At 38.2% G+C, this 72,089-nt stretch overlaps 1 protein-coding gene and 1 pseudogene across 3 annotated transcripts; one reads left to right on the forward strand and one right to left on the reverse strand.

Moving 5' to 3' along the window:
- Window positions 1-1,207: 1,207 nt before the first annotated feature.
- LOC136265462 (tyrosine-protein kinase Abl-like) lies at window positions 1,208-58,573 on the reverse strand. Of its 3 annotated transcripts, XM_066060336.1 has the most exons (12): window positions 58,441-58,573; window positions 46,126-47,050; window positions 44,727-44,933; window positions 42,434-42,571; window positions 36,017-36,080; window positions 33,603-34,327; window positions 31,648-31,910; window positions 13,251-13,435; window positions 12,721-12,873; window positions 2,045-2,125; window positions 1,943-1,990; window positions 1,703-1,872 (listed from the first exon to the last, which is right to left on the reverse strand). In XM_066060336.1, the coding sequence occupies exons 2-12, from the start codon at window positions 47,029-47,031 to the stop codon at window positions 1,847-1,849; spliced, it is 2,796 nt and encodes a 931-aa protein (XP_065916408.1). In that variant the 5' UTR covers window positions 47,032-47,050; window positions 58,441-58,573; the 3' UTR covers window positions 1,703-1,846. The 3 variants fall into 3 exon arrangements, 2 of the variants coding, with proteins under 2 accessions (XP_065916407.1, XP_065916408.1); XM_066060335.1 differs by having other exon boundaries at window positions 1,208-1,990; XR_010705536.1 differs by lacking the exons at window positions 1,703-1,872; window positions 1,943-1,990 and adding an exon at window positions 12,934-12,967.
- LOC136267554 (uncharacterized) lies at window positions 56,426-58,054 on the forward strand (annotated as a pseudogene).
- Window positions 58,574-72,089: the final 13,516 nt, after the last annotated feature.

Consider the following 72,089-nt stretch of genomic DNA (forward strand, 5'->3'; position numbering starts at 1 on the left):
TTCAGTCCTGAAACATTATGAAATAGCTAACAGTAGCTTCTGGGGGGTGCAGCCCTCCTACAAAGACCATGTACATTTCATTTGCAAAAAAATATCTTAGCAGGCTAAGTGTGGATGAGATATAGTGCTGCAGATGATAGTTTTCATACTCAATAACCGTGGAGGATTCTCAAAAGTCAATAGTGTTATGTGTGGTGACTGTTCTATTAAAGTATCTTGACTTCGGGGGAGTTTGGATCCGATAAGGTGACAAAAGAATGAATCTTTTGTCAACTGCACTACATGTTGATCAAACTGGTGCACACTTATGCATGGTATTGACAATTACTGCTACTTTCTACATTCATTTTGTACATAATACTATGTGCTTAACTAATGTGCACAATAACTCTTACAGAAGAACTAGAATTTATGTTGTTAAGTAACAATTACATGCAGAGGAAATTGTTATGACAGATGTAATATGCATTTACTAAGTATGTCAAATTCATATTGGCTATGTAGAAAATTGTTCTCTATGTAAAGATAAATGGTCTGTTGACTGAGATGTAGGAGAGGACTGTCAAGTTTTGCCTTCATGCTATACCCATGGAGGACTGAGGAATATAGAATATCAACATATATATATATATATATATATATATATATACAAATTTTGAAGGATTTAAATCTCATGGATTTAGTGATTGCTTGGCAATGCTTGCTGTCTGTGTAATTTTTATCCTAAAAAGTTCGTATTTCACTTTTATGCTATAGTAATGGGCACTCTGCATGAAAGATAAGTGATCCTTTAACACTAAACTGTGAAAAATCCTAAAATGAATTGGCTATTCATCATGAACATTACACTGTGCTGTTGATCATGACTCTATAAGTAGGACATGGACATGCAATGTTGTCATTTGCAACTATTAATGAATTTCTATGACCCTGTATTTTCATTATTACAGAAAACACCATACAGTAGCTGTAGCTACACCAAAGTTTCAAATCATTTTCACTGCTAGAGGTTTCCCAGCACCATATTAACTGTGCTGTATCTTGCCACTGTTGCTACTATACAAAGAAAGAGAAAAGGATGACAATTTTCAGCCATAGCTGATCCTGGTAGTACAGTAAGTATAATGATATGAGCTATGTGGTTACTCAGCTATTGTACCAGGAGCTCATAAGCACCGCAAAACTTTGCATACAAACCTAAAAGATGTATCTTTATGAACTTACAATTTCGAAAAGTACATACACTACAATTAATGGTTGCATATACACACATACATGCACTAAAACGTTTATTTGTTTGAGTATAGTTTATTATATAAATCCCCGCAGGATTTAGAAATACCATTCACAGATACTTCAAGCTGACTGGTATAATCACACGATGGATTGGAATTTATCTGTGTCAGTAGATTTCTGAAATCCCCTATCTTTTCTCTCAACTTGCCAATAGCAATCATCGTGGAAACTAAATAGCTGGTGTTCTGAGTTTGGGCTAGTTGTAACATCTTTTCCGACAGTTGGGCAAAGTGCTCCAAGGATCTGTTGAAAACGCTAAAACTCTCCGAGGCAATGTCTATTAAATTTGCAGAGATGCTTGTGATTTCTTCCATGATATGGTTAGGGTCATCACTAATTGGTTGCAGCAAACTGAAATCATTTGAATCCTGTGACATGTTAGTTTTACTTCTGATGGAAGACGATACTACTATAGAGCTATGCTTAGTCGATTTTGACTGTAATAGTACACTATTCTTTACAGTTGTTTCACTGGTTTGCAAAGAGACTGGTAGAACCTTGCCTTTATTTTGCAGTTTCATCACAGGTTTTGGTAGGGTCTTAGGAGATTTCATTGACATGGGGTTAGAAGCAGATCTATCACGAGCAATGTTGTAATAAACTTTATTGCAAAGCTGAGAACAAGAGACATTCTCCAATGACCTACTTCGCTTTGAATGGGACAAAGAATCGGCTTGAGTGTCATCTTCAGCAACTACAGATAGTGAACAACAGTCATGGGTGATGACATATCAAGCATGCAACTAACCTTCATCACTGCTTGACAGCTCACATAGCTCTTGATAAAGTACCTTAAATGTTGGCCTGTCATTCTCCTCCCAAGTCCAACCTAAATGTGAAAAAGTACTTATTGAAACACCTCAGTCCCACAACCATACATATCACCAGTGTTATGATGTTGAAATACACGTGGTGAAGAGGACACAAGGCATCAAATGAATTCTTGTTATAGCACACTCTAGTTAATTAATACACATGTACATGTGCATACAAAGTCTAGTAACACATCTCTCCTAAAAAAACAGGAAGTCTGTTATGGCTCTCTGTCTAAAATAAATATACATACAAAAAGCATAGGGGGTGAATATTATTAAGTCAATAACACAATAAATGTCAGTCATACAAGCAACACCAACTTATTTTAGTCAAAAGTACTTATAACAGGCTATTTGCAGTTAATTAAAACTCTTAAGGTGATGTTGACTACAGGGTTAATAAACGCACAGCATTAATTTTATAAACGGTACAAAATAGCCTTTGACACTTGGTACAGTGGTAATACTGTTTCAAGTAAGAGGTCAGTAGTTTGATTCCCGCTGTAGGTAAATTGTTTTTCGTTTTTAGACTACTTTCAGGAATTCGTTTTTTATGAAGTGTTTTGACTGCTCTATCAGGTATCTATTAGAGTATATCAATATTTTTCACAGTTTTCAGCCCCCACTCCAAGAAGGATAATTTCAGCAAGATATCATTCTGAGCGGAAGCTAAGCCCCCCAGTCAAGGGGGACTTCAGCATCCTAGCCCCTCTTTCCGCCACCTATACTTTATGTAGAAATGTCAGACTCAACAGATTGTGGTCATTGAAAAAACAGGGCCCTTTAGCTGCAGTGACATAAACCTGAAAGTATTACAGAGCCAATACCAATTTGAAAGTTAGCAATTCTTTTCCAGCTATACAATATGTCTTCTGGGAGATGGTAGATTTTTTTGGATAAGTAACACAATCGATGATCAATCCCTCTATCATCTTCTTGAAGGAGAACAACCCCTGCTCCAACATCACTAGCATCCACAGCTAGTTTGAGTTTCTTGGTGATGCTAGGACTGGACAGTGTGTAAGAATACCTTTTTCTGGATTGCAGATTGACATTCTCAGAACTTTCACTGTTTGTGCAGTAGATTTGTCAGTGATTCAACAATAACTGAGGAGTTCTTGCAAGGATGCCAATAATAGCCAGCCATTCCTAAAAATAACATTAGCTCATTCTTTTTTTTTGGAATAGGAAACTGTGATATGGCATTGACCTTGATTTCACTTCTACAACATGACCTAGATAATTGACTTGTGCACATCTTAATTCATTCTTAACAACTGCAAGATTAATGGCCAATCTTTGCTTCATTAAGCTTACTTATCAAAGGAGATTTTGACATGGTCATTGCAGTTGTCACTGTATATGATTATATCATTGATAAAAGCTTCACATTCTTCTACCTCATAATATACAGTAACATGGAAATGTTGCAAGTGCATTTCTCATGCTGAATGTCATCACCTTATATTGGAACAGCCCATCAGGTGTTATGAATGCTAATAACTCCTTTGTTTTTTTGCTCAGTGGTATCTTACAATAACCCCTCAGCATATCAAATTTGCTAACATACTCTGAGTGGCCAACTCGATCAATGTGATCCTCAGTTCCAGGTAGGGGATATAAATCTGAGCATTGGTTTTATAATGGTCTGCACTATAGTACTCATAAGATCCTTCTCACTTGTGAGTCTGCCTAAACACATTCAATCTGATAAAAGGTATAATTTTATGTCAAAAGTTTTTCAACAGGTGACGCACAAACTCATATCACTCAGCACAGATCTTCAGCTTATCACTCCCATTCCCAAGGTGCCACAGAAAATTCAAAAGGTTAAGACCACGATGAGAAGCTACAGCTATGACAGTCACAAGGATTGAGATAAGGGCATTCACCTCCCAGCTTGAAAATGAGTTTAAGAGATGTTAGACATCAGCCTAGTAAGTCTTTAGGCATGTGCCATTGAGAAGGTTGGTTAGCTGTAAATAATGATCCTGTGTGTGTTTTGGAGTATGTATGTGACAACTTTTTAAGTGGTTAGGAAACATTTGAGTATAGTGCAAATACAAATGAATGTTTGGTACGACTGAAAGCCTGAAGAGTAAGTATTTAATGTTGGTGATAAGGTACTAGTTTTACTACCTATTGCTAGATATCATGGTCCATACACAATGAGCATTGTTTCAATGACATAAACTATGTACTGAGCACTCCCGATAGTAGGTAACAAAGACACAAACTGTGTTCTGTTAACATGCTTATGGGACAGCACATGAAAGGGAATGACTCTGCCAGTATGTCAGTAGCTGCAACTCCACTTCCCCTAATAACAGTTGAATCTGATGGGAATTCAAGCTTAAAAGATGATGAGGATAATCTGTTTGATGACTGTGTAATTAGATTCACAAGTTATTTCCACCCTCAAGTCCAAATTAGGCCATCTCAGTCATCCACAGGCTGCTGAACTACGTATACAGACCCTGATACAGAGTATTAGTAATCTTGCAATATTTTCTCAAGGACAAGTTATGTTATATGTTACACCACAGATGTGGGGAATTCTGAGACTTTTAAACAACATGCTTGTAGAGTAAACCCTGAGAAGCAAAGACTACTCCAACGGGAAGCAAAGTACATGCTGAAGAATAATTTAATTAAACGGAGCCACAGTGCTTGGAGTTCTTGGTGCTGAAGGATAATATAACAACTAGAAGTTAATATGCTGTGTAGCTTACTATTCCAAACATATGGAGTGTTTACAAAAGTAGTACAGATAAACATTAGTTGTGGCTAGTAGTGGAGATATAGAAAGAGAATGTCAATATAGATCCTTACAATTGAGATTAAAACACATTTGACTGATCATGAGTAACTGGACTCGTTGCCAAAAAATGCTACCTAATCTGTTTTTGTTTACTCATACAATGAACTGGCAAAGATAACTAGGTTGTTCTATTATAGTCTTCAAGAAGGTTACTAGTCTAGAGACTTGTAATTTCATTGTTTTTTTTGTATTGGTAAAGATAATATTTTGTGTTATTAAACTGGTTGCAGTTCTCTCTTGCATTCCAATCGTGAGATTGATATATGAAATTTGGTGATCATGTACATTATTACATGCTAAATTACATCACCATTGGCAGGATAGGGCAGAGTTTTGAGGGGCAGTGATATTAGTAACTGGTCAATAATTCATACAAGTAGATAAAAAAATTGGAATTTTTTTCAACTAGAGTAGGGACCATAGCACATTGATAAAAGTACTGAAACAGTGCGCAACATTAAATCACAGTAAAACAATAAGAAGTGTTATATCCCTACTGTGCATTTCCTTGCTTTACTGTGATTTAATTATTGTGGTAGGGAGTTTGTTTCAGTACCCTACTACAATCCAGCTTGATCCAACTTGTTTCAGTGCCTTTTATCAATGTACTATGGTCCCTACTCTAGTTGAAAATTCCAATTTTTGTGTACTTGTTTGGTAATTTTTGTAAAATAAAATTATTATGACTGGTGAACCCTCACATACCATATCAAAAGAAATGGTGCCACATGCCCCAGCTACCAATCATCATCTAAAAAGTGAATGCTTTGTTGTCAGCTATATAATATGTATGTTCAACCTGTTACACAACATTACAAATCAAGAACTAATCTCTGCAATCAAAGTATATAGCCACTATGAAAAATACGGATGAGCTCCACTATAAAGGAAAGCCATCATGCACCACTGCCAAATCAACACCTTTCACTGTCAGCAAAGGGACACAGGAGACCACTGGTAAGTCCATGAAGAATGCATTGTACATACTGCAAATATGCCAAAAGGCATGTGTCTGGCTGAAGCAACATCGAACAGTGAAAAAATCAAGCCCATAATCTTAGCCGTTATCAAATTACACTTGTCTGAAGGCATCAGTCAGTTAGTCAGTCAGTCACTAGAAAATTCCGTTTAATACTTTTTTCACACAAAAATTTCATAGCAACTTGATGAAAGTGTTTTGGGTCCATCTGAAGGCTTGTTTGGGCTTAGTTTTACCTAACCAATATTGCCTCATTGTTGTCAGGTAAACCTAAGATTGTTTTTAGGGTGATGTTTTCATGAGCCTTTGTGGTTCCTACTGTGCAGATATTGTACTGTATGATAAGATGTGGTCAATAACAAATATACCATTGGTCGATAATTCCTAGTTTACACAGAGCATTAAAGTGAATAAGTCTGTGAAAATGAGACAAATAGTTGAAAGACAGCCAGAAGCAATGGTGAAAGTTTGTAGGACTTTCCTTTAGTGATAAATAACATAACTTGGTTGATGATTAGTTGCATGCTTACACCATGTTTTAGGTGGTTTTACAATTGTAGTAATACATTTTTAGAGGTATAGCTACACCTGGGCCTGCCCAGGCAGGCCCAGGCAATCATTACTGATGCCTTGGCAGTGAGTCTGATAGTGACATCGCCTGCCATTATTGCAAACTAAAATGTACTATACTTTCTATCTCTTTGAAGTGTCCTGTGATACTTTCCAACAGTTGCTATAAAAAATCACATATACTTGAGTTTACCAAGACTCCTCCATCAATTTAGTAAACTTCGATATAATGTTCAGCACCACATGATTACTTATAAGATTTGAGCGGTCAAGAGTCAAACATGTGCTGCAAAGTTTGGTGAGGACAACAGTGCAAAAGTAATCATTTTATTAGACATTTCTTATATATATAGTAATGTTAGACTGATGAAAATTGACAAAAAGCCAATTCCTACCACAGGCCAGTCATGTACAGGCCAGATGGAAGGAGTTGTGGTGTCCGTCTTACTGGAGGTGGATCTTTGTTTATTCAAGCTTTCTCAATGTTGGTTATGAAGTATGCTAGTTAGTGCGTGCAAGTAGAGGAAAAAGAAGTCGATACTGGGATAAGTCAGTCTACCATTGTTGAGTTTAGCTTCTATACTCTTCATATTTAGTCCAACAAGCTGTACAAATAGCAGTATAGCTATAAGCTATTGATAGGTAAATGTATTCACTTTTAAGCAGTTTTTTTTTCAAGAGCAAATGTGTAATAAAGAGTCCACAGAGATGGGTTCACATTTCTTGCTAGGTAGTTTGCATGGGGACTGAGTCAGACCCTGTGCCCAGGCAGTCCTGAAGCTAGCTACGTCCCTGTAAATTTAATTGTATACATCAGTGGTTGTGATGATCTTGGCTGGTTCGTCACCTTCTCTCCTAATCTATACATATGTATGTAGCAATTCACATATCACAAACCTGCAACAGGAAGCACAAGTATATTATATTGTATAATCCTTCTCTGTTTGATAGTTGAGCAATGCACCACAGAGGACACGTCATCATAGTAAAAAACTAGGATTGATCCTTGAAGCATACCAGATATTACTAATATATAGCCAGCTGGATATAAGGCATTAAATTTTTTTAAAGCAACAAACATTGAAGCAAAAGCAGTCTAAAAACAGTTTGTATATAATACTACAGTGTTTCAATTAGTGATACCCAGCTCTTATAAACAGGGAAATAGTATATCTACTTGAGCAAAAACTATGCTGAGAACCACTAAATTGGATATTAGAAACAGTTTGTTGCAAACAATTTGTTCCACAACTTGATACGACAGCTTAGTATTAGTGTATGTAATCTTAGAGTGCACATGTATAGTTGTATATTCTATCTAATTGGTGCACATATGATTGTAATTGTATTATTATTGAATTGTACTAATCACTGTCAATTGTCAGCCAGTTAACATTATACAGTATGGTGTCAGAATGGGATTTCTTTTTCTAGTGCTGAACAAAGTGAACTGGAAAGAGAAGTGGAGAGGAGAAAATGGCAGTTTCATTTCAATTCTCCGCACCTGAGAGTTTTAGCATCATGAACCCGGAAGAATGGCCAAAGTAGATATGAAGGCTGCGCTTTAAAGGTATCATCTAACTAGCTGCCAAAGTAAAAAATGACAGCAGAAGTTCAAGTGAATGACCTGATTTATCACATGGGGGACCAAGCAGACAACATACTAACTTCTTTTGGACTATATCGGATGGCAATAAAGAAGATGTATGACATGGTAAAAGAGAAGTTTGAGAAGCAATTTATCAAATGTCAGAATAAGATTTATGAACGAGCTAAGTTCAACCAAAGGAGACAACTTCCATCAATAATTTCTTTACATTCTTGTCGAACACTGCAAATATGGGGACTTGCATAAGGAAATTGTATTGTAGTTGGATTACAAGATGTTACACTCACTGAGAAACTGCAGTTAGACCCAGACCTCACCTTTACAAAAGCAATCACAACAGTTCAGCAGTCTGAAACAGTCAAAAAGCAACAAGCAATAGTAAGAGAAGAGCATCCTATAGTCTGTTCACGTTCACCTGAGCCCTCGTTTCTTGTTAATAACTCTTGTTACATGGGCCAGCTGCCCAAACATTTAGTAGTGCTGTGAAGCCCTTTAAATGCCGGAAATGTTAATCAAAAAAGCGCTTTGATAGGGCAAGAACAAGTGAGTTATGTGGCTTTAAAAATATCCCATACATTTAGCATGGATGGTTCGGGAGCGCAAACATGTTTATAACATGAAAACATGCTTGTTCCAGTACAAAACCATTGGGAGTGAACACATGTTCACCTCTTTGACATTACTATATTTGGCAGGGGCTCAGGTGAACGTGACCGACTATAGTATAGACAAAGTTAAGAAATCGTACAAAGACAAGGAATTTATGCTCATCACTCATGCGCCTCAGAATGGCACCTGCACCAGATGTGGGAAGTCACCATCCCACCTTCGATAGCACTGTCCTGCAAGAGAAGCAACATTTCATAAGTGCCAAAAGAAAAGACATTATCAAACACTTTGTAAGTCAAGGAAAAGGGTAGTCAATATAGTCAGTAATACACATGAGGAAGAACCAGTGACAATTTTCTTGGAGCAGTTCATTCCTCAGAAAGCAAAGCTTGGACAGTGAACCTGTATCTTAATGACACACAGCTAGAAGTCAAAATTGACACTGGTGCAGAAGTGACAGTAAGTCCAGAGTCAGTAGCTACCCCATTTCATCACTCTTACGAAAATCTTCTCGAGGCCTCCGAGAACCAGGGAAACCTCTTTACAAGTTTGTGGAGAGTTCACAGGAACATTGCAAAAAGATGCATGCTGTATGTAGTGAAAACCTCCACACACCATTACTGGGAATGCCAGCAATTACCAACCTTAACCTTGTTGCCAAAGTTTGTGGTGTTAAGTTGGACAGAGCTGTTGTTTTTTTTCCATTCCAAAGTTGGTGAACCGCTTGCATACCCAAGTCACAGCAAGAGCTTCATGTTTTATTTGAGCATACCTCTGTTCTATGCTGGTCATTGCTCGAAAGCTGTAAGCCACTGGTTTCCACTGACCATTGGTTTGTTTCTGGAGGAATGCTGCACTAAGCCCATATGATGAGGCATCGGCTGATACCTTTGTAGGCAATGATAAATCATCCAAGCACAAAACTGGGGTAGAGCTAAGAATAGTCTTGGTGATATGGAAAGCACTCTGCTGTGGTTGATCCCAAACCCACTGGTTCTTACTGTGAAGTAAGTCACATAAAGGCTTTGTAGTGTCTGCCAGTTCAGGCGAAAATTAATTGGTTACACATTCCCAAAAATCGTCTCAACAAATTACATGGATATTCTCTGGGTCTGGTTTTATTTCCTCATGGTCTAGAACATGACCCAAGTACTTAATTGAAGTTTTTGAAAACTCATACTTCTCATAGTTCAAAGTAATATGGCATTTTGAAGCCATTATAAGGTGGCCAGTAACCATTTGTCATGTTGTTCTTGATTAGATCCGTTAACTAAAATGTCATCCATTAAGCAGATAACCCCTTCTAAGCCTTCCAGAGTATAATGTTCATATGTTGAAATACCAAAAGGTAAACAATTGAAACAAAACCTACCAAGGGGTGTTATGAAGGTCGTTAACAAAGATGATTACTTTGAAAACTCAACTTGCTAGAACCCTGAGTTCGCACTAATTTTGCTGAAAAGTTAAGCATTGCTTATAGTGTGTGATTAACAGATGAGAGAATATGTCTCTCTCGTTTGACACATTTATTCAATTGTGTGAGATCTACACAAATACGTACCTTGCTGTTTGACTTAGGTACAACAACAACACCAATCTGTATAGGGCATTCTACTCTGGAGATGATATTTTCTTGTTCCATTTTGTCAAGCTCGTCTTTAACTTGTGCCATCACTGGTAGTGAAATGCGTCAAGGGGTTGTCAGGGCAAAGGGCATTACACAATTTGATGTCATACTCTCCCTGCAACTTTCCTAAACCACTAAACAACATCCATGGCAGAGGGTTGAAAGTGATTTGTTTGAATTAGAGATGGACCGATACCACTTTTTACCGATACTTCTGATACGAGTATTTGTACTGAAATTATCTGCCGATACTGATTCCAATACCGATACTAAGCATTGAAGCCTAGACAAGTTTATTATAGAAGTTTCACTGTTGTGATACATAGCTAACTATTAAAATAATTAAATATCACAGTAATTTCGTGGGCGGCCGATACTTTTACAATGTTTGTTACAGCCTTGCAACCAAACCTTTTCATGAAAAAGCAAGCCAAGTAGTTGTAAACTTATTTCTTTGAGGAACAACTGCACTGCCATTTAATTACAAAGGATTCATATGCTCTAATATATTAGGATACACATGGAGCAATTGTAGCAATACTTGGAAAAGAGTAACAAAGGCTTTATTTTCACTGCTTTGCTACTGGAAACTAAGCTAGAGATGGTTTAATAAGAGTGGTGAGTGTATACTGGTGGTATCTGTACCTTGTACGTATTACCGATCCGATCCGATCCTGGCGATCCTATACCACTGGTATCGGCATTGATACCGATACTGATATCGGTATCGGCCCACCTTTAGTTTGAATACAATGCTCAAAGTATGTATTGCGTGAGATTGTTAAATTCAGTACACTGATGTCATTACTGTTCTTGTTAACCATTAAAATCAATAGTCGTTTGGTATGGAATTCCACAAGTTGTGATCTCAGATAATGGCCTGCAATATTCTGCAACAGTTTTCTCCAAGTTTGCTACAGATTATGGCTTTGTACACATAACAAGCAGTCCTAAGTATCTCCAAGCAAATGGAGAGGCTGAAAAAGTCATCAGAACGTTCAAGGGCTTATAGAAAAAGTGTGATAAAGCTGAAGACCTTTACCTTGCTTTAATGGTTTATTGAGTTACTTCACTAGCATGCAGATATAGTCCTGCAGCTATTCTAATGGATCATTCAATAAGAAAAACTGTACCAATTTCATTAGAGTTGTTAAAGCCCACAGTATCAGACCTTGCAATACTGAGAGAGCAAGAGCAGAAAGCTAATGACAAACAGAAGCATAACTTTGACCGCAGACATAAGGTTCTTCCTTGACTGGGGACAGAGTATGGTTACCTAGTGAAGAGATGTCTGCTACTGTACAGGCTGATGCAAGAGTGAGATCCTACGAACTCTTAACCAGCACTGGTAGCGTTACAAGAAGAAATAGGAGTCAGTTAAGGAAATTACCAAATTCTGAAGAACAGTCCAATGATGTTGTAAATGATGAATCTTCTTCAGTGACAGTTGAAGTGACACCTCATAGCACAGAGCTGTTGCCAGTTACTACATCCTCTGGCAGAGTTGTCAAACCTCCTCAAAAGTTTTGAAATGAACTCTAAACACTGAACAGCAACCAATAAGGGGGATGTTGTATTAATGTATGTGTGTATGTAATACTAGAGTGCATGTGTGTAGTTGTATTCTATCTAATTGGTGAACATGTGATTGTAGTTGTATTACTATTGAATCATACTAATCACTGTCAATTGTCAGTAGATAAATGTTTATCAATCTTTCGGTGCACAGGTACATACCAAGTTAGCAGTGACCCTATCATGAGGGGAATAGTCTGTATACATGATTAACTAATTTTATTAAACAACCTGGACAGGATACACATATAGATGCAGCAGCTGTCTTTAGCAAGAAAGGTCAGGCAGGACAACAAGTCTTTGATCTTTGTACACATCTTCAGGTGTAAATGATATTGTAATTGAAATAAATAAGAAAGGTTTCAGCTAGATCATGCAATCCAGTAAGGTTATTTATACCATCACCATGATTGAGCTGGCAAATCAATTGTTGGGTAAGTCTATATCTCTTTACTTCACCACTTATTTATTTTTGTTTATTAAGGCTTTACAGCACAAGTGCTGAAGGTCTGTAAGACACCTGGTCCTACAGCCTGTTTACAACACAGGTATAATCAATGAAGAAAGAATGATGGTTAGTATCTTACTGATTTGACATTGCACCAATCCTTTAGACAAATAGAACTTCCCTTGAGTGTGTGATTAAAATGATATCCAGGTTTTCGCAGTTGGTGCTGTTCTTCACCAACAAAGTAAAGTTTATGGATATTTCTTTAATAATATGCCCACACTGCATATATTCCCAGCACAAACAAGTATTATAACATTCAACAATCTTTCATAACAAAAACAGATACACGATGAACTTTATAAACTTACATTTTTTCATCATAGAGTAGATATTTCTAGGGCAGCCAACAGGACACTCCAATTGATAGCCATTCTCCAACACCTTGAACACTTGTGACAACTCCACATCAGGATATGGTGATTTACCCTGTGAGGTTAGCTCCCAAAGCACTACTCCAAAAGCTAAAATAGAATAATACTGTATGTGTGGTGTGAAACATGGCCATGACAAAGTAAACCCACATAACAAAATGACTGTACAGCGTTCTCTTGAAAACTGTAGAAAAATTAAGACAAACAGTAGTAAAAGGTGTGACCAAGGAAGTGACCACACACACACACACACACACACACACACCTACACGCCCACACACACGCCCACACACCCACACACACACACACACACACACACACACACGCACGCATGCACACAAACACACACACAAAGAAGGAACCATAAAAGACTAGGATAACTGTAACAAGAGACATGTTGCTATTATGCTCAATAAGAATTGAATCATCATAACATGACAATATCCCAAGTTGTGTCCACTACTCACACCAAACATCTGACTTGGTTGAGAAATTATGGTATGCCAATCCCTCAGGTGCAGTCCACTTGATAGGGAACTTGATGTGAGCACAAGCATCATAAATTTCAGCATCCAACAAACGTGACAGCCCAAATTCAGCAACTTTAATGAGGTGGTTTTCTCCAACCAAACAATTGTGTGCTGTCAAATCTCTGCATGGAACAATAAAAAATAGTTGAAACAAATTTGTTAAAAGAAATGTAAAATGAATGACACAGATAATATCTTTGTAGTCATGCATGCATGCATGTATCTAAATAAAAGTTATACAGTCTGTAGTATATAGGCAACAAGATGGTGAAACTTAAAGAATTGGAGCATGAGGTTGTTATACTAGTTACAGACAGTGTTGGACTCATTATTGCTTATAAAGTATGGCAGTACATACAGTGTATATAGTGTATAGTAGGGATCATGGAGGTTAGAGATTTCTTTCCCAAGAATATTACCCAAAAACCAGCCTCACTTTTTCTTCACAACAGGTTGCATTGTCTAGGCATATACTGTAAATGTCTTCAGAGTGACCCCAAACCAATCCAACAAGCTTCTATGTATATGAAATTTTTAAACATGTTTTGACTGAAGTTTCTACTAACTGACTGACTGCCTGCCCAATGCCTCCAGCCAAGCATAACTTGACTATGGATAAAGCTTCAGGCTTAATTTCTTCACTGTTAGATGTCACTTCAACCCAAGATGTGCCTTTTCACCAACTGCAGCAGCTACACTACATTCATCATGGACCTACCTTTGTCCTTCTTTGTGTCCCATCTCTTTCTCCCCTATCGGATAGGTGTTGAGTGGTGGTAACTCCTGGCATGGCTTTAGTGCTTTTTTCTGTAGTGTGAGTGGATTGAGAAGCATTTCTCACACTGTTCTTCAATTGTAATGCTGTACAACAGGTGATGAAACATAGTTGGAAGGGGCCCTAGCTAGAATTGAAGCAAAATGGCCGCTTTGCACTGGATGATAGTTGGGACCTGAATTCAATCATGATTTCTGTAGTAACTGGAATAATTTCAGAGTGCATTTCTTGTATATACTGTCATTCATTTGTAATGCTGTATAAATTAAATGGGTGGAGCATAGCTGAAAAGAAGCAGAATGGAAACTTGCATTTCAGTCATTGATAATTGAGGAGTGTGTCCAGTCATCTGATTACAATGTTCTTTCCTTTGATGTGGTATGCAATGGTAATGAATTATGTTTTTGCAAAAAACAAGTGGTAAATTTTTTACTTTTGAGTGGGGATCAAAGAAACAATGAAGCAAGGGGGGTCATCTGCACCTGCAGTTACCGGTATACTAGTTGACATTTAATCCCTACTTCAGTCATGGCTATACTATTGACAGGCTGAAGTAGGAATTAATTGTCAGCTACAGTGGAATCTCTCTATTCGGACATTTTGGGATACAGGCCACTTTTTGCTGTAATAATAGAGGTTTTCCTCTTTCACAGGTAAAAATGTATAAACCAGACCTGTTGGGACCAAATTTTTTGTTTTTAATATGGAGTTTTTTTTCTATTGTGTCCTTAATTCAGGGAGTTTGTTATGGGAGGTTCCATAGGAGTAGATGACCCCCCTTGTTTCATTTCTTTTGTGATCCTTACTCAAACGTAAAATTCTAATTTTTCTTTACACTTGTTAAAAGAATATATCTTAAATTGGGAAATTTTTGCTTGAGATAATTTAGTGTAATATAATTTGATGTATTAGATTTTTGTGGGCAGCGTAAGCCACGAAAACATCTTACCAGTGAATTTACACCTCTATGCTATATCTGCAGTAAGCACTCTGTTGGGATTAGAAGCTAGCACCATTGTCACTACATGCCTGTGCTGTTTCCTTGGTCTCATGCACCAGAAATAATTGTGAAATTGCTGCTGAAGATACAAAAGTTGATCAAGGTACGACAATGTTAACCCAGTATCTGTTGTACGTAATTGTAATGGATCCCTGCAGCTGTGACTGAGCTAGGTCTGCCTTAACCTCTTTATTTGGAGCTAATTGAGAATGGCGTGCAAACTAATTCTGGCTGAAAGGGACCTGTAGGCCATTCAATTTTTCTCCAACAGCATATTCAGTTCTCAGCAGTCAAACTAGTGCACTAGTAGTGACCTGTCTAGCCACAAATTTTACGACAAGCCACCAAACAATATTTTCAAATAGAAAACATTCATGAACGTAAATATTTCACAAAATTTATTTTTGTTGGTTGAGACAACTTAATCTAATCCAAAACAGCCAAGCTGTAAAAAAAGAGTGCGGCCCTCAGAAAGGCTATGGTGAAAAAAGATGTGAAATCCAAGGTGGCGGCCAAGAAATGGCTGTGATGGTAAGTTAATGGTAAAAATTTTAATAACAACAATTCAGGTGAATTTGGTGCCTCTTGGTTTTGACACAAAATTCACCTGAATTGTCGTTATTAAAATTTTTACCATTAACCTACCATCACAGCCATTTCTTGGCCACCACCTTGGATTTCACATCTTTTTTCACCATAGCCTTTCTGAGGGCTGCACTCTTTTTTTACAGCTTGGCTGTTTTGGATTAGATTTCACTTCTTTTTGTATTTATATGCCCCAAAGCCGGCCTATGGCCGGCTTTAGGGCTTTTTAACCTATCATTTTTTCTTTACCACAGGAAGAAGAAAAGATGAAGCAGGGTGATTTCTTTGTAGCTGAACTCTCTACAAGGTGATCCTTCTAGCTGATCTCTCTACCGGATGACTTGTTTGTAGCTGAACTCTCTACAGGGTGATTTGATTGTAGCTGAACTCTCTACAAGGTAACTTCTTCTAGCTGATCTTTCTACAGGGCGATTTGTTTGTAGCTGAATTCTCTATGGGGTGATTTGTTTGCAGCTGAACTCTCTACATGGTAGTTTCTTTGTAGCTGAACTCTCTACAATATAACTTCTTCTAGCTGAACTCTCTACAGGGTGGCTTGTTTCTAGCTGATCTCTCCACAGGGTGACTTGTTTCTAGCTGAACTCTCTACAGGTGATTTGTTTGCAGCTGAACTCTCTTACATGGTGGTTTCTTTGTAGCAGAACTCTCTACAAGGTGACTTCTTCTTGCTGATCTCTCTACAGGATGACTTGTTTCTAACTGAACTCTCTACAGGGTGATCTGTTCATAGTGGAACTTTCTACTGGGGGATTTGTTTGCAGCTGAACTCTCTACAGGGTGATTTGATTGTAGCTGAACTCTCTACAAGGTAACTTCTTCTAGCTGATCTTTCTACAGGGCGATTTGTTTGTAGCTGAATTCTCTATGGGGTGATTTGTTTGCAGCTGAACTCTCTACATGGTAGTTTCTTTGTAGCTGAACTCTCTACAATATAACTTCTTCTAGCTGAACTCTCTACAGGGTGGCTTGTTTCTAGCTGATCTCTCCACAGGGTGACTTGTTTCTAGCTGAACTCTCTACAGGTGATTTGTTTGCAGCTGAACTCTCTTACATGGTGGTTTCTTTGTAGCAGAACTCTCTACAAGGTGACTTCTTCTTGCTGATCTCTCTACAGGATGACTTGTTTCTAACTGAACTCTCTACAGGGTGATCTGTTCATAGTGGAACTTTCTACTGGGGGATTTGTTTGCAGCTGAACTCTCTACAGGGTGATTTGATTGTAGCTGAACTCTCTACAAGGTAACTTCTTCTAGCTGATCTTTCTACAGGGCGATTTGTTTGTAGCTGAATTCTCTATGGGGTGATTTGTTTGCAGCTGAACTCTCTACATGGTAGTTTCTTTGTAGCTGAACTCTCTACAATATAACTTCTTCTAGCTGAACTCTCTACAGGGTGGCTTGTTTCTAGCTGATCTCTCCACAGGGTGACTTGTTTCTAGCTGAACTCTCTACAGGTGATTTGTTTGCAGCTGAACTCTCTTACATGGTGGTTTCTTTGTAGCAGAACTCTCTACAAGGTGACTTCTTCTTGCTGATCTCTCTACAGGATGACTTGTTTCTAACTGAACTCTCTACAGGGTGATCTGTTCATAGTGGAACTTTCTACTGGGGGATTTGTTTGCAGCTGAACTCTCTACATGATGGTTTCTTTGTAACTGAACTCTCTACAAGGTAACTCCTTCTAGCTGATCTCTCTACAGGGTAATTTGTTTGTAGCTGAATTCTCTACAGGGTGATTTGTTTGAGCTGAACTCTCTACATGATGGTTTTTTTGTAGCTGAACTCTCTATTAGGTACCTTCTTCTAGCTGATCTGACTACAGGGTGACTTGTTTGTAGCTAAATTCCCTACAGAATAACTTGCAATGTAATATAATTGAGTAAATTATAAATGTAGCTAAATACTTTATTAGGGTGACTGTTCTATTAGAGTATCTATCTCGATCTCACAAGTGCTACACGTAGTTGCCTTTCGAATCATAACTCAGTCAGGGCCGGAGCCCAGAGATTTTGAGTGGTCCGGCCATGCATGGACTACAATGGAGGTCATAGCCGTCATGCACACTATTCAGTTTTTATTGATCTAGCTAATATTATGATTTTAAAATTAAATTAGAGATTATCTGCTTTCATGTTACACTCAACTGGATGTGCTAAGCAAACACAGCATGCCAAGCTAGGGGGATCTGGGGGCATGCTCACCCAGGAAACTTTTTTGAAAGTAAATGCTCTGAAATGGCATCTGGAGGCTATTTTACATGCAAAGTCTTTTCAACATCAATGGTAATTTTGTGTTACAGTATACCAATTAATTCAACTTCATATCTAGTTAGTAGTTAATTCATTTTCATGATACAAAAATTCTCACAGTGAAAGTTTAGTTCTTTGAGATATGATTGTAACTGCTAATGCATGACATGCATGATTAGCCCAACATAATGCATGACATGCATGATTAACCCAACACAATGCATGACATGCATGATTAGCCCAACACAATGCCATGTGCAGATGACTCATTGGAACTTGGAGTAATTTAAAATCACCAGAGATGTAATGGCTTACACAGCAGTCTAGTGTAATTAGGACAGTGGCTATATTCTATACTGAATGTTCTATTAGAGTGTTACGATGACTGTTCTATTAGAGTATATTTTTATGACTGCTCTATTAGAGTATCTCGATCTATTTACAAATTCAAGTAGCTGAAAAGTGGTCCGGTCCGGCCTTCAGTGGTTTGTAATCCGATTTTTCTGTACTACTGCAAGGACTTTCTATGATGATTATTCCAGCTATGTACTGATTTTCAGCTCGTTACTCTAAGCGGTTTTCCTGGTGGACACGAAAACTAATAGTTTTTATTCATAAAAATCGATCGCGTAATTTTGACACAGGTTGGGTTTTGTGTCATACCTCCATGGTCTTTATCTCGATTCCTTTCAAACCACAAAAAGGCACTCCTACAATGGTTACTCCATCTACATATCAATTTTCAACTCATTCTTCCAAGGGGTTTACCCTGTAGGCGTGACACACCTTCGACCTTATTTTACGCAAATAATCGGTCGTAACTCCGTGAATGTTCATCGGATTCCTACCAAAGTTGGTACGGAGGATCTGCCGTAATGAGCCCTTTAAGTGTGCCAAATTTCAGCCAGATTGCGTGACGCATGCGTCTGTGCGCACACAAGATTTAAAAACATTTTGTTTCACGGAACAAGTTTCTGATGTCGGGACTAAGATGCCCAATGTAAGCAACTTGTTCCGTGAAACAAAACACTCCACAGTCAGTGGACTTAGTGACTGTGGAATCCCATTTGTAGGGTCCGCAACGCGAAAAATCGATATCCTCCAATCAACTACTTAACTATTGTCATGTGTTAGGCTAAGTGTAACTTGAATAACACCAGCATGGCAGCCATGTTTGTCACTTTCTTCTGGTAGAAAACGATACAAATATCTTAAAATCACGTGATTTTTCGTTGCAGCAGTTCGTAGGGTTATTCGTATGCCACGATATTCACTCTCAACATTGTTCAAGTAGTCTATCATCAACTCAAAGTATTGGTGGTTATTATTATTATTATTATTTTTTTTATTATTATTAATTAGCAAAGCCCACCAGGGGCAACACGCTAATGTGCATTACAAATCACAAATTGTTTAGCTTATCTACAATGTTCTTAAAAGTGTCAAGGTTAATTGTGTTAATGTTGTCAATTTTCAAGTTATTCCAATCAATAATTGTTCTTGGCAGAAAAGAATACTTATATAAATCAATTCTGGATTGCAGCTGTGCAAATTTGAGGGGATTATTGGCACGAGTATATGATACAGGGGTTGGCTGGGGTAAACAATGGTTTGGTAGCACCAGTAAGTTTCTTACAATCTTGAATAATAATATAAGTCTAGCATTCCTTCTCCTACTTTTTAAACTTGGCCATTGAAGGTAATTAAGCATATCTGTAATACTGTGTTGTTGACTGGATCTGTGCCATGGTTTATTAAGAACAAATCTTGCAGCTCGGTGTTGGATCATTTCTAATTTGCTAACTGTTGTTTGGTGATAAGGATCCCAGATGGCTGAGCAGTATTCAATAGAAGGTAACAATAATTGTTTGTATAAGTGTTCTTTGATTTGTATTGGGGCATTATATAAATTCCTTTTCAGAAATCCAAGAAGACGGTTTGCCTTTCCACACATATAGTTAACATGAGGTTCCCATGATAGTGTATGATGGAGGCGGATACCAAGATAGGTGTGCTCTGATACAATATTCAATGGAATATTAGACATTTTATATGTAAAAGTGCTTTTACTGTGGTGGGTTGTAAATTGTAAAATATTGCATTTGGGAATGTTAAATTCCATCAGCCAGTTGCTAGCCCATTGTGTTAAGGAATCTAAGTCATTTTGCAGTATTCTGTGATCGTTGGGCGTAGCTATAGTTTTAAAGAGTAGAATGTCGTCAGCAAATAATCTAATTTCACTCTTGATGTTTGTTACAATATCGTTAATGTAAATTAGGAACAACACAGGACCAAGTACGGAACCTTGTGGAACACCGGATGTAACTTGACATGTAGAAGATCTAGAGCCTTCTACTACAACCTGTTGGGTACGACCATGAAGGAAGGACTCTAGCCACTGTAAGACAGTTCCTCTTATACCATAGTAATTTAATTTGTAGAGAAGTCTAGAATGAGCTACTCTGTCGAACGCTTTAGAAAAATCTAATATAGCAGCATCAACTTGCAGGTTCCTGTCAATATCTTTTGCAATGTCATTAACAGTAATGAGTAGTTGAGTCTCACAGGAATGTTTTGATCTAAATCCAAACTGGTTGTCTGAAAGAATATTGTGGTCCTCCAAATGCTTCATAATTTGACTCATGATGATATGCTCCATTGTTTTACAAACTACTGAGGTGAGTGAGATAGGACGGTAGTTGCCTGGGTGAGCTTTGGAACCTTTTTTAAATATTGGGGTGACATGGGCATGCTTCCATTGTAATGGGACTTCACCAGATTCTAGTGATTGTTTGAAAATATGAGTTAGAATGGGAGATAATTCGGCAGCTGTGGCCTTCAGTACATACGGATGCAAGGAGTCAGGTCCAGGGGATTTGGATGTGTCACAGGTACTTAACAAGTTGTAGACTCCTTGTTCGGTAATCTCAAATGTAGGTAAAGATGGAAATAAGGATGGACCTTTGTCAGGAATGTTACTATTATCTTCGGATGTAAAGACAGACTGAAAGTGTTGATTGAGGGTGTCTGCTTTTTCCACAGGATTGGTTATGATATGACCATTTATAGGATTTATTAATGTACTAATACCATTGTTTTCTTGTTTTCGTGACTTGATGTAGTGCCATAAAGACTTTTTGTTACTGTCTGGTGATGAAGTTAGGTTTGTCAGGTAGGATTTGTGTTGGTACTTTAGTTTATGATCTATCTCTTTTTGTAATGATTTATATTCATTCCAGTCACTATCTCGACAACAACGCTTTGCTCTTCTATAAACTCTTTGCTTTTTACGTATGAGTCGTTTTAAAGCAGAAGACAGCCAGGGAAGGTGAATTCTTGTACTTAATTTCTTGGTAGGAGTATGAGTGTTTATTATTTCTTGTAAATTTTGGTGGTTTGATTTTATTGGTCAGTTTCTGGTTGCAGCACGATCTGTGCAGCTTTTTGGTGACAGACAAAATGTTTCTTGCTCTGGAACACAGGACAAGCAAAGCAGCAACTGCGCCGTGGGTCAGCAATGACCAGTACTAGGTAAAGTACCTGCATGCGGAGTATGGTTATAATTGAAGCTTGTTAGCCATCTGGCTGAGCCATCTATATGCTGAAATTCGGCCAAAATGACGCGATTTTTGCAAACAAACACCAGAATGGTTGATACATCAGTGAGACAGTCTCCAACAGCAAGGGTACGAAGCTTATAAACACCTAACAATACGGCTATCTCGCCCAGTAAACGCATAGACCAATCCAATGCATGAAATGGGCACTCATGTGATCGATATTCAAATCTCGGAAAATACATCCATAATCTATTCCAATGACATTAAAATCTCTTGGAATCAAGTGACAATCAGTTTGTGTGCATTAGGTTCAACATCTCGATTAGCCCAGTAGTCTGAGACTCTCCCTATGATGCCATCACAGCATAAAACACACCTTCACTGGCCCAGACCACGCCTGAGTGAACAATTAACACAAATATTTACAAAAAGAGCACACTGCATGGTTCTTATTCAGAAATGAAAGCGATTCCATGGGTATTTCTGCGATTTGAATTTTGATCACGTGAGTGCCTATTTCATGCATTGGATTGCTCTGTGCGTTTACTGGGCGAGATAACCGTATTGTTAGGTGTTTATAAGCTTGGCATCCTTGCTGTTGGAGACTGTCTCACTGATGTATCAACCATTCTGGTATTTGTTTGCAAAAATCGCGTCATTTTGGCCGAATTACAGCATATAGATGGCTTAGCCAGATGGCTAACAAGCTTCAATTACAACCATACTCCGCATGCAGGTACTTTACCTAGTACTGGTCATTGCTGACCCACGGCGCTGTTGCTGCTCTGCTTGTCCTGTGTTCCAGAGCAAGAAACATTTTGTCTGTCGCCAAAAAGCTGCACAGATCGTGCTGCAACCAGAAACTGACCAATAAAATCAAACCACCAATACTTTGAGTTGATGATAGACTACTTGAACAATGTTGAGAGTGAATATCGTGGCATACGTAAAGCCCTACGAACTGCTGCAACGAAAAATCACGTGATTTTAAGACATTTGTATCGTTTTCTACCAGAAGAAAGTGACAAACTTGGCTGCCACGGTGGTGTTATTCAAGTTACACTTAGCCTAACACTTGACAATAGTTAGGTAGTTGATTGGAGGATATCGATTTTTCGCATTGCGGACCCTACCATTTGTCTGCTTAATTTTGTTCAGTTGTCCAGCACTTGCAATCTGTGCTGGGGGTGGTAGGAAAGGGCAGTCCATCAAGCCCGGATTAAAAAAAAAAAAAATGAAACAAAACACTTTAATTATTGTGTGCGCATACACGCATGCGTCACGCAATTTTTAAAGATTCGTGCAATCAGCAGTATGGAGGATTTTGTGAAGTGTGCGAAATGAAAATGAAGAAGAGAAATTAAAACGAAACTTTGTTCACTCGTATCTCGGAAATGGCTGGACCGATTTTCTTCAAATGTGGCATGTAGACTCCCCTAACTGGCCGGCACTTCTTGGATTAGGGATCACAGGGTCCCCTGATGTTTTTACTGTATATAAACGACATAGCAAATGATATTGATTCTCCTCTTCGGATGTTCGCAGATGACTGTTTACTTTACAGAATAATGAATAGCAGAGAAGACACCATCCAGCTCCAACAAGATCTGAACAAGTTATCTGAATGGGCTAACACCTGGCAACTGAACTTTAATGTCATCAAATGTGCTGTAGTGCAATGCACAAGGAATACTTCACCCATCACACATAATTACATACTGAACGGCCATATATTAGAAACATCTGAGCAACACTCTTATCTGGGCATCTTAATTAACAAGTCATTATCCTGGTCTTCACACATATCTACCATAGCAGCAAAGGCGACAAAAACCCTCAACTTTTTGAAACGTAATCTTAGTAGTTGCTCACAAAGAGTTAAGAAATCTGCATACATCACAATGGTGAGGCCACAAATGGAATATGCATCAGCTGTGTGGGATCCATACTACAATTCACAAATTCAGCAATTAGAGAAGGTACAACGTCGTGCAGCCAGATGGATTTATAATGACTATAGTAGATTTAGCTCAGTTTCAGCAATGTTAAATGAATTATCCCTGCCATCTCTTGAGACTCGTCGCAAGATATCTAGATTACAAGTCCTGCACAAGGCACTCCATCACCAGCTTGCCATCTGCATACCATCATATTACTTACCATCAACGAGAGAAACTAGATCATACCATCCATTGCATCTCATAATTCCATCATCATCCACCAGATCATATCAGAGCAGCTAGTTCTCAAGAACTGTTAAAGAATGGAACACCTTGCCTGTTAACATCATTGAAACATCTGATCCAGATTCGTTCACATCACTTTTACAATCATATTACCACACTAGTACTAGCTTGTAATTAGTTGAACAATTGGTTTACTGTATGTTAAGTTAGAACTGTTTTTTGTTGTTGTTTTTTTTCCTGAGCATACCAGCAGGGCTGACTGCTCAGTATAAATAAATAATAATAAGAGCTACAGTACATAGATGTGAAAATTGCGTTTTCTTTCTTCCTGTTAATATACTCACGGTGTGGCGAGCCGGCTTCTTGGGCCGCACGACACACTAGATTTAAGATTAGATACTGGGCAGTCAGCTTAGCTGGTTGGCCCAGGGCAACGTTGAAACCGGGTCACTACTGCTGACCCGGATGACCCACTGACCCCGGATGTGACCCGGATTAATTAAAGCCGAGACGTGTTTCGGCTAGTCTCGAGCGAGCGAACGAGTCTACATTTTGAGCGTTCGATTCGTGTTGAGTAAATATTGCAACTTCAGTTTAGTTGTAGACCAAAAAAAAAAGGTCTTCACCTACTGACAATAGCTACCCCTCACCATAGATACCCTCAATTTCGTGCCACATACTACACTTACTAAAAAATGAGCACGGCTGAGCGTATGTTGGTAATGCGATAAGTGGGCGTGGCTCACGAAAGAGCTACGCGATAGCATTTATAAGTTTCCACGTCGTCAAACGAACAATTTCGTTTCTCACGTGATCCAATCCGGGTCAGACCCGGATAAATTGTAAACCGGGTCAGACCAGCCCCGGGATGACCCGGAGAAAATGTGACCCGGATGACCCGACCCGGTTTCAACGCTGGCCCAGGGGGTGAAATCCACAAAAGGTACAATCACATGCATACATCCTATTAAACTAATAATTACAATAATTAAGATTAAGTAAGTAAGTAAATTCTTCTATGTCTCTTGATTCAATCACATTAATTGGTAAATTGTTCCAATCTTTAATTGTTCTAGGATAGAAACTGTACTTATAAGTGTTAAGGGTGGCTTTTGGCAGGATAAAGTGATTCAGGTGGTGTTGCCTTGTGTGAAATTGGGTACGTTGGTAATGTGTGGGAATAGAGATAGGTAGTGAGTTGTTAATTATTTTGTAGAACAATGTTAGCCTTGATGATTGACGACGCTGTTGTAACGTGGGTATGTTAAGAGTGGATAATAATGATGTAGCACTGATAGTTCTAGAGTATTCAGATAAAATCCATCGTGCAGCTCTTCTTTGTACTTCTCTAACTTGTATGTGTCAATATTGTAATATGGATCCCAGACTGGGGCGGCATACTCCATGATGGGTCTAACTAATGTCAAGTATGCTGTTCTTTTAGTAACAGGTGGACAGTTGTAAAGATTTCGTTTTATAAAATTCAATACTTTGTTGATTTATTGGGGCGAGCCTGAGCGAGCCCCACACTAGCGAGTCAACGGTGTAATGGACCCGTTTACAACAAAATTACGATAAGAAACGGAGTCAATGTGTAATGGACCCGTAATACGACAATAAATTACGATATAAAGCGGATACCTTACACTTGCTCCAGCGTAATGATTCATATCACGATAAATCAACGGCGTAGATTACTGCCTTCCCATATTTGGCGATGTGTAATGGACCACATCACGAGAATTACCGGCCTAGATTACTGCTTTCCCATATTTGGCGATGTGTAATGGACCATATAACGGGATTTACCGACGTATATTACTGCTTTCCCATATTTGGCGATGTGTAATGGACCATATCACGGGATTTACCGGCCTAGATTACTGCTTTCCCATATTTGGCGATGTGTAATGGACCATATAACGGGATTTACCGACGTATATTACTGCTTTCCCATATTTGGCGATGTGTAATGGACCATATCACGGGATTTACCGGCCTAGATTACTGCTTTCCCATATTTGGCGATGTGTAATGGACCATATCACGGGATTTACCGGCCTAGATTACTGCTTTCCCATATTTGGCGATGTGTAATGGACCATATCACGGCATTTACCGGCGTAGATTACTGCCCTCGTTACTTCTCAGCCACGTGCAATGGATGCAGATGAACGCCTTCGACGCAGGAGAGAGCAGTACAGGCGCAGAAGAGATAGAGAAACCCCTGAAGATGCGGAAAGAAGAAGGTGTAGAGACAGGGAGTATATGAGACGGCGAAGAGCAGGGATGACAGCGGAGCAGAGGAGAATTGAAAGAACTAGAAATGCACTGCCCTCCCCACAAATCCCTACGCAATTTAATCGGGAAGTTCCATCATTTAATGATCCTGCCGTCATAAGAAAGATGTGTGAGTTTCACGAGGGCCTACTCAATTTAGAATTTTCATGCTGTGTAGTCTGTATGGAACGTTTCCCTTCCATATCCGTTAATGCTATGAACGTTTGTAAAAGATGCACAACGGATAAACATTTGCTAAATTGTATTCTGGGGACAACAACATGGATCCAGGCCCAGTACCACCCGAACTTGCTGTAAGTGTGCCATTGTTTATTTAAACCTACACATTTGTGTATTTAACATTAGTAATCGTTGTTGCCTTGTAAAAGTTTAAGCTAATTAATAATAGGAGAATAACGCTATATTGAGGTTTTGCAGGACACGTTCCCAAGTAAGCATTCAAAATATGGAACATAGTCAGATATAAATAACACAATTTTACCGTTTTCAATCCACTCAAAGTGTCAGCACATGTGACTCGTGAACGCCCCCTGCAAAACCTTATTTTTGTGAGAAAAAATGATTGTTCCATATTTTTGTTGTTTTAATTGCTCTTTATAGGATCTGACACAAGTAGAGCAAATGCTAATATCACCCATTATACCAATGATGTCATTATACCAATGATGTCAATATACCGTTTACCACATGGCCAATATGGGTACAGTGGACATATTATTAACTTACCTCAAGACGTTTCAACATTTGTCAACAGTTTGCCACGTTTACCATCTGATTTAGACATCGTAATTGTTCGTAAAGAAAACACCGTTGACACTCATCGTGATTTTTGTGTTCCACGTGCAAACATCTTTCTGCGTACGTGCTGTAGGTGTGAGACCTCGTGCTTCTTGTACGGTTGTCGTGGTCAGGTTGCTTGTGTCATCAACTACCTGGTGCATGTTTTCTGGCGACTATTTATCATGGTAAGCTTGGGTGAAGCCTCGCCATGGCTCTTTTGGCGTAATGAACACCAGCTAAGGAGCAGTACTAGACACTGGCAATTGGCGTTTATAGATGATGCAGACGCATGGGATGTCTTGGATTATGATGAAGACCTGGATGACAATGTCAGCAATAGGGATGATCCAGAGAACTACATTGTTGTAATTGTAATTATCATATTTATTTCACCTTTATAGCTAATTAACACATTGATTTCTAGCAAGTTATTTCATTCTTATTTGTACCGAGTACCAAAAAATCTACATGTAACTAGCTATACTATAACAAACTAAGTGTAATAGCTAAAGAATGTCCAACTTCCTGAATTCCCAAATAGCTTATTATGGTTTCTTTTAGATCTCCTTAGATCCTACAGTTGATTTATCAATAAAAGCATCAAGCTTGTACTGATACAGGTAAAATCCATGAGCAATATGAACTATTCATACAACTCGTAAGGTCTATAGTAGTTTGTACTGCCATCAATACTTCAAAGTCATCAGGCTCGCCCCACGATGCTGTTTGCATCTGTCTAGTTACTTATCATTTGTATATAAGAGGACCATGACATATTATTATCAATTCTTACACCAAGGTATGTATGAAGTTTCTTAATATCAAGATTATGACCTGATAGTGTGTAAGCATGTTGTAGAGGAGTCAAGGAACGAGTATGTGCTAGCTGTTTAAAACAGTTGCGCTTTAAATTTCATATAGATTAATTTTCACAAACTAGTTTACAGCAAAAATTGCACATGTTTTAATGTAGCAGCAAACCGTAGCATTTCAACTACTAATAACTCTACATATGTATGAATGAGTGCATGTTGAGAACACCATCATTGGTACACACCAGCCTATTATGCTTTTATTATGCTATGCAGCAGTGTTCAAAAATTTTACTTAAGAAGTGACTGGGTCTGGGAAAACCAATCTTATTGCCCATGACAGCAGATTGATTTTTCACCAATAACACTATGCTAAACTATCATTTCATACATCAGCTAGACTTGAGTAGTCTACTTTTACTGGCTGCTTTTCCCAAGTACAGTGGCGATTCTTATGTGTGGTCTGTGGCCTTAATGGAGCTCTGGCCAGCCTGGGGATGACCATATATGTTGCTGTGCAGCTCCGTGGTGTTGAATAAAGACCTGTGCTTTAAGCATCTTTTCATTTTAGCCAGTTTTGAGACCTGATCATGAATGGCCCATAACGTGGCTCAATTCATCCCTATGCCTTCTTCTTTTAATGTTTTAAACCAGCCCTTGCCCTCCTCCAGCCCCCACCTCCCACACCTTTTGGAGCTCGTCTGATACAGTCAACCTTGGTTTAACTATCTCAACCTTGGTTTAACTATCTAAAACAGCAGAAGATTTAGCTGTAGGCTACTTGTGCAGTGGATGCTCTGTAAGGTAAGGAATTGGTGTAAAACATGTGAAATTTTGGTGCATGTAGCTCCATCCATTGGTGAGCTACAACACACTGAATATTTAAAACCGGCATTTCTTGCTACTTTTAAATAAGCGATGAGACCAGTTTTCCCATACTGGGCCAAATATGCTCATGATTGTGTTCAAAGTTTATGCTTTATTGCCCATGTAATGCAAACATAATTATTTTTGAATATACAGTGGTAATGTTTGGATTGAGCAACTGTTTAAAAACTGATTGCAAATGAACATTAATTCAAGATGTCCTTAATGTACTCTAATAATACAGTCAAGTCAAATAGCCACATGTCTGTTCTATTCATTCTATTAAAGAAGTAGTTCAACATTTGACTGTGAGATGCATTTTCATAGCAAGTATTTACAATATGAAATAAAATTATTCTGCCCAATACGTTATTACGCTTTTTTTTCTCTATTTTTTAATCATTTCTTTATCAATTTCTCTGAAGAAGGGTAACACAAAGGCTATAGACAACCTGTACAAGGTGGTACCCAAGGTGGTTAACAAGGTGGTTTTCGATACTTCAAAACACCTATTGTGCTTGAAGCATGCCCAACCATTTGGTCATAATTACCAATCTCCTACACAACTCTTAATAATGACTATACATGTGAAACAAATTGCTGAATTTGTGAATAAACCATCTAGCAACGAATTCAGAATTCACCTTTTGGATAACATGCTGTCTGTAGGTAGGAAACAATAACAAATTTACACAATCAATATGGCACACTGTATTTACAGCAAGAGACTGAGTTGGATATCTACCTTACACAGTTTGGATAAAGAGTAAAGCTTACTTTTAGACACAAACTCACAAGACAGCTACATATGTACATAAATTATCCTTGCAATTTAATGTGGTGATATAATTAAATTTTGTTTATGCTGCTCTCAGTGCTCTGGAAAGCAACTGAGACTTTTCACCATCTGGGTGACAACAGTCAGATATTGTTTTTGCTTCATTTTAAGTGATTCTCAAGAATTTTCCAGTACTTCTGGGGTCACAGTGGTCATCAATTACTGTCTAGAAGTTTACCAGAGTTAATTTGTAAATTTACCATACAGTGTATAGTACTAGAGAGAGACAGAGACAGAGACAGAGACAGAGACAGAGACAGAGACAGAGAGAGAGAGAGAGAGAGAGAGAGAGAGAGAGAGAGAGAGAGAGAGAGAGAGAGAGAGAGAGAGAGAGAGAGAGAGAGCATGATTATGAAAACTTGAGTTTCCTGCCCAAAAATATCACCAAAAATTAACACCACCCTTACTTTTCCTTCATTGCTTAGGCATAGCAACCTAAAAATGCATGCAGAGCTGTCCCCAAGGACCAAATACAATCAGCAAATACCTATGGAACGTTTAACTGAATTTTCTACTAAACAGTTAATAGGCATGCATGCGTTATGCCAGAATAATTTGGGAAAAATTAGTGGTAAAAAGAATCAGAGATAATCTTTAGGAATAATAAATTAGAATTCACATATCTTTCTTGCAGTGTCACAAAAAATGTTCATGAAGGCACATTCTCAATCACTGCTAACATGAAATTGGGAGACAACAGTCATTTACCCTAAAAACAATTTGCTCAAGTTGTATTACGTGAATGCTCTATTAGAGTATCTTGATTTTAGCTATATTTTTTAGTAATTATATTTACAGCTGGAAAAGAAAATGCATGTGTAATTAATTTTGTCTTATTACAGGAATCAATCCAGAAAAAAATAGGTGAATAAAAAAGAATTGTCAGAAGTAATTTTTAAACATAATGTAGCCAAGCTTGCTGGTTAAAACTGACCGACAAACTGACCGACTAACTGATGGCTTCAGCCAAGAATATAAGTAACACTATAGCATTGATTTCTTCACTATTCAACATTGTTTATAGGTCTGAGATAAGCATGCCTTTTTGCCAACCACAGCAGCTACAATGCATGCATCATAAGTATCTTTGTCCCCTTTGTGTCCCATTTCTTTCTCCACTATGATGTAGGTGTTAATTTGTGAGTAGTGTATAATGAGAAATGTCTGCAATTTTTGTAGCGAATGGATTTATTGTAGAAGCACTCCTTGTACTGTTCTTCATTTGTACTGTAGTATAAGGATACTACAAGCTTTTACTGTTGCGCTCTGTTCTATGATGCTTACTAAAGCAGAATTTGCTGAGTACGTATGTTGTCATAACCAACTACTAGTCTGTATCAGTGCATGGCCATACATGGTGGTAAGGGAGCTAATCCCCACCTTGGTCCACTAAGAGGGATGAAATATGGCAGAAATTATATTTCTGGCAGTCATAGACTTAATTAACAACACCCCAGTACAAATACAGCCATACCTAATAATCTACAACATTTTCACACTCTTCTAGTGGTAAATAATGTCTGTAAGTCTAGTCATGACAAAAATCACCAGTAAAGATGTTATGGTAGTAGCAATTACAATTGGCTCCATATGTACAAAGAGGCTTCTAGCCAGGTAACTTAATTCATTAAGTAGATAAACAAGAATATTCATCGTAATAATCAAGATACTGAGATACAAAGTGGATTTGTAGTTACAACTATTACCTGTATACTCTTCTGATTTTTATGCAAGCAGAAGTTAAGAAACATTCTGAAGGCATGTACAAATGACTGTAATCGTAGGCATGTCATGTACATTTCATGGCAAATTTTACATTTGTTTTAGAGTAAATTTCTGATACAATAGAGCTGCAACTACCATTGAAGAAGTTGTAATACATGCATAATAGCCCATACATCATATAACCCTAAGTTGCCACTTTTTCACCAGCTTCAAAAAAGCTGGTAAATGCCAGCCCTTTGCTTCACCTACATAGACTGGTTTTACTAGTTGTGCTTCCTTCATCGTAGACAGGAGTGTGCTCATCTGCAAATAGCACAGCACAAAAAGGGATTTAAGTGTAGTTTCCTGACACAACTGTAGCAATGTTAAGTCACAACTTGCAGCAAGAAAGTGTGTGCTCCAGTTGTCTGTTCTAAATATCAACAAATACGTCATAGACCCCAGGACACAAGTGTCATACACCCTGTTGTGTGTGTGCGTGTGTGTGCGTGTGTGCATGTGTGTGTGTGTGTGTGTGTGTGTGTGTGTGTGTGTGTGTGTGTGTGTGTGTGTGTGTGTGTGCGTGTGTGTGTGAGCACACAAGTGAGTGTGTAAATATTTATTGGGTGAAGTGTATCATACAATTTAAGAACTAACCTATGTATTATATTATATTTTTCAAGGTAGGCCATTCCATGAGCAATCTGTTGTGCCATGTACACCAGTGTCACAGGCTGGAGGTCAGCTCCCTCAGGTCCTTGGATGAAATCTTGCAGGTTTCCCTTCTCCATGTACTCCATAATAATAAAGAAAGGCATTTGTTGAGTGCAGACACCAAGTAGTTGCACCAAGTGAGGATGCTTTAAACGTTTCATCACTGAAGCCTCTTTGAGAAATTCTTCTGCAGATTTGTTTACTTCCTGTTGCAAAAACAAATTGGCAGTGCAGCGTAATATCTATGCACTAAATAAGATCTCTTTGTTTTAAAATTATGTTTTGATGGGTCTATTATCATTATCAAGACATTTCATAGTGTGTCATGCGGCCAAGAATCAGTGTGCCACACTGTGTATATTGACAGAAAGAAAGACTATGTGATTTTCATGTATGCATACTGTATAGTACCTTCTTTAAAGCACACCAGTTTTGCACTATAGCTGTCTGCCAGGTAGGGTAAGCCACCCAACAAATTTTATTAAATTCGCTTTAGTCATTGGTGAGATATATGGGTGGTCAAATTTTCTTCTTTTTTCTTCTTAAGGTACATACTACAATATCAAGATTTTTCTTTTCTTGCATTTTCCAAAATTGTTGTAAAATGCAAACATTTTGTTCGATTTCCATGAAATTTAGTACAGATAAAGAGCATATAAATGTTAATCTACATACTATGATAGCTATGAATCTGATAAAAATTCTGAACAATTATTTACCTAAAAAGGTTGGATTTTTACCATGGCTATATACAGGATAATCCATTTATTGAAATATTATAACTTGAAATTTGGTGTAGATAGGCCAATTATTGTAGCAGTGTCTTTTGATGGCTTAAAAACAAAGAAATACCAGATACAGAGTCACAAAACAAAAACGACAAAACAATTGTAAAATCATGGAGTGAGATACTCTAATAGAACAGTCACCATACGGCTATAGTGCACAAAATTTTGAAAAAAAAAACAAAATCCATACTGACCACCCAAATGTTTGACCACTAAGTCACTGCTATCACAGCTGTTTGCCTCACTTAATTTTTACTTTATAAATGAAAATTCTAGTTAAAAGTTTAGATTTCAAAGGACATTCTACGAATGTGTGTTCTATTAGAAGTTCTCAAAAATGTGCACTTTATTAGTATATTACAATAATATTAATAAATATGGGCCATATGAATTAGTTCAAAAAGAAATAAAATCCACACAAGCTGTGAAGAAAGGTGTGGCCTTCGGGTGAAAAAGTTGTGAAATCAGCCAAGCAATGGCTGCAATGATATTAATTGCTTATAAACTTATAATGGCTGTGCGTTATTAACACTTATTAGCATTAAAATCATTGCATTGGCCACCACTTTTAATTTCTCAGCTTGGCTAGTGTTTGTGTGGATGTGTGTGCACATGCATACATGTGTGTGCATGTGTATGTATACGAGCATACTTAGATTACTAGTTTGCCTCATCAAAGTACTGAATTTTCTACTTTGTAATGAGTATGTACATGATGTACACATTGTGACTGAAGCATTGCTGCAACATAGCTCAGTAGATGAAGAAATTATCTCGTTAAAAAATGCATTAATATACACTTAGTTATGGTCTTCTGAATTCATAGAATTGGATGTGTGTGGAAGACCTCTTTTCGCAAGTCTGGTTACACTTTGGTGAGGAATGCAAAACTGGTACTACACATAAACAACTCACAGTATGGAGTTTTATTTGAGAGTTGTACAGTAATTTATTGTCTTGGCAATGCAACCAATTATTGTGGGTCTTGATAGAGCAAAAGCATGCAGAGTCATTGTAGCTTACAACTACTCACTATGTACATGGATTTCTCTACTATTGATATCAATCTGATCATAGTTCTGAGTTTGTAAGGTAAAACAAATTAATTACCTTGAACGTCTTCACAGCAACTGTCTTTTTCCACAGTTTGAATTTTGCTTTGTAAACATCACCGTGCCGGTCTAAGCTTAGCTTTGGTCCTATCTCTAAATCACTTCTTTCAACTTCCCATTTATCTACTTCATGGGATAGACTATGTATTGGCGGTTTAGTTAGGTTTACTGCAGGTTGACATAAAGTTGTAATTAGCCCATTTGCATCATTTGAGTGGTGATACACTAGCTGTGACAGCTTTTTGAATTTAAGACCTTGTGCAGCGTAGTAATTTCCATCATCATCATTAGATATTAGATAATGGTAGGTGCGTCCTTGATATCTTAAACTGATTGAGAACTGACCTGGATTGCTCTCACTTTCACGAACTAAAAAGCTTCCATTTATGCCACTACTGAGTCGGTACTCTGCTTCTGTTCTGGACACCAAGCCATGATACCATGAGTGTTTTTCTAAGCTATTCAGTTCAACAATGTACAAAGTAGGTATCCATCCTATAGCACCATTGTCTGTTTCTCCCTCACACCAATCCCCACTGTCATTATATCTTTTGACACGAATTTTATCACCTTTCTTTAAAGCTAACTGGTCAGGACCATTGGGAGAAATGGTATACTTTGCTACAAACATATTTGGATCAATGACAGTTGGACCAAGAGCTTCTTTTGAATCCCAACGAATTTGGTTAGCCAAATCACCTTTTAAGGTCCAACCCCTACTTCCTGCAGAATAAACAGAGTCAATATAGTCTGAACAGTATGTACCTGAAACACATGGAACAACTATACACAAGAAATTAGAAGATAATTTAACTAACATTGATTTATTAAACATGCTCAAAAATTACATTTAATGTAAATTTTCGAGGCATATCACTTGCTACTTTCAGTTACTTACAATTGTGAATGACTTCATCAGGGTGAAACAAATTACATTTAAATTGAGATCCCTTCAAGAATAACAACACTTATATCTTTTGTATGTCTTTATGGTACGTTTTGCACAGAAAGCCACATGAATACATGGAATGTCAACACCTAGAAAGATTATTTGATTAATTACTTAATTAACCCTGGCGGATACATACATGACATTACTTTACAGGTACATGCGCTGAACTTCTGAACAGAAACAATCAAGTTTGCACCTGATTGTATGTGACTGTTGCTGGAATACAATTCAAATTGTATGGAGTATTTCCCTTCGACCAGCAAGTCATAGACATCCCACTAGCAGTTTTTTTCATATTTTTATGATATCAAATACAGTGCGCACAACACGGCTACATACAAAAATACATATATAACAGTCAAGTGTTAGTAACATGTCTCTGCAGGAGTTGGCGAAGGCAGACCATCCCTCAATAACACCTCTTTCCCTCAAAGTCAATGGGATGGTGGCCCAAATAGAAGGAATCATGCCCAGAAAACTGTTAATAAATAAGTCCAATGAATTATATTTTACCAGTTGGTGCAATAAAAAAACTGTCATCCATAACATGGCGGAAAGAGTAAGCATGGATAACGGAAGTAAGGACAGGACAAAATTTCTGAAGAGGTCCCTGACACAATAAATCTAACAATTTACACAGCATGCCAATAAAACTGGCATTACAACGAGAAGCCAGAAATGAGAAAAGTGGTGCCACACAACTTCTCAGCCATCTTCTGAATTGAATCCAATTTATGTAGATGAGTGGCAGAAGTTCCCATAAAAACAACGTTACCGTACTCACATATTGGCCTAGCCATACGCACATATTAGCTGAACAAAAGATTTAAAAGCAATAGTGAGACCACTCTGACCAAGATAAGCAGTTGTCATGACAATGGCAACAACTGAGTCTTTCTTCAAACCACAGCAACTAACTACCCAAATATTTTCAAGTCTCACCATAGGTTGATAGAAGACATGGTTTACATGCAGACTTGGTCATAGGCTTCGCTAGTGACTTGATCTATAACTAACCTACCAGAAACTTAAGAAAGCTGTTAGTTTTTACACACTATGTGGGGAAGCATGATATAACTATACATTATTTTCAATTATAAGCATTGAAGACAATAATTCTTTAAGCACTACTAATGAAGAAATATGATTACAACACATAGTATGTCATGCATCCAAGAAAGCCAGCTTACAATACCAGTACATTTGCATTATCATTAACAGGAAGACCAAAATATGGTTTTACACATACATAGCTCTGTGTTCGCTTCTTGAAGTGAAGCAATTTCTATAATGAAAGTGCCCTACATCTTCAACACTTTGTTGGCTTATTTTCTTCATTATTTGCTTCTTTACAGGGAGAAGGTTTAGTTTTGTACACTTTACAAAAAAAGCAAATGCAATTGTATAGTAGAAATAGAATTTAATAGACATCACCACACACACAATACACATAGTCATACCTTGTAGCTCTGTGGACATGTTGTTAGCTGTGCCATGGTGCATGTCATGTCTGCAATCTTCTCTCTGCATTGTGCACACCAGATGAACAGCACTGACTACTAACCATTTATATAACTGTCATGATTTTTATAAACTTTGCTACAAAGGGGTTTGGCAGAATAATTATAGTATCAAGACACATGGTAGTGTGCTTTGCAGCCGAGGAAGCCAGCATGAAGCACTGATGTGTTATTAACAGGACACATTTTCACACATACAAGCACCATGCTCACATGAACGATGCAATTATCACATTGGAGTTAATCTACTCAATAGTCCCAATGGCGGATCCAGGATGGGGCATTTGGGGCAAATGCCCCCTACCCCTCTCGGAAGAGCCAGCCATACTTGTGATTAAAATACTAAACTTTATGTCAGGCCAAGATCAATTTAGCTATACAACTCATGAAAATATGTACATTTTACTACAATTTCACCTGAAACTGAAGCAAACCAATGTCAAACTAGCTGTTAAATTGCTACCTAGCACTCTGCCCAGCACCTTTGTGCGTACTAAGCGCCTCTAAAATTAATTATCGTGTTGCTGTTGTTTAGGACGTTTGGAGCCTTTTAACAGCTTTTAAGACTTCACAACCATCTTCAAGGGCCAAAATGGCAACAATCATCAGTGAGACACTACTAAGAGGTGATTATTTGCTGCTTCAAAAATGCAACAACTAGCAAGAGAATCTGGATCTCCTACAACTTAGCCTGTTTGTGTCCCTCCCCTTGCTGGCTCTGGTTCCGCCCCTGAGTCCACATACCAAATTTGAGTGAAATCGCCCCAGCCGTTCTTGAGATACGTGCGACCAAATTTTACAAAACCTATCATTATTTTGATCCTGGAAAATACAAAAGAGGCTCTAAAAACAAATGTCAGATGCAAATCCAATAATCATTTATATATCACAAATAGGCACCAGCTTATTATGCTGGTATAATTATTAGCATAATAGGTGCTTTGAAGCATCAAGCATAATGCTAGCATAATAGGCAGAATAATGATGCTAAACTATAAACCTTGTCTGTGAAATGCATCAACTCACTGTAAAATAATAATCTATTCTAATACAAAAGTCAGTAATATATCTTTATAGTGCAGGCAGGTAACCATTCAACACACAATTGTTTTATATGCTTGTAATACATAAAGCAGCCAAATATAATAAAGATATACTTACAATAGAGTTTTACCGATAATCAGATCAGTAATCGGTAGAAGCCGATAATTAACTGTTTTTACCATAATCGGAAATCGGTTGTAATGGGCTGTAGTCAGCAGATTATTAGTCTATGGGTAGTTGGAAAAAGCGGATATGGTTGGACACGGACACAGATAATTTTAAAATACACTTTTACATTTACAAAACAGTTATTTTTCATACCTACTGTTGTTTCTACATCAGCATTTGCTTCCAGACTCAGGCGTCGATCTTGTCATAACGCTTATCCATTTATAAGCGCATGTGTGAAGGATAGAGATAGACTAGCACTCTAAAGACCATATAGTGTTGTACACATGCTCTAGAAATCTAATTCAGTGTCATGGCATGTCCCAACCTAATCTCGTAGGCCAGGTCCTTGAAACCCTCAACGCTTGGTATAAGCATCTGCGCCTTATACTAAAAGACATAAGATTGTGGATTTGGTCTGCTAAGCTAAGTTGCATGGGGCATAAAAGCTAATCTCTACAATTATATAAGTCTGTATTAGACTTTAGAGCATGTGTACAACACTATATGGTCATTGGCATTCTGTGAAGTGCTGGTCTAGTCCTTCACATGTGCACTTATAAATGGATAAGCGCTATGACAAATCAACGCCCGGGTCTGGAAGCGAAGACTGCTGTAAAAAACAATGTTAGGTATGAAAAATAAATGTAAAAGTGCTTTTTGAAAATGTCCATGTCTGTGTCTGCATCCGATCTTATCTGCCTTTTCCAACTACCTTTAGTCTATTCAGCTTCAGCACCTGCAGTACCACTGGGAGTGCTGGTATCAAAGGCCCTTAGGTAATTTGTTTATGTTTTGTGGTAACCACAAAGATAAACAGTGATGGTGTAGGCCCTAGCCCACTTGTTTGACTAGCAACTTTAAGTTGAGGTAAGTGTACAATTTCACTACATTGGCTCTACTAGCTGTACTGTTAGTGGAATATGCACAAGTATAACCTGTAGAGACCTACAGTCGGGTATTGGTTAAATATTGGCAAAACAGGGTAAAAATTAATCAGATATCGGTTTTCTCTAAAAAGTGGGAATCAGTACAACTCTAATTGTGACCCAGTCTGAGAAAACTGGTCTTATCGCCCATGTCAGCAGATTCGATTTTTCACCCAGGATAAAAAGCTACATGAATAAACTATTTAATTTCACAATCAAAATCAGCTAGACTTGAGTGGTCTGGTTTTGCTGGCTGCTTTTCCCAAGCCCAGTGGAAATCCGTACGTGCGGTGTGGGGCCTTAATGGAGTTCTGGTCAGCCTGGGGAGGACTGCATGTGGTTGTACAGCTCTGTGGTTTTAAATGAGTACCTCTGCTGTGAATTTCCTTTCATTTTAGCCAATTTTGATACCTCAAAGGCCCAAAACGTGACCTAATTCATCCCTACGCCTTCCTTTTCAATTTTTGAACACCATCTTGCCTGCTTTCCAAACCCCCCGCCTCCCACCTATTTTGTAGCTCGCCTGATACAGCTAGCAACCTGGGTTTAAAAACTATCTAAAATGATGGGAAACTTAGCTGTTGGCTACTTGCACAGTGGATGCTGTGAAAGGTAAAGGATTGGTGTAAAACATGTGAAAATTTGGTACACATTGCTTCAACCATTGGTGAGCTACAACATACTAAATACTTAAAACCAGAGTTTCTCGACACTTTTACATAGGCGATAAGCTTGGTTTTCCCAGACTGGGTCACATACAACTGCAGATTTATAGCCAGATACTCTATAACAGCTAACTTACCAATTTCAGCCATGAAAAATGTCCAGAAGTAGTACTAGCCACTTAGAACAGCCGCAGCAGCCAGTTTATAACTTTGTATTATTGGGTGGATCACGTGATCTCACATGACACAGTTGTATGTGACCCAGTCTGAGAAAACTGGTATTATTGCCCATGTCAGCAGATTTGATTTTTCACCCAGGACACAAAGCTACATGAATGAACTATCTAATTCCACAATCAAAATCAGCTAGACATGAGTGGTCTGGTTTTGCTGGCTGCTTTTCCCAAGCCCAGTGGCAATCCGTATGTGCGGTGTGGGGCCTTAATGGAGCTCTGGTCAGCCTGGGGATGATTGTATGTGGTTGTACAGTTCTGTGGTTTTACCATCTTATTTGCTGTTGAGAAAAATCAGAAGTTGTGTAAACTAGGCACGTTTTTGCTGAGACAGTTACATAGCTATAGTCCTCTACTGAGTTTCACTATTACACTGTCCATGAACAAGCAAACCCATTGGTTGGCAAGTTATGTCATCCAGGTCCTTCCATGACTAAAGTAAAAAGTCAAGGAAAAAGCAAGAGTAAACCACTTGTCCAGGCACATATATCCTCCATCTCCTTGGGAGCACTAACACAAAACTAAGATTTTCAAACTCCTTTCACTTTCGGGAACGTATTGTTACCAATTTTTTGCCATTAGTCCCCTCCTCCATTGCAAAACAAGTGCTCAATTGTTTTTATAATTTGTAAATATTTCACCCATTTTGTATAATGCATTCTGTTGTAAAATTAGGCTTGCATGAACATGTGGGATTTTTGCAGATCCATTGACATATCAATAAAATTAATAGTCAAACACAATATGCAATTTCTATCTTCTATAATCATCATTGTATCCATAGATATGAACATATTGGGTAAAAATAATGAGCAACAAAGCAAGTTGATGGTTGGTTTTACAATTCAAAAAGGAGTCAAATCCGTGCAAAACAGCCAAGCTGTAAAAAAGGCACAGTCTTCAAAAGCATTGGTAGAGAAAGTGTGTTATGCAATAAAATTTTTTAAAAATGGCTGAGCATTATTAAAAATCTTAACATCATTACAACCATATCTTGGCTGCCATGTATAAGAAGTATACAACCACCACAACTGATGTATACGTATGTAATCTGCCATGTTAGCACATTTTTTAATCCACCAGGAAATTTCCAAAAACTGCATTGCCTTGCTTGTGTGTGTGTTATAAAGATGACAAACAAATACCTAATAAAACTGTCTTCGTCTTCATCTTGTGTTATATATAAAATTGGCCAAGCTTTTAAAAGTGTGCCTTGGCAAAATCAAAGGTGTATTAAGGTTACAGTATACTTTAAAATGTGTGGGCATGACAAATTACAAAATCTGCTGTTACCAAAGCACGGATAAATAATTTCAACAACTTTACATGTGTTGTGGTAGAATTTAACTATTTGTACTTGTTTGCTTTTACTGCAGAATAACAACTGTTCTTGGGTGTCTGGTCCATGATAGAGCAATGTTTACAAAACACGCTGTCAAAACCCAGATTAACAGACATCAATGAATCCTTATAATTTTAACACAAGTAATTAAACAACTAAAATATCTGTGGAAGTGATTTTTGAAGTTACTGTCATGATTATGAAGACATTTTATTGAACTTTTTAGTAGTTTCTTTGAGTGATACAAACTCATTGAAGGCTTGTATCTCTGTCACCGGGAGCACACATATCGAAAATGCTTCCATAGGCCATATACAGTATCACTATGTCCAAGAAATGCCCATAGCGCTTACTGCATCTGGCAATGGAAAACATGGTAGTGACAGCTAGAGTGTGAACAATGTAGGGGCTGGCTTACCTGTGCTACAACAACTTGTAGAATTCCATTGTTTCAGTTGCCTCAAACTACACTGTATACGTAGCTACACAAAAATTATGAAGGGTTTCACATTCAATTTAATCTTTTTATACTGCTAGATTGGTTTTATGACCTTCTCAAAAAGAATCAATATACATTCAAAATTTTGAATGACTGACTGTGACTATACTGTAACCTTAACAGTAGTACCAGCTGCAAAATTATCACTAGTGTACTAGCCTCCAGGTTGTGTAAAACAAGCATTTTGATTTATGACAACTCATTTCAGCAATATGTTGCCAACTTAATTGCTGAGTTCTAGTACTGAATAATGGTGTCACCCAGCAATACTGGGGGCTGTAAGTGTTGAAAACGAACTACTAATTTAACATTATTATATGGATCAGTACAGTGCACCAATTACTTGGTAAAACATGGTTTTTACATTTGCACAAGAAATAATGTAACCAGTAAAGCATGTAACCTAGCGAGTTTACCATGAAGGTATCTCAACTACGTAACTAAATCTTAAGACATGTTAGTTGCTGAGGAAACTCATTTCAATTAAACACTAGTTGCCTTTTAGTTTTTTGTATCTATAGCCTTTTGCATTACTTCAAATCTTTAAAATGTTGATATTTCCAGGTAACTTGTCAAAATTTAAAAGACATCTATCAGAGCAAATTGCAGAAAGTGTTGATCACTCAGATTTTATAATGGAAAATGTCTGTTTTATTCAATTTCATAAAAGTGTAATTCTTCCCACAGAGAATAGCCTATGTAATTTTCATTGATGCCATTGTGAGCACAATAGATGAGGTAAAAGTTCCTACAGACAAAATTTTGCAATGTACTTTTAGGAAAGGAATTCAGTAAAAATATGAGAAATAAAGTAAAAATAATGCACTTCAGCAATCAGTCTTCAGTAGTGCAATGAGAAAACATTTATAAGTATAAACACAATCGTTTTATAGAATTACATAAAAAACTGCAGTTAATGGCTTATGCCTCAGTGCACTTATTATACTGTATTACACTTTGAAGTATCATGAACTGCAGTTATTGGTGCAACACTTCATGGTAAATTTTATTTTATTAATTAAGGCTTTACAGCACAAGTGCTGAAGGTCTGTAGGACACCTACTCATGTTTGAAAAGGTGAAAAAAGGAGAAAAATCCATGACTGGACCAGGGCAGCCTCGAACCTGCAGCCATCCAATTAACGCTCGAAATAAAGTCTACAATTTGATTATGTCCACACAAAGTTCTAATAATGTCTGTGTTATGCAGGCTTGTGTGCACGCATGGGTGTGAATGTGTGCGCATACGTATGTGCTTGCATGTGAGGATGTGTGTGTGTGTGTGCATGCGTGTGTGTGTGGGTGTGTGTGTGTGTGTGTGTGTGTGTGTGTGTGTGTGTGTGTGTGTGTGTGTGTGTGTGCGTGTGTGTGTGTGTGCGTGTGTGTGCATGCATGTGTGAATGCATGTGTGTATATTTGCGCATGCATGCGTGTATGCGTGTTTGTCTATTAATATCTTTCAATTTAGGGATTAATACCTGTGCTTTGTACTCTGCAATTTGACTTTCCAGTTCTTGAAACTTTTCCTCATGTTGTTGCATCTCATTTCTCATCATCTGGAGTTGATTTTGGTATTCTTTACGTTCTTGGTCAAAGTCTTCCTTGCATCTGATCATCTTTATTTATCAACAGAATACACATGCATGCATATCAACACTTAAAGTGCAAGTTAAACTGTCAGTATAGTATTATATGTGCCAAGACCAGTACAGTAAGTGATCAGGAATGATTGGATATATTCTTGACAAAACTGTGAAATAACTGTAACCAGTACTGAAACCAGTACAGAAACAGCCAAGCTACAGTTTATAGGAACATTGTGACTTTTATAAAACTAGGGTGAAATTAAAAGTAGCGCCCAAGAAGAAATGGCTGCAAAGTGGTGTTTGTATTGGGAAACAAATTACCTAAAATATTATTGATTCTTACACTACTGTACCCATTTATACAGAATGCTACCATTGGTGGCTCCAGGAATTTTGATGGCTGATTCTCAATCCAGATTTTTGAGATGTCAAGGCATAGCATTATAGCTAAAGTTATGTATGTAGAAAGGAAAGCCTTATGTGATAAGTACACTATTGTGCAAAGTAGTGTAGCCAATGTGGTGAAATTGGAGGTTCATTTGTTTCAGAGCATTTAAATAAAAAAATTGAATCCTTTTGGCTGGTGTTAAATGTTTATAATTAGGTGCATGTGCAGCTGGATTTGCTCCAGGACACAACACACACTAGGTCTCAAATTATTCTCAGGGACAAAACTTGTACTTTGCTATTTGTTTACACTTATGTAACAACCTGGTGTCTACAGTCAGGTAGACATGAAGCCAGAAGCACTATTCGAACCAGGTGTAAAGTTATTTACAGTTGCCTGATAATACTAGTATTTTCCTATTGTTTGCATTCACTTCACTACCTGTAACAAGGTACAGTAATATCAGGCCTGTACGCAGGAATTTCAAAAGGGGAGTTCTAAATTAAAGTGGTAGGCGATCCCAGACGTGGGGGTCTGCTGTACCCCCAGACGCTGAGAAAGGTTTAATATTCAATGTCCTGAGAATTGTCTCAAATTGCTTAAATGCAGAAATACATGCACTGGTTAAATAAACTTCATGACACAAAGACCTCTCAACACGGACTGCATAAAATAGTCACAACAATGTATCTTTATTCATTTGATACAATAAATTTAAAAAACAATTGTGAGATTAGCAATGTTTGAATTATTCACAGTCTTAATTCTAGCATTCCATTATGTAAATTATACCACAAAATTATACCCCCTAGGCCAAACCCCTATAGGTTGAATTTGAAAGTAATTTTAGTGGTTTATCAAACATATAGTAGAACCTCAGTTATCCAGACCCCAGTTATCAAGATTCTCGGTTAACCGAACTACAGATATGACTGCTTTATTAAAGAGTAGTGACTGTTCTATTAGGGTAGTTAAATAATATTGATATTTTTACCAATTTTTTAATGGTATTTATATACAGTTTCAGAGATATGAACTTTTTCAGACTTATGGACCATCTCTGGTCCCAAGGAGTTTGGATAACTGAAGTTCCACTGTACTACTACTATTGTATTTGCCCGACTGTTGTATTAGGATGAGTGCTCTTAGGATATCTTAATCTTGCTTTACCAGTTTCTGGTACCTAGGCATAGAAAGAAGGCATTCATTGGAACCATAAAAGAAACATGCATACCCCATACAAAAGTTTGTTATTGTAGCATAGAATGAAGGCTATATGATACATTGTTTAGCCTCTAGATTTTGAACTGTGACCAGCCAGGAAAAGCCTTAACCAGAGAAATACATAATAAAGCATTAGCAGTTCCCACATTGAAGACATTTATGCATCATTATCATTGTTCAACTATCCCTCAAGGGACCTGCAGGGAGGCAACAAATTAGCTTATTGCACAGGGAGTCAGAAACCTGAACCTGAAAACCATGCTGAATGCATAAAAATCCCAGACTAGGGGTAACTTGATCCACAGACAACTTGCAGTCAAGGCAAGCACCTGAGGAGTCACACAGCCTGGCACCCAGGATTTCCTCTGCATTCAGCCAGTACTTAACAATTGTGACTTCTTGTTCTTTCATTAGGGTTTATCACTGTGGATGTATACAGAGTGGTCACATCTTCATTTGATTAAGTTTAGAACAGCAAGAATTTGTTCACAAAATTGGTAAATCATTCTGATTGCTATATACATTTCAGGTTATGATGTATATGATAATGCTGTGTTATAAGTAAGATCATACCGTAGTTTCCATAATTTTCATTTCTTCTTCTGCCTTGCATAGGTCTCTGTGATACTTGTCAGCTTGTTGTTCTGCCTCTCGGTGAAGACAATCAATGCTTTCATTAGCAACAGCAAGCTCATTGTCAAGCTTATCAAGTTCTTTGATAAGCGTCTTGTTTGATTGAAACATCTTTTCATTCTCACGTATCATTTCCTCTTTCTTTTCCTAATACAAAATTATGTAATCACAATATAATTGAAAATATTGCCTAAAGTGCTTGCAGTTGAACCTGTTGAAGTACAGAACTTTGGGAAGTCAAAGATATCTAATAAAAATACTCAAGCTTTGAAAAAGAGTGCAGCCGTGCTAGATATCAAAGGTGGCAGCTAATTAATTTATAACTTATGGCTGCAGTGGTATCATAATTTGTACAAATTAAATATCACTGCACCTTGATATCACACCTTCTTCATACTAGCAAGGCTGTATCCTGTTTTACAGATTGGCTGTTTTGGATTAGATACCATTTCCTTTGTATCTGTATGTGAGTATACCAAAGCCAACCTGTGGTCCACTTAGGGTCTGGCTTTTGTTTTTTTTCTACACATAAACAGAAGAACTAGAATTTAAGTGATATCTTTACTATTTTAAAATCAATTTTTGTATTATTGTTGAATGCATATTATATTAAATATTGTATGCATGACTACTCTGTTGAGGTATCTCGAAACATGCTTGTTACATACTTGTTGATTTTTTGCAAATATATCCTTCTTGCAAGAACATTTTTTTGTAAGAACCTACAGAAATCCTGCAGCATTGGTTTTGCTAGGATTATATAAAAGCAGACAATAACCAGTGTTATTTACCTATGGCATGAAAGGCGTGTACAATTAATGATCTATTGTCAATTGTAGTAGTCTAAGAGCTTCTTTACAAGGATGGTAATGGTTTTTCTATAAGCACTACAACTATATATGCTATATGATAGCAAAATTAATATTGATATTCAGTGATTTAAAGAAATACGCATTTGGCAAGATTTTAAGTTGACAAATTCACTGACGGTCAATGAGCATTTGTCAACTTAAAACTTGCCAAATGCATATTTTGATTGACCTATCTCATACAGTCACACTTAGGGAGTTTTAATAATAGCAATGCTTTTACATTTTACTGCTGCTGTTCCTTTTAGCATGCTCACCAAAAGCATAAATAGCCCTGTAAGCGGAATACCGTTAATAATCTGTCTATTTTTACCATCTACTGGTCTACTGGCAGTGCTAGTAGTTGTCAGTCACCACCTTATAACACATTACCTCAAATATTTGATTCGATGTATAGTTGAGAAATGATAAATACAGAAAATGTATATGTAATCATTCTACAGGCATTGTACTTGATAATATTATCTCACCAGCAGTGGCTCATAATCTAGTAAAATGGACTGTATTTTTGATATCTTCAAATCTGGCTGCACCTCTTTTAAGACCTTGCATATATCATTGACAGATGGTCGATGTTTTGGAGAATCTTGTAAGCACTGAAAAATAAGCTCTTTTAATTGGACAGGCTCTTGAATGTTAGCTAGATAAAAGTCTCGCCTCTCTACTTCAGAAAGTACTGACTTTTTTCCTGTAGCTTCGTCAACATGCGTTTCATCTTTAGGAATAGGCCATACATGTGTCATCACATGTATTGTTACACACCCAAAGGAGAACACATCAACTGGTTTACCATAACGTGGATTAACTGAGAGTGCTTCAGGTGGCATAAAAACAGCTGTACCTGGAGCTCGGGTGGCTGACTTAGCATGGTTCGGATCAATTACCTTAGCTACACCAAGATCAGCAATTTTAGCTACCAACTGTTTGTTTACTAGAACATTATTAGAGGAGAGATCTCGGTGTATGATATCTTGAGCATGGAGGTATTGTAAACCAAGGGAAACATCATGTAGTATAGACATCTTGATCTGAAACGAAACTGTAGTTGGTTCATGACTCTCCAGATATTGGTTCAAACTATAGTCCATCTTCTCCATCACAAGCCATGGTAACTGAGCCTTTTTAGTGGGATAGTGTATGCCTTGAAAATGGACTATGTTGGGATGACACAACACCATACATTGAGCACATTCTTGAAGAAATTTCTGCTTGAGTGTGGTAAATCCTTCAGGAGTGGAATAGTTTACTAGTGCATGATGTATTTCCTTAGCAGCACAAAGTGTAGAGACTTCAAGTACACGACCATAAGCTCCCTGCCCTATTACCCTTTCAGTGCAAGTCACGTTATCCAACTGTAACAGCTTTGTATCTTCCATGGTAATTTCCTGATTTAACCTGTAATGATACATCACAATTGTGGCTAGTAAATTCTTGGGTACCCATACATGTATCATACAACTTTCAGGTAGAATTTAAACACAAACAAGACAGTGTGTAGTATCAAGAGTTCATAATATATATACTGAGGAGAGTATCCTACTCTCATATACCCCTGTAGAAGGGCGTATCGTGAAGTTATGATGTAACAACAAGATGTTGAGGTTTGTGATGTACGGGCAGCCGTAAAAGTGCAAGAATCATTAGCACCATTTCACACTCGCGACACTCAGTATAGCCGTATGCACGAATGGCCTAGCAAGAAATGCCTACGAAGCGGTCTTAACCCATGAAGGAACGATTGTAGTTTGGTGAGAAACGCTTAGAGCTGGAGTTAATTTGGTTGCTAGCAACGTTGTTAGGCACGCGTTCAATCAATACCATGTTCAACTAATGACATCATTAATTATACAAAGAAGAACAGGTGAACTCAGAAGTGCTACGTCATAACTTCACGATACGCCCTTCTACAGGGGTATATGAGAGTAGGATACTCTCCTCAGTATATATATTATGGACTCTTGGTAGTATGTACAATCACTGTGTGTGCCCAATAAAATATACAACAAAACAATATGGTAATGACACATAACACAAAGTGAAGACCATTTGATGCAATAAGTTGGTTTGTCCATCAAGTGTGAATCGGATTTAACCTCATGAGATAACTGAATTCACTCTATGGGTATCAGGTAGTGTACAGCAATAATTGGCTCATCAAACTGCTTATACAATCTGATGCATGAAGCCAACAGTCATGATATCAAAAGTTATATAGCAATACAACACATTTAGTATATGATTATCAATTACTCTCATGTTCAGACCAATAATATTGTCACTTGAAAGTTGGAACAGCATTTTTTTGCCTTTGTAATTATCACAATCATAATCGGCCATGCTATCATTAACCTGCAACATGTTTAGAACACTGCCAACTTGTAAGAATATGGTTTCCATCTAGATGCACTATGCACTCAATTGTTAGTGCTCCCCCCTAATTAACCCCTGTGGTATGATCAACATGTGGTTTATCATTCATAGAACCAACTAGTCTGGCAGCGCCCGACCTTCGCAAAAAAGAGGAAAGGTCTGTTCACTCTAGCATTCAAAATTTGTAGTGTGTTACAGAAAACAGGTAACACCAATCAGATTGCATTGTTGGTAATCACTAAATTTTTGCGTTTTGTTTTGGAGTTACCATAAATACTTGTAATATCAAACAGTATGGTAGTACTGTTTAAGTAGGGATCCCCCAAAAGTGACGCAAGCTGCCTAAAATTCCACCTTTATAAATCATCCTAGAAACACATCTTACGCAATGAAAATCTCCCTAGTGGAATGTGCCTTTTGGGGTTCCAACGAGTGTGTGCCCTTGCCTTTTCTTTTATCCTAGTCTTCTTTCTTCTCCATGCAATGAAACTATATCGAGGCATTAAGTTTTCCTATCAACACTTTAGCATATTTAGATGCCACAAACCACTTATTGAAGCATTTGCGCTCGGTAGATACCTGTAACTACACGATAGCTTCAATGCCACGCCTATTGACACAATCTTGGTTGATGCATCAAGACCACATCAATTCATCATGATGACACACCCTGTTATTATTGGCCTAGTTGTATTTACAGTGGTAGCACAATGAAATAGTGACACAACCCTTGGTAGGTGAAAGGCTTACTCAAGATACTCTAATACAGCAGTCACCCTAATAGAACAGTCACACATGTATAGCTGTATGCTATAACAAAAAAAAAACAACCAAACAAATGAGTATATTATTTTTAAAATAAAAGAGGGATCCAAGCAATAAAAAATAGTGAAACAACAGATGAGTGATGGTGTTACAGCATAGTTTGGTGGGAAAATCCTTACTTTGGCATTGAACAAAATGATTGTTTTAACATGCCAATGTAGGGATTTTCCCACCAAGCTATGTTGTAATGCCATCATTCATCTATTTTCACTACTTTTTATTGCTTGGATTCCTACTTTATTTTTAAGTTAATATACTATGTAGAAGTGTTTGTTACGAAGTTTAGTGAATATGCACTATGATACAGCTGCTTGTAGTCGACAATGAGGTATAAAAGCAACTTCTCAAGGGTAATTCACCAGACCCTAATGACCAATGATGTCACAAAGAAAAAGAGGAGGCGAGATAGCAGTCTGGCAACACGAGACTACTTTGCAGCCATTTGTTAAACTATTTCTATTGTATGATTGTTAGATGTGCCATTCTTGCTGCCATTATTGTGGTGTCATTGTTTAATTGTGTTCCATAGCTACAAATCTGTAATGCTAGTGGCCAGACCCTTCCTCTTTCTGTGAAGAGGCAGGTGCTGCCAGTCTAAGACACAACTAAGCATTCTAAACAGCATTGCTGATACTGCTACCCATTTCATTCAAAACCCTGAAATATATATCATGAAAAATTAATACCCATGCTACAGGGAAATCACCATTTTATTAGCTTACAGTTCTGATGTAGAGTAAAATTGATCACCCAAGTAGAGTTGGATGAGAATCTAATACGAAGTGCATATTTAACCAGTCACCGGTCATGGTGCAAATAATTATTTCGTAAACATTAGGAGTTCGTCCTTAGAAACATGGTTGTGGGATTAGGAACGGTGCCCCTAGGATTAGGAACAGTGACCTTAGGATTAGGAATAACACCCCTAGAATTAGGAACAGCACCCCTAGAGTTAGGAATAGCGCCCCTAGGATTGGGAACATCACTTTTAGGATTATGAAAGGCGCTCCTAGAATTAGGAACAACACTCTTAGGATGACATGTAACTACACATAGGATTAGGGCATGGTTTTTAGCCATTAGGCAATGACAAATTAATCTTATGTTTCATGGATATGGCTGGTAAATGTTCCAACTCAAAAGTAAATGTAAATCATGTGATCTCTTTAAAAGATTGCTAATATGGCTATAGACTCATTAATATTGTGCAAGCATTAACAGGTGTAGGAAGGAAATGGAGCTCCATCATTTTTTTTGGAATGACTTACCTGTCAAGATCAAGATACTCTAATAGAGCAGTCATATAAACTCTAACAAAGCAGTCAGTTGCAGCTTACATTTTTATTTATTTTTCAACCTGCCAGGCCACTATAGTATGTTCACGTTGAGCTGAATCCTCAATAACATTTAATGACTTAAGGATGCAATTACACAAGATCTTGAAATTTGGCTCATTTGTAGTACTGCTTGACCTGCTAAAAATATTTCATAATCTTTTTGTTCAAATGTATATAATATTTACGGCCAATCAAAGTTTTCACAATACATTTCCTATGGAAAGCCATATAAGTACAATGTCCCTTTCCTGAACTTGTAATGGAGTCAAACCGTACGTGTCTGTTGTTGACACCTTTGCTGTTACCAATAATCATCTGGTTGGTTGATGTTAACTCTGTTTAGAAAATTAATTATTAGCTGCTTTTCAGGATTCAGCTCAAAATGAACATACTATACTAGAGGGCAAACAATCCATAAAACATATGATTAATTTGGTATGGCCTTAGGCTAGGGTACGGGCTAGACTACATAGTATTTTATATTTGTAACATTTAAATAGTACAAAAACAAGAGGAGTAGCTGGCAAGCACAGGTGGTGCAGTGGTAGGGCGTAGTACTCCAAACCTTGACATCTGGGTTTGAATATCAATTGTGTCACTTTTTTTGCTTTACTTCTTACAGTATACCTTTTCGTGTCACAATTAAGTTTTTTTTTTCATTGCCAACTGCACAGTATTTTCACCAATGGCAAAAAATTTTTTTGTTCATGTAACAGAGAAACCCAAGAAATCCAATGTATTTAATGTAGAGATAATCAGAACCTGTGGTGAAACACTAGCTGCTGTAGCTACACCATATGCATAAGTACACTCACAAATGTAGTACAAAGTGGGTTTAGCACATGCCTCTACTTTACTAAATGTGGGAGGGACAATACATCATTTATGCGCCACACCCATTTTGTTCCAGCATAATTGACTTTCCTCAGCGTAGCTATTTGATGTTATAAATGTGATGATATAAACCACTGTAGCAACAAATGTTAAGGCTGCCAAACAAAAGTCCATGTGCGGGTAGCTACACTGGCTATAATTATGAATGATAACATACATGTATGTAACACTTTCACACCTAGCCACCCGGCCTACATTTTGTATGTAGCCCAGCTAGCCAGGCTACATACGAAATGTAGACTAGGCTACAACCTGGCACTGATTATATAGACGTCGACGCTGAAATCGATTGTGGGGATCGATTAATACTCACGTGATTAGGATGCATGACTTGGATTTCGCTATGAAAACCACTCAGATGGAGAGCGTTTTGTTATCCTCACCATCCTAAAAGTTGAAAACTGTTGGGCTAAAATGAGAAATAGTGCTATAGCTTATTCACCGATCATTTCCACATGTTTTCAAATATGGACACGCCCCCATCACAAACTACCAATAGGTAGCTTTGTGATAGATAGATAGGTAAACTAGCAAGCTTACCTATCTAGGCCTTCAGTAAACTCCATACTTTTTCCATAAACAATTCAATAGCACTGATTAAAAGATTAAACTTGCATAACCGAAATTTTCCGTGATATCTTTAGGATATTCCATTCATCATAGCCAGACGTAACCAGAACGTACTAGCTGCTGACCCATAATCGAAAATTTTAGGTATGCATATATAATACATCCAGTTGCTGCACTCGTATTGGCTTGAGTGATTGATTGCCCTGTACAGGCAATCAGCCTAATAAGTCTTACATATTAGCTGTAACACGGGGCATTCAGGCAAAGCCCTCATGCTCGTGTTACAACTATTACATGTATCTAGGGTTGGCAATGAAAAAATCAACCTCTATAGTTACTGGATGATCAATCCTACCCAAGTCTACATCAAAACCATAGGGTAATAATACAGTGATTCTCCTTGCTGTTTCCATAGCGCGCATTTTAATTTTCTGTGATTTTTCAGGATTTTTAATAAAAGGCAGTGGTTACCAGTGTTGGGAGTAACACGTTACTTATGTAACGCGTTACATAATATTATTACTTTTGTAGTAACTAAGTAATATAACGAAATACACTATAAATACAGGTAATATAACTCAAGTTACTTTACTTACAAATGTAACACGTTACCTAAGTAATATAGTTACTGTAATGAATCTAATATTACATAATATTATTACTACAAGTAACGAAGTTACTAATCTCGTTAGTAATCCACTGAGTAACGTTTAACCACAACGAAGTAATGAAGCCTACTGAATGAAACTTATTCACCAGCTTCTTACTTATAACCAAGATTTGCACATTGTCCAACAACGCAATCATGTCACGTGATAAGGTGGTAGTTTCACACGTGACAGCTTAAGGGTGTGGACACAAAGTAATATAATATTATTATAGTTACTTTATTTTATGGGTAATATGTAACTATAACTAAATAGCTCAGTTGCAGGTAATATATAATATGCAACTAGTTACTTTTAAAAAGTAACTTGCCCAACACTGGTGGTTACTGAACCGAAAGTCAGTTCAATAAGCCGGACTCGCTATTGAACCGACAGTAAAACTTTGACAAAAAAGGGTCACTAAACGTAAGAAAAAAAGCAAAAAACCACAAAACTCAACCTGGGCTCAAACCCTGGACTACTGGAAGTATAGGCAGTAGGCTAACCACTGTGCTACCGTTGCTAGCTACCCACTACCCCTACTTTTCTACTTTATAAATGTTACTCACGTAGTATATAGTCTCACTATATACAGTAAAGTAAGAAGAACATAACCTAAAGGTGAAGAAGAAACCAAAGCTGAACCTGACCCTAACCCTAACGTTAATGCTACTTATTTTCACATCCCCTAAAGTCGAATGCTCGGGGCAACTACTGGGCATGTCCCTAAAGTCAAATGCTCAGGGAAACTACTTGATATGAAAATAAAACCTTTCGATTCAGGACCCACCCCTTAATAAAAATGGGGGCAGAATCAACGATGCTGTTTAGCACATTTCAATGCTTCCATGAATGGTACAATACATGGCGGTCATTATACTATTGAAATCAGATGCATGTTCTTGGGGAAATGGATGTTGCGAGTTTCTAAGTCATAGCGTGCGCGAGTGCATCAGCTTGCGTTGGCACGTGAACACCATAAAACTCCACTTAATGAAGTCCAAAAAAGTGCATGGGAGTTTGTAAACCAACCGTGGGGACTTCATTACATGAGTTTCAGTGGGGGGTTTTTTATTGCAGACCGGCCAAGTACCGTTTTAGCGAAAATTGAAGCAGAGTGGCGGATTACCTTTTAAGCAAGTGTATTTTGTAGAACACCTCACCCAATAACCCAAAAAGCACTGGACAACATTCTAGATGTTCCTGCCCATTTTTATGAATATGAGCCAAAATCAATCAAAATTTATGACACGGCTACAGTGGCATAACTAAACCCGGGCCTACCCGGGCCTAGGTCCGGGTGTCAGCAAATTATTATATTGAAAACAGACATTTTGTATACCGCGATGCCAAGATAGGCTTGCCAATTGTCACAGACTGTGGGCGATGTATCAAAACTTCGAACAAAACTTTGAAGAAGTCTTACTGGACTTAGGTTTATACTATAGAGTATCTCTTAGTGAGCAATAGTGGACCATTGGTCAATATTTGATTGAGGCACAAACTTCCACACCCCTTGAATTAAAATTCACATGCATAAATTAGGCTGTGGCGTTTAGACCATGTAAACAATGTTGAGCACGTGTCCTAGCACAAGGAAACAGTCGTGCTAGATGGCCAGCTTCTTCAGTGTTATTGTCTTCAACACTTCCACTCACTCCATTTAGTGTGATACAACAGTTAACAAAAGGATCGTCCATGCTTGAGATAACAAGTAATGAAAATATGACAAGTAACAAATATATTATTGTTCTATTTTTAGACTAGCTTACTCATGTGATAGTGCATTTAAACAAGGTGGTTGACCTTCTGCAATTGAGACTTGAGATAACAGTGACAAACTGCACTACGAGGCGATGAATTGTTGAGAGAGTTGGTCTGTTATATATTAAAGTAGAGGGGATTACTTAAAAATAGAGATAAGGAGTCAAACTGGAATTATGGAGTAGTAATTCACTAAATTCAGTGGACGAAATCAGTGTGGCCAGGAATGTCTAATGTAAATAGTTATAACGTATTATAATAAGCAATTCTATACTGCCAGTGATGTATAGTTCTACTTGATCATAGACGAATATGTTGGAGTACAGTTGAGACACGTGACAGTGAGATGAAGCTCAATCTGCGGTGGTTACATTATACTTACATAGATAGTGATTTGTATAAAGCAGCTACTTGGATATGATTTAAGTTAGCTAATACTACACTGTATGTTGGATAGCCCATCATTGGGTCATTAGCCTTTTTGTACAATCATGACATTAAGTGTTCTCCGGGGGGTGTGTCACCCCATCACCTTCCGGTTAGCCACGCAACTGATTGCACTAGGCCCTGGCATCAGTCTGGTTCTAGTTAGGCCACATAAATTTAATGATTAGATTCTCATCACCGCCCGCACCAAGTTTTGTGAGACAAATAAATTATTTTTAAGCGGTAAATCTCACGTGTTGCTCATGTGCATAAATATTTTTTTTGTTCAATGGTGTTGGTTGTTGTGCTTATAAGATCTGGCAGCCGTGTTTTAAAAAGATGGTTTGGCTGTCAGGTGGCAGAACAAGGTACTTTGCTGGATTTGTTCAATGATTTTTCTGCTGGAAAGATCGATAATTCCTTTCCGCTTTCTGACACATTTTCGACTGCATCGATTGAGTGTGAAATCGGCCGCGATAAGAGAGTAACAGAATTTGTGCGCATTTCCTTAGATGTTTCAGTGGGGGAAGCAGTGTCTACTCTCAGCAATTATATTGAATACAATGTTCGCGCTCAAGAAGATTTATCGCCTTCGTTTCCAGTATCTGTTTTACCGAATGTGTTTACAATACTTATGCAAGGAGCAAGAAACAGAACTGTCCTCCCAGACAAGTGGAACAATACCAATGCCAAGTTCAAATTGAAGAATGATATTATTGACTGGCTTGCCAAGAATGAACTGGGGTGGGAAGTGGAATCAGCTAAGAGAGTTGGTCAGATGTTTGTCAATACGCTTGGTGATGCTCTATGGTATATAGATGGAAATGCCAAGACCTTGAGAGATCGATCATTAGGAATTCCAACACAATTAGAGCAATTTCAGGGCTATAAGGAGCCAGAAAAACATAAGCACAGAATGACTACTGTTGATTCAATGAAAGCAGACAGCCTCCTGACCCACTCTACGGCTCTATTCAATTTGACGGCATCATCTTACATGAAACTCAACCGCTGGAAATCAGTTCGAGAGATGTTACTTCGTCTTGCAGATAACCTTCGAAAGTATTCTTCATATCTGAACACTCACACAAAAGCACATCAGTCAACAAAAGAAATTGCCAGTGATACTGATGAAATTAACATACTTGTAGCCACAGACATTCCAACAAGCTGTAACAGCCAATATCACCATCTTCACCAAGTTTTGAAAGAGAGTATGAAATTCAAAGCAGTCTTTATTAATGATTATGCACCACCAGATGCTAAAAAAAGGTATCATTACCTCAAACAATTATCTGTTCCTTGTAAAAGTGTCAAGTACACCTATACAGGTTGTAAAAATCATCTACATTTTCTTTGGAAAGTTGACGATGATTAATCAGAAAGTGAAATATTGAGTAAAAGCTTAAAAATCCGTGATGAGCTAAAATCATCAATCCCTGTGTATCACTCAAAAGCAGCAAAGCGTGAATTTGTTCGGAAAATTAACTATGATTAAACCAGCCATCTTAAGGGAAATCTATCATCAGCTTACAGGAGATTACTCAGGTAGTACTAATCTAGCAGAGAAAGAAGTTGATCAACGAATAGCTCAATTTATTGAACATGAGGATCCTAACCTAGTTTGGGATCTACGCATCAACAATAAAGGTTGACCTGAACAATTCTCAGTATTTCTTGAGTTCTGCCAGAAGCATATTGACAGCCAAATTGAGACAGCGGTGGATGATCGCCGCCATGATGCTGTGGCGGATGGTAGTGTCATAATCCATCTGGCCAGTGCAATGAGTGTTGGTGACTTCCATGAGCAAGTAACAAAAGCTTGCCCCGAAGGAACTCCAATCCCCTGTATCCAGTGGCTTCGTCTGCAATTTTGTCCAAGAAGGCCAAATTGTGGTTTTGCTAAGCACCAAAAAGGTCGCCTACCAATCAAATTCATGATACAGGCACGACAATTCCGAAAAAGCTCATATTGATTCCCATTACGCCTCTGCACTCTTTCGGTATCTGAGGGAATTTGCTGTCTGTTATCGAAGTCATTGTACAATGGTAAGTATGGACGACAAACATACAGTTAAAGTTGGGGAACCTGATTATCCTGTGGCAGGGGCAGAAAGAGGCAAACAGGTTCTTGTTTCTTTGACTAAGAAGTTAGTTGTGGCAGATCATGATTTCACAAAATTTTCACTTACACCAAGTGTCAGTTTCCTCATTTCTATTCCAGAGAGCATTACGCAATCTTTTTATTCCGGAAAAGTGTTTGTTGGTCTCAAAGAAAACTGTTTCCAGCCATCATCACCCATTCGTCACATGACTGAACTGAAAGGTATACTGAATGCTGTTGACAACACTCACCCACTGCTGTTACTTTATACTGATGGTGGTCCTGATCACAGACTAACTTATGTCTCTGTGCAAATTTCTCTGATCTGTATCTTTCTGGCCCTTGACTTGGATTTCCTTTGCACTGTCCGTACACCCCCCCCCCCCCCCCCCCCCATCACAGTTGGAAAAATCCTGCTGAACGTATTATGTCTATTTTAAACATTGGTCTCCAGTCAGTCGGGGTAATGAGGCAGAAAACACAGTCATGTGAAGATCAGTTAAAAAATTGCAACAGCTTAGCTTCTATCCGCAAATTGGAACTCAGTACTCCATGTTTAGCCAAGGAGGTGATAGATGCAGTAACTCCAACCAAGATTCTACTACAGGATATTTTTACTCATTTGCACCTCAAAGATCACAAATTTGAAACATTTGAAGCAGCTTCTAAAAGTGAGATTGAAGAATTGTGGAAATACATCCTAACAGTTGATAATACCATTACACCAGAAACAACTACGAAAGATAAGATGAGCTCAGTAGAGAAATATCATGATTTTTTGAAGCAACATTGTAAGGTGCGTCATTATATGTTTAGTGTGAAAAAATGTAACAGGCCATCATGCATATGTAAGCCTCCGAGACTGCCAATGGAGGTATTTGTCAACCTCCACCACCTGCCAGATCCTATACCTGATGGTGACCACTACAAGGATTTCGATCAGCTGTATGGAAAGGGGGAAACCACTGAAGAGCACAGACCATCATTGAAAGAACCAGGGAAAACAAGTAGTGGTATTCCGTTTACCCCAACCGCACAATTTTCCAAAAACGTTGACCGTCTCATTCAATGCCACGAATGCGACAAGTGGAGATTGATCTATAGCAAGAAAGCTTTAAACGCAGCAGAGAAGAAAGAAGTTGAAAAAATACTAGGAGACATCCAATATTCATGTGGTAGTGGCCTGCAAAATATCGAACATGACGATTCCTCAGTTCTCCACAAAATATTTACTCTGTCGTGCTTATCTCCAATTGAGATTCCTTATTACGCCAACAAGAAGACAGAGCCTTTGTGTTTCTACTGCGGTAGTGAAGATATCGATTCTTCCAAGGATTTCTGTGACTGTTATCCTATTTGTAATCAGTGCATAGCCAGTAAAAGACCTCCTGTATTGAAGAGGAAACGAGCAATATCTGCAGGTGGTCCCAGTGGTCCAAGTAGTAAAAGGTACAAAAGTTAACAGTCTTTATATAGAACCTTGTATGTGTTATTCTTCATAAAAATGTATTTGGATTAAATTAAACACTAATTAGTCTGACAAAAAAAATTTAATTTTGTAAAAAAAATTTTTTTAAATAAATTATAAATACCCGCCCGCCGCATTAAGAACAGGAAGTCAGGTTGATGATAATCTAATAAATAATTTTATGTGGCCTTACACCACTGCACAGCTATGTCTCAAACGAAAGACATTTGGTCTCTACCGAACCCACGTACCGTTTAAAACTAGACCATTGGTAGACTCCATCCCCTGAGTTACAAGTTAACCCACAAGTGGTCGATTTTTTCATTGCCATGCAACCCTAACGTATCCCGGCCATACGAAACAATTATTGCAATACTCACCAATATGAAGAGCTCTAACTGCTCTTTTGATACTGTTCAGTACTCCGTGAGCAACTATTATTATTGCACCTTGACCGTGCCGTAAACCATAGATCCTCCCCTCGGATCCTCCACCCTCTGTAAACACCGGATGTATGCGTGTTTGACGTCAGAATTACGCACCCAGCCCACTTAGGTTTTTTTATTTTTATAATTTTATTGTTCCCGGGGTAGCTAACCAGCACCCCAGCACACTACATGGTAAAAGTGCAGGACGAAAAAATGCACCAATTATCACACCCGTCTCTAGTAGCTACATGTACCAAATGGGGCGAGACTTTAGGCATGCAGAGATGGCACTTATTATAATGTTTCAGGTTAGCGGTTAGCCTAACCATGCAGCCATGCAGGTGGGCAGCTCATCATTAGAATATACGTACATTTGCTATGATTTTTTATATGGTAGCTAATTGGAAAAAGCCGTTCTTCCTTACCAGAGCAATTACATTTAGGCAGTGGCTCGCTCCGCCTGGGCAGTGGTTACTGAACCGAAAGTCGGTTCAGTAACAGTAGGTAGGGTCCGCAACGTGAAATTTCGACCTCCAAGAATCAACTACCAAACCACCCACAAATGCTAGGATAGGTACCACTTAGAAAATGCCAGATTGGCGTTATTTTTCATTAACGTCTTGTCGTGCAAATCGGCGAATATGCTTACAAACTACGAGATTTTTTGCTATATCTTCAAGGAAATGTCTTTTAAAGCAACAATACGCACTCTCAACCTTTCTTACTAACTGTACTCTCAACTTAAACCATCAGTGGCTGCATTGTCTGGATCAATTTCCAGCCGCAGTATAGCGAAAATGAAATTTCGGACTCGAAAAAAATTTCGATGCCACTGGAACACACAGTAGCAAAGCCAAAGTAACCCTCCTAGGTCAAACTAGTCTGGCATGGATCCAACTACTATCACACCAAATATCATTGAATTCCAAAATTGTTTGCCATCTGGCTGGGCTCGACGGCTGTCAAAAATTCGTCAAAAATGCCAATTTTATTCACTGACGGGAAATTTTGCTATCCGGATGTGCTAGTTTACTTCTCAAAAGCTTGCTAGACCGACAGTCAGTAACTTTCATTCATGGGGTTGGTCTGGCAGCTCTTCTAGCGACCTCAAAAATCACCAAATGCTGATATCCACGAATTTTGCCGATATCGACCAATTTACAATGCGTTAAAGAAATCTTGCAAACCAAACGTGATGCTTTGTCTCTCTAAAGTCATGCTACATCCTTGTTTAGTTATATTCATCCATAGGGTGGCATTGGAAGCTCTCTCATTGAGGCCAAAATCCATCAAAATGCCCATCTCACCATTTGTCATCAGTTTTATGAAGTTTTACATGTCAAACATACTGGTTTACCTATTTACGTCCTTGCTGGATCATTCAATCACCTTCGTCTGTGTAGGCAACTTTCTTCAGTCTCTTGAAAACGTCAGAACACGCCAATTCCGCGCAACCATCAATACCAGTTGAATGCTTATTTTGCTTCGTTGGTTCCACGCAAGAATGACAGGAAAACCAGCAGACATTTATTTTTATTTTTATTATTAATACTGTGCAGACCTCCATTAGGGAGTATAAAGCACAGATACATGCAAGAAAACAAAATGTACAACATTTTAGACTATATAGCTGGATTAATACATAAATAGTCTACAATCCTTTTCTGAAAGTCATCTACATTGGTTGCTTCAATTGCAGTAGCTGGGAGGCTGTTCCATATTTTGATAGTGGCAGGGAAAAAAGAGTGCAAATAAATGTTTAAGTGGGCTGATACCTGTCTGAATCTGTAAGAGTGCCCTCTTGTACATGTGGTTATTGGCATAGGAAGGTGGTAACTGGAAATGGATGTTTCATTATGTAATATTTTAAAAAGCATGGTAACCCGTGAAATTTCTTGCCTACACTCCAAAGATGTCCATCCAAGTGAGTTTAACATCCCTGTGACACTAGACATAAAACCATAATCACCAGTCACAAATCTTGCGGCTCTACGCTGCACCGACTCAACTAAGTTTATGTTTTTATTAATGTAATAGAGCGCAAATGGAGTTAGTCTAGCTCTAAATATTGTACTCTACATGTTTATACAAATGAGTACCGAAATGCAAATTCCGATTATCAAAAACCACAATCGAAATTTCCATTCGTGTAGAGTTCCGAAGGGTGGATATTTAAAACTAGACCAACTACAGTTGGGTTATGTAATATTTCTGCTGGGTTTTCGTGGCCGAATCAATGAAACAAAATAAGCAGTAAGTGGTGTTGATGGTTGTGCCCAATTGGCGTGATCTGACATTTTCATGAGAGACTAAGGAAAGGTGCATACACAGACGAAGGTGATTGAAACGTCCAGTAAAGATGTAGAGGCAAACCAGCACTTTTGACTTGTAAAATTTCCTAAAACTGTTGGCAAATGGTGAGATGGGCATTTTGATGGATTTTAGCCTCAATAAGAAAGCTTCCAGTGCCACCCTATGGACAAATATAACTAAACAAGGATGTAGCATGACTTTAGAGAGGCAAAGCATCACGTTTGGTGTGCAAGATTTCTTTAACGCATTGTAAATTGGTCGATATCGGCAAAATTCATGGATATCGGCATTTGGTGGTTTTTGAGGTCGCTAGAAGAGCTGCCAGACCAACCCTATGAATGAAAGCTACTGGCTGTCGGTCTAGCAAGCTTTTGAGAAGTAAACTAGCACATCTGGATAGCAAAAGTTCCCGTCAGTGAATAAAATTGGCATTTTTGACGAATTTTTGACAGCCGTCGAGCTCAGCCAGATGGCAAACAATTTTGGAATTCAATGATATTTGGTGTGATAGTAGTTGGACCCATGCCAGACTAGTTTGACCTGGGAGGGTTACTTTGGCATTGCTACTGTGTGTTCCAGTGGCATCGAAACTTTTTTCGAGTCCGAAAGTTCATTTTCGCTATACTGCGGCTGGAAATTGCTCCAGACAATGCAGCCACTGATGGTTTTAGTTTAGAGTACAGTTAGTAAGAAAGGTTGAGAGTGCGTATTGTAGCTTTAAAAGACATTTCCTTGAAGATATAACAAAAAATCTCATAATTTGTAAGCACATTCGCCGATTTGCACGACAAGACGTTAATGAAAAATAATGCCAATCTGGCATTTTCTAAGTGGTATCTAGCCTAGCATTTGTGGGTGGTTTGGTAGTTGATTCTGGGAGGTCGAAATTTCACGTTGCGGACCCTACAGTAGGCATAGGCGGCGGAAAGGGGGGGCTAGGGGACTTAGCCCCCGTTCAGAATGATATCACACCGAAATTATCTTTCTTGCATGGAGTGGGGCTGAAAACCGTGATAAAGATCGAGATACTCTAATAGAGCAGTCACTCTAATAAAGTATTCAGTGTGTAGCGAGCTATGTAAGGATTTTTATGTAGTTTATCAGCTAGAAATGGTAGCTGGTGAGGTGGAAAGCTCTTGTCAGTTGGTTGTGACCTTTTTTTTTTTGGTCTCACCTTACCAAACTAGAAATAAGTCTGGGTCAGCCCAGCCCCCCTTCATATCAACTACTTCCTCCGCCCCTGACAGTAGGACTATTGAACCGACAGTCACGTGAAACCCACCTAATTGATTTATACGGGCTATGAGAAGGGCCAGATAATTTCAAACAGCAAATCAAACAGTATAGATTGGATGATTACTGAATATGTGACCGGATTTCACATAACAAGGTTCCACACACACAAAATCAAACTTTTATTATTTTTATTTACCTATACTGTACAACTTCAGAAATGAAGAAAAATGTACAGACAAATCACAAAAAGAAATAATAATAATAATTCAATACAATAAGTAAATTATAATTTAATTATAGATTTAAATACTTCAAGTGAATTAGAGTCTTTAGCTAGGTTAGGTAAATCATTCCAAAGTGAAATTGTTGCTGGAAAAAATGAGGACTGATATGAGGTCTTTGATGCTTGCAATGATAGGAGGTTAAAAGGATGATAATTTCTTGTACTGGAATATGTTGCAAAGTTAGTATACAAATCAAATGGGATATCAATTTCATTGTGGATAATTTTGTACATCATGGATAATCTTAATTTTAATCGTCTGCTTTCAAGTGATTCCCAGTCCAGCTGGTCCATAAGGTTAGTTACGCTAACAGTAGGGTCACGTGTGTATGTATTGGTCACAAACCGGGCTGCTCTTCGTTGTATCTGCTCTAACTGGGATATTAAGGTAGACTGCCAGGGTGCCCACACTGTTGCAGCATATTCGAGTTGGGAACGAATAAATACGGTGTATGCTAATTTCTTAGCATGGATTGAGGCACATGAGATATTACGTTTGAGAAATCCCAATGTTTTGTTGGCTTTAGCTGTTATGTAGTTGACATGCATGTTCCATTTTAGGTCTTACGTTTTTACCAGAAATGGATTGCTGGCCTAATACACTATCATATTCCACACTGTACTTCCTTCAGGACTGGCAAGTCTGGTTTCTGTGGCAGCTTTCTTCCGACCCTGTCAAAGCCACGAGTGGGAGATTGGTGCCATTGAATGGCCATGGCTTTGTGATAATGGTGTGTAGTGAGCTGGGATTTCACAGAGAGCTCGCCAATAGTGTTCTCAGTCAATTTGGAGTGATTTGAGAGCCATGAAGAGCCCAAACTTGGCCTCTGGATTCCAATCGTCTCCTTGCTTCATTTTATACCCCTATAATAAGTCCACCCACTGCCCTCCACCCTATCAGTCAATTTGGAGTGATTTGAGGGCCATGAAGAGCCCAAACTTGGCCTCTGGATTCCAATCATCTCCTTGCTTCATTTTATACCCCTATAATAAGTCCACCCACCGTCCCCCACCCTCCCACCCTATCAGTCAATTTGGAGTGATTTGAGGGCCATGAAGAGCCCAAACTTGGCCTCTGGATTCCAATCGTCTCCTTACTTCATTTTATACCCCTATAATAAATCCACCCACCGCCCCCCCACCCTCCCACCCTATCAGTCAATTTGGAGTGATTTGAGGGCCATGAAGAGCCCAAACTTGGCCTCTGGATTCCAATTGTCTCCTTGCTTCATTTTATACCCCTATAATAAGTCCACCCACCGCCCCCCACCCTCCCACCCTATCAGTCAATTTGGAGTGATTTGAGGGCCATGAAGAGCCCAAACTTGGCCTCTGGATTCCAATCGTCTCCTTGCTTCATTTTATACCCCTATAATAAGTCCACCCACCGCCCCCCACCCTCCCACCCTATCAGTCAATTTGGAGTGATTTGAGGGCCATGAAGAGCCCAAACTTGGCCTCTGGATTCCAATCGTCTCCTTACTTCATTTTATACCCCTATAATAAATCCACCCACCACCCCCCACCCTCCCACCCTATCAGTCAATTTGGAGTGATTTGAGGGCCATGAAGAGCCCAAACTTGGCCTCTGGATTCCAATCGTCTCCTTGCTTCATTTTATACCCCTATAATAAGTCCACCCACCGCCCCCCACCCTCCCACCCTATCAGTCAATTTGGAGTGATTTGAGGGCCATGAAGAGCCCAAACTTGGCCTCTAGATTCCAATCGTCTCCTTGCTTCATTTTATACCCCTATAATAAGTCCACCCACCGCCCCCCACCCTCCCACCCTATCAGTCAATTTGGAGTGATTTGAGGGCCATGAAGAGCCCAAACTTGGCCTCTGGATTCCAATCGTCTCCTTGCTTCATTTTATACCCCTATAATAAGTCCACCCACCGCCCCCCACCCTCCCACCCTATTACTACCACCTGTGATATTATTACCCGCTCGAGAAAAGCTGCCCAAAACAGGGCTAATTTTGGGTATCAGAAATGTATACACCCACTCAGTGATAGCTAGTAAATAGATGCATACTTGGTGCAAATTGTGTTTGCACAGCTGTAGGCACTGGGAAGTTATTACACATGCAATGATTACTTAAAATCGCCATATCTCCTAATGAAGCTTTGTGCGTCGAAGCCGGGTTTTGTCAAATTCAGTCACATATAGTCTACTTTAATAATCACGTGATTCGTGCACTTTATCACTCCGTGAATTTGATTGTGGGACTCGGCATTAAGCTCCTCCATTCGTGAAATCCGTTTAGAATGGTGGAACCATGGATGGTCATGTCAAGAATTACAAAGTAGACAAGTTAGAACGTTGCTAGTCAAGAAGGCTGGCCACTGATAGGGCAGCTTATATAGCTACTCAGTTTTAATACATTAGAGAATCCAGGACATGTTAAGTACAAGGGTAGTGAATAGCCTTGCACCTGTATTCCAGTATTCATGGAGCAGGACTGGGAGACAGTTGTTAAAGAGCCAGTCAACAGCTGGTCTAGCAAACAGAACGTAAGTGTCTTGTATACTGAGACATGTATGGTGAGACCACTTATGGTGCAGTATTTTAGTGGGGTGAAAATTGTACTGTGCGCATGGTACTGGTTTAGATTGGTATGAATGTGGTGTGTTTGCAGTGGTGTAACCCCACATCAGCAATTGTCCATCACCAATTCAACCATTGTTTGCCCTTCCGTCACAAACTCACCATGTAGCTATCTAGTGCACAATAGTAATACTGAATTATCTAACTTTTGAAACTTCATGTGCCCTAGCCAGTAGCACTAGCACCAAAGGTAGCTGCAACATTGACTCACTCATGGCATGTGACAAAAAAAATGTCGTGCATGCTAATCTATAAATAGCTTACTCATGTGATAGTACATTTTCAAAATTTTGTCTGAGACCAGTGACCATCTGAGACTGTCGAAGACAGCACTACAAAGTGTCAATATTGAGAGTTTAATGTAAGAGCTATGCTTAGTTTAGTCATTCTTAGTGGAAGTATGCTGAGTGTGCTTGTGGTACCAAAGGAACTGGACATTTATCTACATCTATTTATTGTACTTTAACAGTTTAACCAGTGTTATAAAACTGAAGGAAGCAAGTGGCTCACTAGAGGAGGATTGGGGTTAGAGTTAAGGCTGAAGTGTGGACGAAATCAGTGAGGCCAGGAGTGCAGCAGAGGCTGTGTCTATTTAACGTAAGTAGCTACTGCTTCATACATCGGTGATTCTACTACAGATGTTTAAAATTATTCAGTTCTACTTGATTGTGGACAAATGTGTTGGAATATAGTTGAGGTATGCGAGATGGACAGGCTCAATGAATATTACCTGCAGTGATGACATAGATTATTCATATAATAATAAAGTAGCTATATAGTTATGATTTATTATTAGCATAATGTAGCACCATATCTTGGCTTGCCCATGTTTGGGTCATTTACCTTTGTGCAATTATTTTGACAATGTTGAGCATTTTGCAGGTGTCTGTCCCCACTTCACCTTCTGGCTGGCTGCACCACTGTATGTTTGTATAATTATTTGGTTGGGGTGTTTGACAATGAATTTATTAAATTCTGGGATACCTGTAAAAATAGAAATCTGTCCTTTTCTATCACTTTCCTACTGGGTGCTCCAACAGTCAGTATTGAGAACCAACATTATGTTTAGAAATCACCTATACATGTATAGCAAAGGCAATAGGTGTAGGGACAACCTAACAATGAAACTGACACAGTAGCTTCTTGAAGTATGTAGGCTAACCAGAACACATGCCATTCTGGGGTACATGAGTATTGTGATTTAGAAGCTATAATGGATTCTCTGTGTTGATGTGAATAAAGCATTCATTCGCACATGATTTACTTGATCATTAGAAAACAGTTGGAAGTCCTCAAGCTAATGAAAGTTGGTACAGAATTATATAATATTGCAATCACAGGAGGGTAGTCAAGTGTCATAACCCTATGACATGAAATTACATAACCAAGCATTGTTCCTGGTGTTAAACAGCTAGGAATGCACCACGTTGTACTAAGGAGGCTTGTAAAGGCTCTGGTATGTGCACATAATTTGTCATTCAGAATGAATATGAACATTCCAGGAATTCTCAACTGTATTCAGGAAATTGCAAGAAATATCATTGCACTAACATAATTAAAGCAAGTTCTTTGTCAGTTAGCACGGCAGCTATGGATAAGTGTTAAAAGGCATGCTCCATTTCCATAATAATAAGTCACAAACACGATGATACATGAGATATTTAACAATATATTTAGATGCATAAATATACTACAATGTAGCATAGCCAAGTCAGTCAAGAGCCATCTCAGCCCACCTGGCCTATTTAAATCATTCAAATACAACAACATTCAGTAGAGAACCCGAGATCTTAGAGCCTGATGTGGACGAACTCACAACTTTGACCACCATGAATGTGACAGCAGATGATTTCCTGAAGAGTATTACTACATAAGTGGAGGATCAGCTTCAAGGTTCAATCATCTTGTATCCTGCAATTAAATTCATGGTTGATGTTAGCAGACTAGAGACTCTTATCTAGATTTGTTAATACTCCATTCCCATAATGTTTACTATTTTTGGATTTGGCTCTTAGTCCTCATAAAAGTGAACCTAGTAAAGTATTACGTGACTGGGCATTGTTGAACCAACTTTTGTTTCAGTGATAATTACCTTTTATGGTATCTGCCACATGTAACCGGCTGAGCAAAAACCCGACTAGTTTACATTTTCTTGAGTAATTTCTTTATTGTGTAGGGGAAAAGCCAGCTGCAGTGAGCTATTCAATTTTCAGCCTCGCCTGTTGAATATAGTTGAACTTGTAGTGAGTGATACATAGGGAGCAGGAACAGCAAAATTGTCAATTAGTAGTACAGTGACCATATATTTAATCAATAATTAAGTCACTAGTGCAACAGTCTATTGAGTTAAGACTTAGCTCTGCATTTACCATGAACTGGCAAATCCACCAAGGAATAATTTTCAAACCTAAATCTACCCATGCTTGCAAGAAGGCTGTTCAAGCTTAGAAATGAGGGCAAAAAGGTTACATTTTACAACAACATAATAAACACACATACTTCGATCAAGTTTGCTTGATGATACAAAAATGGAACAAGGATATTCTTACTTTCCATGAACAGGCAAACACAATGGCATATCACTTATCAATTTGTGTCTTGCTTCACTGTTTACTGAAGCAACTATTCAGCGTAACATGCATTTTTTTTTTTGTAGAATGCATTGTTTACCCAACACATTACAAAAAATGCAAATTAGTCAAGCTTTTTTTATAACAGGCTAATAGAGAAAACATTTTAGGCAGTTGATATTGAACTGACATTTAGCTATCTACTGTATCAGACAGAAATTCATTGTCAAGCACCTCAACTGAACATGCAAACACCACGTGTGCACCAATCTAAATCGGTACCATACACAGTAGTGACAGTACAATTTTCATATAATACTGCACCATAAGTGATCTCACCATACATGTCTCAGTACACAAAACACTTACGTTCTGTTGTGCTAGGCCAGCTGTTGACTGGCTCTTTAACAACTGTCTTCCAGTCCTGCTCCATGAATATTTTACAAGGTTATTCTTGAGCCTTTCCACTACCTTTGTACTTAGCATGTCCTGGAGTCTCTGCATGTTGTATTACTGAAAACTAAGCTACAAACAGCCCTATCAGTGGCTAGCCTTCTTAACTAGCAACATAAATCCTTTACACTCTGTGCTAGCAACGTTCTAACTTGTCTACTATGTAATTCTTGACGTGACCATCCATGGTTCCACCGTATTTCCCGGGGGGTCCGCCACTTTCTCGAAGGGCGTACGAGATTTCGAAATCACAGTGATTTCTCTGAAATCAATGATTTCATTAGTGATTTCATGATTTCAATTGTGATTTCGTAATTTCAATTTTGATTTCGTGATTTCATCATTGTTGACTCTCATGGAGCTAGAACAGGTCCAGAAGCTTCTTCATCAGTAAACTGGATGGTAAAAGTTATATCTTCACTAGAGTCTAGTTCGTAAGCAAAGATGCTGGGGCCAAAGCCGTCTGGCTGAGATGATTCCAGGCACCAGTAGCGGTGATGGTTTGTGGTTGTGGTCGTACGGTAGTGCTGATGATTAACAGGCAAGCTAACAGTGTAAAGAGGCTGTCTAAAAATGAATAGAAGCCGTCCCAGAACTTCGTGCATAAGTTATATTCTAACAAGGGTATACCGTGGATCAAGGAATGCCGCACTGGCCTAGTTATAGCCAGCCGCCGGCATTTTTACGAGGCAATCCACGACTTATCTGCAGCCTATCAATACCATTATCCTCTTAGCCACACAATGTTCAACTAGATACCACTACCCTTACCACTTCATCCAGGTACTTGGCTACATGAACCGGCATTCCTTCTTTCCAAGAGCTGTCATCGACTGGAATAATTTGCCAACTTCAGTGATTGAGTCAGAAAACCTGCATTATCAAAAAGCTACTACATACTTGTGCTGTAAAGTAAAAATGGTGTAGGCAATGTTAGGCATTGTCGAGTATCGTCTTTACCGGTAGATATAATAAAGCAGTACTGTTGTTATCTTGTGTATTTTTTTCCTTGGAGCATTACTCACGTCCCCTTGGCACATCGGCATGTCCAGCAATATTAATAATAAAAGTAGCTGATGGTGATACATGTGATTAATTAAGTATATTGGAATTGGTTACTATTATACATGGTTGCGTGTCATCAGTGGGTCCACATGATTTCAGTTACACTTTTATCACTGAGTTATGATGAATTTAAAACAGTATCTTTGGTAGGAGATAGACTTGGACTCAATCAGTAATGATTAGGTAATGAAAAAGGTGTAAAATTATTTACAAAAATAGATAACAAACAATTACACAGAAAAGTTAAGCACAAAAGAATACAAAGACTAGCAAATTACAAACTACCACACTAATTACAATAAACTAAACTACTTACAAGCTACACCTACTTAACTACATTATAAAACCTAAACAAAATCTATAATGTCCTCCGAGCAAAGAGCATAGTGTCTGAGGACCATTTTGGCATTGTATTTCCATGCATAAAGTCACTGATTAGGTAATTGTTCTCCGTAAATTTGTGTGCTATACACTGTTAGCTCCAATCATCCTGCATTATCAGTTCTTCAGATAATATAATGCAAACCAGTATGATGCATTGCCAGCAATGAACATACCTGCAAAATTTAGCAGAACTTATAAACCTTATCTGATCAATATGTGATGTATTTAATCTGCATGAAGCTGACTTAGCTATATGCAGAAAGATAGCTACTTGTATGTACTATAGCTACCAGTTTGATAATACACAATAGATTAAATCACACCTGAAAGTTGACATAAACAATATCTCTGCTAACATCAGTAACGTGCACATCCCTTCCTTCACAATGGTATTAAAAACTGGAATGGCTCTCTGTTAACAACCCTGATCTCATTTCATATTGACTAACAACCACAGTGGCAGGAAACACCTAAGTACACAGTCAATTGATCTGGATACATCCATGGTCTTCATTGTGTATGCCAGGATTGTTTTATATGAAATGTTTGCTTGCAAGTTATGTAAAGATATTTAGTGGGTCAGCTGAACAAGCAGAATCATATTATGTGAGCTAATCTTTGAAAAGTTACACCTAGTAGCTAGTTACTAACCAGTACTGACATACATATTTTCTAGACAAGCTGCATAATTATTTGTCCTGAAGCTAATGCTGGGAACTACTTTCTTTGCAAAAGTGTGCTTATAGTTTGCAGCCCTTCTACATGGTTTACCCGTTTCATCATTAACCCATGCAGTCACTATGATGTACCGTCACTTGTGGCTGCGAGTAGAGCCTAAATTGCTAGTTAAAACTGAATAAGATTCCGAGATGGATTCTCAGATCACTTGTATGGCTCCAGTGATGGAAGCTTTTGACCATTAGTGGACTCAGCTTGGGCTGTAAAATTCTAGAGATTGGCAGCCGAACCAGTGCCAGATCAAGTGATTCGGGCCTTAAATCACTTCTGTTATGTTCCAATTAATAATATCGCGTAATTCAATGCGTCCGTAATTTACGGAAATATACGGAGTTTTACGATTTTCGTTTTCAAAAAGTGTGATTTCTGATTTCTTTTGAGTGTGTGATTTCATGATTTCAAATGTGATTTCTGACGAAGCGTACGAGATTTCAAGAGTGTCGGACCCCTCGGTATTTCCTGATGCACGAGTGGAGGAGCTTCATGTCGAGTCCCACAATCAAATTCACGGAGTAATAAAGTGCACGAATCACGTCACGTTGCAGTGGCGGATCCAGGATGGGGCATTTGGGGCAAATGCCCCCCCCCCCCCCCTTCAAGAAATTGCATACAAGATCGAGATACTCTAATAGAGCAGTCAATTACTCTAATAAAGCAGTCACAATGTTCATGAGGCAGTGTAGCTTACCTATGAAGCTATAAATAGGATTTTATTTTACATAACAGACGTGATATAGTTGGTAAGGATAACTAGCTATTAGCTATTGTTGTGACCTTTTTTTTTTTTGGTCTTCAACTGGTTTTCAGCAAGTTTTTTTGGTCTTCAACTGTTTTTCAGAAAGGTGCCCCCCCCCCCTCTTTCCAAACTCTGGATCCGCCCCTGCGTTGATTATTAAAGTAGACTATATTCAGTAATCATCCATTCTATACTGTTTGATTTGCTGTTTGGAATTGTCTGGCCCTTCTCATAGCCCATACAAATCAATTTGGTGGGTTTCACGTGACTGTCGGTTCAATACTGAGTTCCAGCGACTTTCGGTTCAGTAACCACTGCCTTAAATTCGAGCTTAAATTTAATAGTTAGCTACAGACATGCAGTGTAAGTACACGTTATTCAGATTTTTTCTGCTTTCTTCACAGTTTTAGATACATGTTTCTGACTCCCTGTATTTACGTGGAACAATATTCCTTCAGGCTTTTGACATTTTATCGTCGTCAAATCGTACTGCTTTTCGTCATGCTGTAAAGCACTACTTTTTTGATTCTGTGTAATCTGTTAGTTTGTCTTGTGTGTGCATGTGTTGTGTTTTCTTGCTTTTTGTACATGTTCTCTGTGCAGTTATTATTATTATTTTTTGTATGCTATAGTAACTTATATGTATACGTATGTATGTAATATTTTGGGGAAGCACCCTCGTGCAGGCCTAGCCTTTTGGTGCCACCCCTTCCTATTTGGATGAATTAGATAATAAATAAATAAATAAAACAAATAAATATAGGCCTATAGCCTTCTCACAGGCCCGATAGCTAGCACTTAATATATATGTTGATAATGTTACTCTAATCTCAAATGATGTTTTTGTTGCTATAAGTTATAATTGATCAAAAAGCTGTTGATCTAAAGTTTAGACTTTTTCTTTAAAGCTGCTAAATGTACATGGTATCTGTTTGATGGTTCAAAAATCATCACAAGGAATTTCTTTATCAATGGTGTCACTAGATCAAGTAGCTATCCTTGAGTGCTACTAAAAGAACTGCATGGATTCTCGATTGACTGCCTAAGTGCAACTGATTCTCTTTATATTCGTGGAGAATATAAGCTCTGGATATATATTGCATTTTTGCTGCATTTTCACCTCGGCTGTGTTGAGCAGTCTCAAATCAGATAGCTGGAGTCAACTGCCACTCGTTACCTCAAGAAGTGGCTGAACCTCCTCCATAGTGCAAC

The sequence above is a fragment of the Dysidea avara genome, chromosome 9, assembly GCF_963678975.1.
Source record: "Dysidea avara chromosome 9, odDysAvar1.4, whole genome shotgun sequence".
Lineage (NCBI taxonomy): Eukaryota > Metazoa > Porifera > Demospongiae > Dictyoceratida > Dysideidae > Dysidea > Dysidea avara.

Excerpts from the sequence above, each read along its gene's own strand:
- LOC136265462 (XM_066060335.1), bottom strand. The coding sequence starts at position 47,031 with ATGGAAGATACAAAGCTGTTACAGTTGGATAACGTGACTTGCACTGAA. Across the intron at positions 42,572-44,726 it reads TGAAAATTATGGAAACTACG|ATGATCAGATGCAAGGAAGA; the intron begins GTATGATCTTAC and ends TGATAAATAAAG. Across the intron at positions 1,991-2,044 it reads GCTGTCAAGCAGTGATGAAG|TTGCTGAAGATGACACTCAA; the intron begins GTTAGTTGCATG and ends CACTATCTGTAG.